The following is a 72,089-nucleotide window of genomic DNA, read 5'->3' on the forward strand; positions in this document are numbered from 1 at the left end:
GGTGTACATCAACATCATCCCGATATCAGTGAGCCAGGTGTACGTCTACATCATCCCGATATCAGTGAGGCCCGTGTACATCTACATCATCCCGATATCAGTGAGCCCAGAGTACGTCTACATCATCCCGATATTAGTGAGTCCGGTGTACATCTACAGCATTCTGATATCAGTGAGCCCGGTGTACATCTACATCATCCGGATATCAGTGAGCCCCGTGTACATCTACATCATCCCGATGTCAGTGAACCCGGTGTACATCTACAGTATCCCCGATATCAGTGAGCCCGGTGTACATCAACATCATCCCGATATCAGTGAGCCCGGTGTACGTCTATATCATCCCGATATCAGTGAGCCCGGTGTACGTCAATGTCATCCCGATATCAGTGAGTCCGGTGTACATCTACAGCATTCTGATATCAGTAAGCCCGGTGTACGTCTACATCATCCCGATATTAGTGAGCCCGGTGTACATCTACATCATCCAGATATCAGTAATCCTGGTGTATCTCTACATCATCCCTATATCAGGGAGCCCGGTGTACATCTACATCATCCCGATATCAGTGAGCACGGTTTACATCGACATCATCGCTATATCAGTGAGCCCGGTGTACCTCGATATCATCCGGATATCAGTGAGCCCGGTGTACCTCGATATCATCCCGATATCAGTGAGCCCGGTGTACATCTACATCAACCCGAAATCATTGAGACCGGTGTACGTCTACATCATCCCAATATCAGTGAGCCCGGTGTACATCTACATCATCCCGATGTCAGTGAGACCGGTGTACTTCTACATCATCCCGATGTCAGTGAACCCGGTGTACATCTACAGTATCCCCGATATCCGTGAGCCCGGTGTACATCTATAGTATCCCCGATATCAGTGAACCCGGTGTACATCTACAGTATCCCCGTTATCAGTGAGCCCGGTGTACATCTACATCATCCCGATATCAGTGAGCCCGGTGTACGTCTATATCATCCCGATATCAGTCAGCCCGGTGTACATCAATGTCATCCCGATATCAGTGAGTCCGGTATACACCTACAGCATTCTGATATCAGTGAGCCCGGTGTACGTCTACATCATCCCGATATCAGTGAGCCCGGTGTACATCAACATCATCCTGATATCAGTGAGCCCGGTGTACGTCTACATCATCCCGATATCAGTGAGCCCGGTGTATCTCTACATCATCCCGATATCAGTGAGCCCAGTGTACATCTACATCATCCAGATATCAGTGATCCCGGTGTATCTCTACATCATCCCGATATCAGGGAGCCCGGTGTACATCTACATCACCCGATATCAGTGAGCCCGGTGTACCTCGACATCATCCGGATATCAGTGAGCACGGTGTATCTCAACATCATCCCGATATCAGTGAGCCCTGTGTATGTCTACATCATCCCAATATCAGTGAGCCCAGTGTACATCTGCAACATCCCGATATCAGTGATCCCGGTGTACGTCTATATCATCCCGATATCAGTGAGCCCGGTGTACATCTACAGTATCCCCGATATCAGTGAACCCGGTGTACATCTACAGAATCCCCGATATCAGTGAGCCCGGTGTACATCTACATCATTCCGATATCAGTGAGCCCGGTGTACGTCTACATAATCCCGATATTAGTGAGTCCGGTTTACATCAACATCATCCCGATATCAGTGAGTCCGGTGTACATCTATATCATCCCGATATCAGTGAGCCCGGTGTACATCTACATCTTTCCGATATCAGTGAGCCCGGTGTACATCTACATCATCCCGATATTAGTGAGTTCGGTGTAGATCTACAGCATTCTAAAATCAGTGAGCCCGGTGTACGTCTACATCATCCCCATATCAGTGAGCCCGGTGTACATCTACATCATCCCGATATCAGTGAGCCCCGTGTACATCTACATCATCCCGATGTCAGTGAACCCGGTGTACATCTACAGTATCCCCGATATCAGTGAGCCCGGTGTACATCTACAGTATCCCCGATATCAGTGAACCCGGTGTACATCTACAGTATCCCCGATATCAGTGTGCCCGGTGTACATCTACATCATCCCGATATCAGTGAGCCCGGTGTACGTCTACATCATCTGGATATCAGTGAGATCGGTGTTTATCTACATTATCCCGATATCAGTGAGCCCGGTGTACATCTACATCATCCCGATATCAGTGAACCCGGTGTACGTCTATATCATCCCGACATCAGTGAGACAGGTGTAGGTCAATGTCATCCAAATATCAGTGAGCCCAGTGTACATCTACATCATCCCGATATCAGTGAGCCAGTTGTACGTCTACATTATCCCGATATCAGTGAGCCCAGTGTAGGTCAATGTCATCCAAATATCAGTGAGCCCAGTGTACATCTGCAACATCCCGATATCAGTGAGCCCGGTGTACATCTACATCATCCCGAAATCAGTGAGACCGGTACACGTCTACATCATCCCGATATCAGTGAGACCGGTGTAAGTCTACATCATCCCGATATCAGTGAGCCCAGTGTACATCTACATCATCCTGATATCAGTGAGCCCAGTGTACGTCTACATCATCCCGATATTAGTGAGTCCGGTTTACATCAACATCATCCCGATATCAATGAGTCCGGAGTACATCAACATCATCCCGATATCAGTGAGCCCGGTGTACATCAACATCATCCCGATATCAGTGAGCCCAGTGTACGTCTACATCATCCCGATATCAGTGAGTCCAGTTTACACCAACATCATCCCGATATCAGTGAGCCTGGTGTACATCAACATCATGCCGATATCAGTGAGTCCGGTGTACATCTACATCATCCTCATATCAGTGAGCCCGGTGTACGTGTACATGATCACGAAATCAGTGAGCCCGGTGTACGTCTACATCAGCTCGATATCAGTGAGCCCAGTGTCCGTCTACATCATCCCGATATCAGTGAGACCGGTGTATGTCTACTGCAACCCGATATCAGTGAGACCGGATTACGTCTACATCATCCCGATATCAGTGAGTCAGTTGTACGTCTACATCATCCCGATATCAGTGAGCCCAGTGTACGTCTACATCATCCCGATATTAGTGAGTCCGGTTTACATCAACATCATCCCGATATCAGTGAGTCCGGTGTACATCAACATCATCCCGATATCAGTGAGCCTGGTGTACATCAACATCATCCCGATATCAGTGAGCCAGGTGTACGTCTACATCATCCCGATATCAGTGAGGCCCGTGTACATCTACATCATCCCGATATCAGTGAGCCCAGAGTACGTCTACATCATCCCGATATTAGTGAGTCCGGTGTACATCTACAGCATTCTGATATCAGTGAGCCCGGTGTACATCTACATCATCCGGATATCAGTGAGCCCCGTGTACATCTACATCATCCCGATGTCAGTGAACCCGGTGTACATCTACAGTATCCCCGATATCAGTGAGCCCGGTGTACATCTACAGTATCCCCGATATCAGTGAACCCGGTTTACATCTACAGAATCCCCGATATCAGTGAGCCCGGTGTACATCTACATCATCCCGATATCAGTGAGCCCGGTGTACGTCTATATCATCCCGATATCAGTGAGCCCGGTGTACATCTACATCAACCCGAAATCATTGAGACCGGTGTACGTCTACATCATCCCAATATCAGTGAGCCCGGTGTACATCTACATCATCCCGATGTCAGTGAGACCGGTGTACTTCTACATCATCCCGATGTCAGTGAACCCGGTGTACATCTACAGTATCCCCGATATCCGTGAGCCCGGTGTACATCTATAGTATCCCCGATATCAGTGAACCCGGTGTACATCTACAGTATCCCCGTTATCAGTGAGCCCGGTGTACATCTACATCATCCCGATATCAGTGAGCCCGGTGTACGTCTATATCATCCCGATATCAGTCAGCCCGGTGTACGTCAATGTCATCCCGATATCAGTGAGTCCGGTATACACCTACAGCATTCTGATATCAGTGAGCCCGGTGTACGTCTACATCATCCCGATATCAGTGAGCCCGGTGTACATCAACATCATCCTGATATCAGTGAGCCCGGTGTACGTCTACATCATCCCGATATCAGTGAGCCCGGTGTATCTCTACATCATCCCGATATCAGTGAGCCCAGTGTACATCTACATCATCCAGATATCAGTGATCCCGGTGTATCTCTACATCATCCCGATATCAGGGAGCCCGGTGTACATCTACATCACCCGATATCAGTGAGCCCGGTGTACCTCGACATCATCCGGATATCAGTGAGCACGGTGTATCTCAACATCATCCCGATATCAGTGAGCCCTGTGTATGTCTACATCATCCCAATATCAGTGAGCCCAGTGTACATCTGCATCATCCCGATATCAGTGATCCCGGTGTACGTCTATATCATCCCGATATCAGTGAGCCCGGTGTACATCTACAGTATCCCCGATATCAGTGAACCCGGTGTACATCTACAGAATCCCCGATATCAGTGAGCCCGGTGTACATCTACATCATCCCGATATCAGTGAGCCCGGTGTACGTCTACATAATCCCGATATTAGTGAGTCCGGTTTACATCAACATCATCCCGATATCAGTGAGTCCGGTGTACATCTATATCATCCCGATATCAGTGAGCCCGGTGTACATCTACATCTTTCCGATATCAGTGAGCCCGGTGTACATCTACATCATCCCGATATTAGTGAGTTCGGTGTACATCTACAGCATTCTAAAATCAGTGAGCCCGGTGTACGTCTACATCATCCCCATATCAGTGAGCCCGGTGTACATCTACATCATCCCGATATCAGTGAGCCCCGTGTACATCTACATCATCCCGATGTCAGTGAACCCGGTGTACATCTACAGTATCCCCGATATCAGTGAGCCCGGTGTACATCTACAGTATCCCCGATATCAGTGAACCCGGTGTACATCTACAGTATCCCCGATATCAGTGTGCCCGGTGTACATCTACATCATCCCGATATCAGTGAGCCCGGTGTACGTCTACATCATCTGGATATCAGTGAGATCGGTGTTTATCTACATTATCCCGATATCAGTGAGCCCGGTGTACATCTACATCATCCCGATATCAGTGAACCCGGTGTACGTCTATATCATCCCGACATCAGTGAGACAGGTGTAGGTCAATGTCATCCAAATATCAGTGAGCCCAGTGTACATCTGCAACATCCCGATATCAGTGAGCCCGGTGTACATCTACATCATCCCGAAATCAGTGAGACCGGTACACGTCTACATCATCCCGATATCAGTGAGACCGGTGTAAGTCTACATCATCCCGATATCAGTGAGCCCAGTGTACATCTACATCATCCTGATATCAGTGAGCCCAGTGTACGTCTACATCATCCCGATATCAGTGAGCCCGGTGTACATCAACATCATCACGATATCAGTGAGCCCAGTGTACGTCTACATCATCCCGATATCAGTGAGTCCAGTTTACACCAACATCATCCCGATATCAGTGAGCCTGGTGTACATCAACATCATGCCGATATCAGTGAGTCCGGTGTACATCTACATCATCCTCATATCAGTGAGCCCGGTGTACGTGTACATGATCACGAAATCAGTGAGCCCGGTGTACGTCTACATCAGCTCGATATCAGTGAGCCCAGTGTCCGTCTACATCATCCCGATATCAGTGAGACCGGTGTATGTCTACTGCAACCCGATATCAGTGAGACCGGATTACGTCTACATCATCCCGATATCAGTGAGTCAGTTGTACGTCTACATCATCCCGATATCAGTGAGCCCAGTGTACGTCTACATCATCCCGATATTAGTGAGTCCGGTTTACATCAACATCATCCCGATATCAGTGAGTCCGGTGTACATCAACATCATCCCGATATCAGTGAGCCTGGTGTACATCAACATCATCCCGATATCAGTGAGCCAGGTGTACGTCTACATCATCCCGATATCAGTGAGGCCCGTGTACATCTACATCATCCCGATATCAGTGAGCCCAGAGTACGTCTACATCATCCCGATATTAGTGAGTCCGGTGTACATCTACAGCATTCTGATATCAGTGAGCCCGGTGTACATCTACATCATCCGGATATCAGTGAGCCCCGTGTACATCTACATCATCCCGATGTCAGTGAACCCGGTGTACATCTACAGTATCCCCGATATCAGTGAGCCCGGTGTACATCTACAGTATCCCCGATATCAGTGAACCCGGTGTACATCTACAGAATCCCCGATATCAGTGAGCCCGGTGTACATCTACATCATCCCGATATCAGTGAGCCCGGTGTACGTCTATATCATCCCGATATCAGTGAGCCCGGTGTACATCTACATCATCCCGATATCAGTGAGCCCCGTGTACATCAACATCATGCCGATATCAGTGAGCCCCCTGTACATCTACATCATCCCGATATCAGTGAGTCCGGTGTACGTCTACATCATCCCGATATCAGTGAGCCCGGTGTATCTCTACATCATCCTGATATAAGTGAGCCCGGTGTACGTCTACATCATCCCGATATCAGTGAGGCCCGTGTACATCTACATCATCCCGATATCAGTGAGCCCAGAGTACGTCTACATCATCCCGATATTAGTGAGTCCGGTGTACATCTACAGCATTCTGATATCAGTGAGCCCGGTGTACATCTACATCATCCGGATATCAGTGAGCCCCGTGTACATCTACATCATCCCGATGTCAGTGAACCCGGTGTACATCTACAGTATCCCCGATATCAGTGAGCCCGGTGTACATCTACAGTATCCCCGATATCAGTGAACCCGGTGTACATCTACAGAATCCCCGATATCAGTGAGCCCGGTGTACATCTACATCATCCCGATATCAGTGAGCCCGGTGTACGTCTATATCATCCCGATATCAGTGAGCCCGGTGTACATCTACATCATCCCGATATCAGTGAGCCCCGTGTACATCAACATCATGCCGATATCAGTGAGCCCCCTGTACATCTACATCATCCCGATATCAGTGAGTCCGGTGTACGTCTACATCATCCCGATATCAGTGAGCCCGGTGTATCTCTACATCATCCTGATATAAGTGAGCCCGGTGTACGTCTACATCATCCCGATATCAGTGAGGCCCGTGTACATCTACATCATCCCGATATCAGTGAGCCCAGAGTACGTCTACATCATCCCGATATTAGTGAGTCCGGTGTACATCTACAGCATTCTGATATCAGTGAGCCCGGTGTACATCTACATCATCCGGATATCAGTGAGCCCCGTGTACATCTACATCATCCCGATGTCAGTGAACCCGGTGTACATCTACAGTATCCCCGATATCAGTGAGCCCGGTGTACATCTACAGTATCCCCGATATCAGTGAACCCGGTGTACATCTACAGAATCCCCGATATCAGTGAGCCCGGTGTACATCTACATCATCCCGATATCAGTGAGCCCGGTGTACGTCTATATCATCCCGATATCAGTGAGCCCGGTGTACATCTACATCATCCCGATATCAGTGAGCCCCGTGTACATCAACATCATGCCGATATCAGTGAGCCCCCTGTACATCTACATCATCCCGATATCAGTGAGTCCGGTGTACGTCTACATCATCCCGATATCAGTGAGCCCGGTGTATCTCTACATCATCCTGATATAAGTGAGCCCGGTGTACGTCTACATCATCCCGATATCAGTGAAACCGGTGTACATCTGCAGTATCCCCGATATCAGTGAGCCCGGTGTACATCTACTTCATCCCGATATCAGTGAGCCCGGTGTACGTCTACATCATCCGGATATCAGTGAGCCCCGTGTACATCTACATCATCCCGATGTCAGTGAACCCGGTGTACATCTACAGTATCCCCGATATCAGTGAGCCCGGTGTACATCTACAGTATACCCGATATCAGTGAACCCGGTGTACATCTACAGAATCCCCGATATCAGTGAGCCCGGTGTACATCTACAGCATTCTAAAATCAGTGAGCCCGGTGTACGTCTACATCATCCCCATATCAGTGAGCCCGGTGTACATCTACATCATCCCGATATCAGTGAGCACCGTGTACATCTACATCATCCCGATGTCAGTGAACCCGGTGTACATCTACAGTATCCCCGATATCAGTGAGCCCGGTGTACATCTACAGTATCCCCGATATCAGTGAACCCGGTGTACATCTACAGTATCCCCGATATCAGTGTGCCCGGTGTACATCTACATCATCCCGATATCAGTGAAACCGGTGTACATCTGCAGTATCCCCGATATCAGTGATCCCGGTGTACATCTACATCATCCCGATATCAGTGAGCCCGGTGTACGTCTATATCATCCCGATATCAGTGAGCCCGGTGTACGTCAATGTCATCCCGATATCAGTGAGTCCGGTGTACATCTACAGCATTCTGATATCAGTGAGCCCGGTGTACGTCTACATCATCCCGATATTAGTGAGCACGGTGTACATCTACATCATCCAGATATCAGTGATCCTGGTGTATCTCTACATCATCCCTATATCAGGGAGCCCGGTGTACATCTACATCATCCCGATATCAGTGAGCACGGTTTACATCGACATCATCGCTATATCAGTGAGCCCGGTGTACCTCGATATCATCCGGATATCAGTGAGCCCGGTGTACCTCGATATCATCCCGATATCAGTGAGCCCGGTGTACATCTACATCAACCCGAAATCATTGAGACCGGTGTACGTCTACATCATCCCAATATCAGTGAGCCCGGTGTACATCTACATCATCCCGATGTCAGTGAGACCGGTGTACTTCTACATCATCCCGATGTCAGTGAACCCGGTGTACATCTACAGTATCCCCGATATCCGTGAGCCCGGTGTACATCTACAGTATCCCCGATATCAGTGAACCCGGTGTACATCTACAGTATCCCCGATATCAGTGAGCCCGGTGTACATCTACATCATCCCGATATCAGTGAGCCCGGTGTACGTCTATATCATCCCGATATCAGTCAGCCCAGTGTACGTCAATGTCATCCCGATATCAGTGAGTCCGGTATACACCTACAGCATTCTGATATCAGTGAGCCCGGTGTACGTCTACATCATCCCGATATCAGTGAGCCCGGTGTACATCAACATCATCCTGATATCAGTGAGCCCGGTGTACGTCTACATCATCCCGATATCAGTGAGCCCGGTGTATCTCTACATCATCCCGATATCAGTGAGCCCGGTGTACATCTACATCATCCAGATATCAGTGATCCCGGTGTATCTCTACATCATCCCGATATCAGGGAGCCCGGTGTACATCTACATCACCCGATATCAGTGAGCCCGGTGTACCTCGACATCATCCGGATATCAGTGAGCACGGTGTATCTCAACATCATCCCGATATCAGTGAGCCCAGTGTATGTCTACATCATCCCAATATCAGTGAGCCCAGTGTACATCTACATCATCCCGATATCAGTGAGCCCTGTGTATGTCTACATCATCCCAATATCAGTGAGCCCAGTGTACATCTGCAACATCCCGATATCAGTGATCCCGGTGTACGTCTATATCATCCCGATATCAGTGAGCCCAGTGTACATCTACAGAATCCCCGATATCAGTGAGCCCGGTGTACATCTACATCATCCCGATATCAGTGAGACCGGTGTACGTCTACATCATCCCGATATCAGTGAGCCCAGTGTACGTCTACATCATCCCGATATTAGTGAGTCCGGTTTACATCAACATCATCCCGATATCAGTGAGTCCGGTGTACGTCTATATCATCCCGATATCAGTGAGTCCGGTGTACATCTACATCATCCCGATATCAGTGAGCCCGGTGTACGTGTACATGATCACGAAATCAGTGAGCCCGGTGTACGTCTACATCAGCTCGATATCAGTGAGCCCAGTGTCCGTCTACATCATCCCGATATCAGTGAGCCCGGTGTACGTCTACTGCATCCCGATATCAGTGAGACCGGATTACATCTACATCATCCCGATATCAGTGAGACCGGTGTGCGTCTACATCATCCCGATATCAGTGAGCCAGTTGTACGTCTACATCATCCCGATATCAGTGAGCCCAGTGTACGTCTACATAATCCCGATATTAGTGAGTATGGTTTACATCAAAATCATCCCGATATCAGTGAGTCCGGTGTACGTCTATATCATCCCGATATCAGTGAGCGCCGTGTTTTCGTCAATGTCATCCCGATATCAGTGAGTACGGTGTACATCTACATCTTTCCGATATCAGTGAGCCCGGTGTACATCTACATCATCCCGATATTAGTGAGTTCGGTGTACATCTACAGCATTCTAAAATCATTGAGCCCGGTGTACGTCTACATCATCCCCATATCAGTGAGCCCGGTGTACATCTACATCATCCCGATATCAGTGAGCCCCGTGTACATCTACATCATCCCGATGTCAGTGAGCCCGGTGTACGTCTACATCATCCGGATATCAGTGAGATCGGTGTGTATCTACATTATCCCGATATCAGTGAGCCCGGTGTACATCTACATCATCCCGATATCAGTGAGCCCGGTGTACGTCTATATCATCCCGACATCAGTGAGCCCGGTGTAGGTCAATGTCATCCAAATATCAGTGAGCCCAGTGTACATCTGCAACATCCCGATATCAGTGAGCCTGGTGTACATCTACATCATCCCGAAATCAGTGAGACCGGTACACGTCTACATCATCCCGATATCAGTGAGACCGGTGTAAGTCTACATCATCCCGATATCAGTGAGCCCAGTGTACATCTACAACATCCCGATATCAGTGAGCCCGGTGTACATCTACATCATCCCGAAATCAGTGAGACCGGTACACGTCTACATCATCCCGATATCAGTGAGCCCAGTGTACGTCTACATCATCCCGATATTAGTGAGTCCGGTTTACATCAACATCATCCCGATATCAATGAGTCCGGTGTACATCAACATCATCCCGATATCAGTGAGCCTGGTGTACATCAACATCATCCCGATATCAGTGAGCCCAGTGTACGTCTACATCATCTGGATATTAGTGAGTCCGGAGTACATCTACAGCATTCTGATATCAGTGAGCCCGGTGTACGTCTACATCATCCCGATATCAGTGAGCCCGGTGTACATCTACATCATCCCGATGTCATTGAACCCGGTGTACATCTACAGTATCCCCGATATCCGTGAGCCCGGTGTACATCTACAGTATCCCCGATATCAGTGAACCCGGTGTACATCTACATCATCCCGATATCAGTGAGACCGGTGTACATCTACAGTATCCCCGATATCAGTGAGTCCGGTGTACATCTACATCAACCCGATATCAGTGAGCCCGATGTACGTCTACATCATCCCGATATCAGTGAGCCCAGTGTACGTCTACATCATCCCGATATTAGTGAGTCCGGTTTACATCAACATCATCCCGATATCAGTGAGTCCGGTGTACATCAACATCATCCCGATATCAGTGAGCCTGGTGTACATCAACATCATCCCGATATCAGTGAGCCAGGTGTACGTCTACATCATCCCGATATCAGTGAGGCCCGTGTACATCTACATCATCCCGATATCAGTGAGCCCAGAGTACGTCTACATCATCCCGATATTAGTGAGTCCGATGTACATCTACAGCATTCTGATATCAGTGAGCCCGGTGTACATCTACATCATCCGGATATCAGTGAGCCCCGTGTACATCTACATCATCCCGATGTCAGTGAACCCGGTGTACATCTACAGTATCCCCGATATCAGTGAGCCCGGTGTACATCTACAGTATCCCCGATATCAGTGAACCCGGTGTACATCTACAGAATCCCGATATCAGTGAGCCCGGTGTACGTCTATATCATCCCTATATCAGTGAGCCTGGTGTACATCTACATCATCCCGATATCAGTGAGCCCCGTGTACATCAACATCATGCCGATATCAGTGAGCCCCCTGTACATCTACATCATCCCGATATCAGTGAGTCCGGTGTAAATCTACAGCATTCTGATATCAGTGAGCCCGGTGTACATCAACATCATCCTGATATAAGTGAGCCCGGTGTACGTCTACATCATCCCGATATCAGTGAGCCCGGTGTATCTCTACATCATCCTGATATAAGTGAGCCCGGTGTACGTCTACATCATCCCGATATCAGTGAAACCGGTGTACATCTGCAGTATCCCCGATATCAGTGAGCCCGGTGTACATCTACATCATCCCGATATCAGTGAGCCCGGTGTACGTCTACATCATCCGGATATCAGTGAGCCCCGTGTACATCTACATCATCCCGATGTCAGTGAACCCGGTGTACATCTACAGTATCCCCGATATCAGTGAGCCCGGTGTACATCTACAGTATCCCCGATATCAGTGAACCCGGTGTACATCTACAGAATCCCCGATATCAGTGAGCCCGGTGTACATCTACAGCATTCTGATATCAGTGAGCCCGGTGTACATCTACATCATCCCGATATCAGTGAGCCCGGTGTACGTCTACATCATCCGGATATCAGTGAGCCCCGTGTACATCTACATCATCCCCATGTCAGTGAACCCGGTGTACATCTACAGTATCCCCGATATCAGTGAGCCCGGTGTACATCTACAGTATCCCCGATATCAGTGAACCCGGTGTACATCTACAGAATCCCGATATCAGTGAGCCCGGTGTACGTCTATATCATCCCGATATCAGTGAGCCTGGTGTACATCTACATCATCCCGATATCAGTGAGCCCCGTGTACATCAACATCATGCCGATATCAGTGAGCCCCCTGTACATCTACATCATCCCGATATCAGTGAGTCCGGTGTAAATCTACAGCATTCTGATATCAGTGAGCCCGGTGTACATCAACATCATCCTGATATAAGTGAGCCCGGTGTACGTCTACATCATCCCGATATCAGTGAGCCCGGTGTATCTCTACATCATCCTGATATAAGTGAGCCCGGTGTACGTCTACATCATCCCGATATCAGTGAAACCGGTGTACATCTGCAGTATCCCCGATATCAGTGAGCCCGGTGTACATCTACATCATCCCGATATCAGTGAGCCCGGTGTACGTCTACATCATCCGGATATCAGTGAGCCCCGTGTACATCTACATCATCCCGATGTCAGTGAACCCGGTGTACATCTACAGTATCCCCGATATCAGTGAGTCCGGTGTACATCTACAGTATCCCCGATATCAGTGAACCCGGTGTACATCTACAGAATCCCCGATATCAGTGAGCCCGTTGTACATCTACAGCATTCTAAAATCAGTGAGCCCGGTGTACGTCTACATCATCCCCATATCAGTGAGCCGGTGTACATCTACATCATCCCGATATCAGTGAGCCCCGTGTACATCTACATCATCCCGATGTCAGTGAACCCGGTGTACATCTACAGTATCCCCGATATCAGTGAGCCCGGTGTACATCTACAGTATCCCCGATATCAGTGAACCCGGTGTACATCTACAGTATCCCCGATATCAGTGTGCCCGGTGTACATCTACATCATCCCGATATCAGTGAAACCGGTGTACATCTGCAGTATCCCCGATATCAGTGATCCCGGTGTACATCTACATCATCCCGATATCAGTGAGCCCGGTGTACGTCTATATCATCCCGATATCAGTGAGCCCGGTGTACGTCAATGTCATCCCGATATCAGTGAGTCCGGTGTACATCTACAGCATTCTGATATCAGTGAGCCCGGTGTACGTCTACATCATCCCGATATTAGTGAGCCCGGTGTACATCTACATCATCCAGATATCAGTGATCCTGGTGTATCTCTACATCATCCCTATATCAGGGAGCCCGGTGTACATCTACATCATCCCGATATCAGTGAGCACGGGTTACATCGACATCATCGCTATATCAGTGAGCCCGGTGTACCTCGATATCATCCGGATATCAGTGAGCACGGTGTATCTCAACATCATCCCGATATCAGTGAGCCCGGTGTACGTCTACATCATCCCGATATCAGTGAGCCCGGTGTACGTCTACATCATCCCGAAGTCAGTGAGACTGGTACACGTCTACAGCATCCCGATATCAGTGAGCCCGGAGTAAGTCTAGATCATCCCAATATCAGTGAGACCAGTACACATCTACATCATCTCTATATCAGTGAGACCGGTGTACGTCAACATCATCCCGATATCAGTGAGCCCGTTGTACATCTGCATCATCCCGATATCAGTGTGCCAAGTGTACGTCTACATCATCCCGATATCAGTGAGTCCAGTTTACACCAACATCATCCCGATATCAGTGAGCCCGTTGTACATCTGCATCATCCCGATATCAGTGAGCCAAGTGTACGTCTACAACATACCGATATCAGTGAGTCCAGTTTACACCAACATCATCCCGATTTCAGTGAGCCTGGTGTACATCAACATCATCCCGATATCAGTGAGTCCGGTGTACATCTACATCATCCCGATATCAGTGAGCCCGGTGTACGTGTACATGATCACGAAATCAGTGAGCCCGGTGTACGTCTACATCAGCTCGATATCAGTGAGCCCAGTGTCCGTCTACATCATCCCGATATCAGTGAGCCCGGTGTACGTCTACTGCATCCCGATATCAGTGAGACCGGATTACATCTACATCATCCCGATATCAGTGAGACCGGTGTGCGTCAACATCATCCCGATATCAGTGAGCCAGTTGTACGTCTACATCATCCTGATATAAGTGAGCCCGGTGTACGTCTACATCATCCCGATATCAGTGAGCCCGGTGTATCTCTACATCATCCTGATATAAGTGAGCCCGGTGTACGTCTACATCATCCCGATATCAGTGAAACCGGTGTACATCTGCAGTATCCCCGATATCAGTGAGCCCGGTGTACATCTACATCATCCCGATATCAGTGAGCCCGGTGTACGTCTACATCATCCGGATATCAGTGAGCCCCGTGTACATCTACATCATCCCGATGTCAGTGAACCCGGTGTACATCTACAGTATCCCCGATATCAGTGAGCCCGGTGTACATCTACAGTATCCCCGATATCAGTGAACCCGGTGTACATCTACAGAATCCCCGATATCAGTGAGCCCGGTGTACATCTACAGCATTCTAAAATCAGTGAGCCCGGTGTACGTCTACATCATCCCCATATCAGTGAGCCGGTGTACATCTACATCATCCCGATATCAGTGAGCCCCGTGTACATCTACATCATCCCGATGTCAGTGAACCCGGTGTACATCTACAGTATCCCCGATATCAGTGAGCCCGGTGTACATCTACAGTATCCCCGATATCAGTGAACCCGGTGTACATCTACAGTATCCCCGATATCAGTGTGCCCGGTGTACATCTACATCATCCCGATATCAGTGAGCCCGGTGTACGTCTATATCATCCCGATATCAGTGAGCCCGGTGTACGTCAATGTCATCCCGATATCAGTGAGTCCGGTGTACATCTATAGCATTCTGATATCAGTGAGCCCGGTGTACGTCTACATCATCCCGATATCAGTGAGCCCGGTGTACATCTACATCATCCAGATATCAGTGATCCTGGTGTATCTCTACATCATCACTATATCAGGGAGCCCGGTGTACATCTACATCATCCCGATATCAGTGAGCACGGGTTACCTCGACATCATCGCTATATCAGTGAGCCCTGTGTACCTCGATATCATCCGGATATCAGTGAGCACGGTGTATCTCAACATCATCCCGATATCAGTGAGCCCGGTGTACGTCTACATCATCCCGATATCAGTGAGCCCGGTGTACGTCTACATCAACCCGACATCATTGAGACCGGTGTACGTCTACATCATCCCGATATCAGTGAGCCCGGTGTACATCTACATCATCCCGATATCAATGAGCCCGGTGTACGTCTACATCAACCCGACATCATTGAGACCGGTGTACGTCTACATCATCCCGATATCAGTGAGCCCGGTGTACATCTACAGCATCCCGATATCAGTGAGCCCGGTGTACGTCTACATCATCCCGATATCAGTGAGATCGGTGTGTATCTACAACATCCCGATATCAGTGAGCCCGGAGTACGTCTACATTATCCTGATATCAGTGAGACCGGCGTACGTCAACATCATCCCGATATCAGTGAGCACGGTGTCCGTCTACATCATCCCGATATCAGTGAACCCGGTGTACATCTACAGAATCCCGATATCAGTGAGCCCGGTGTACGTCTATATCATCCCGATATCAGTGAGCCTGGTGTACATCTACATCATCCCGATATCAGTGAGCCCCGTGTACATCAACATCATGCCGATATCAGTGAGCCCCCTGTACATCTACATCATCCCGATATCAGTGAGTCCGGTGTAAATCTACAGCATACTGATATCAGTGAGCCCGGTGTACATCAACATCATCCTGATATAAGTGAGCCCGGTGTACGTCTACATCATCCCGATATCAGTGAGCCCGGTGTATCTCTACATCATCCTGATATAAGTGAGCCCGGTGTACGTCTACATCATCCCGATATCAGTGAAACCGGTGTACATCTGCAGTATCCCCGATATCAGTGAGCCCGGTGTACATCTACATCATCCCGATATCAGTGAGCCCGGTGTACGTCTACATCATCCGGATATCAGTGAGCCCCGTGTACATCTACATCATCCCGATGTCAGTGAACCCGGTGTACATCTACAGTATCCCCGATATCAGTGAGCCCGGTGTACATCTACAGTATCCCCGATATCAGTGAACCCGGTGTACATCTACAGAATCCCCGATATCAGTGAGCCCGGTGTACATCTACAGCATTCTAAAATCAGTGAGCCCGGTGTACGTCTACATCATCCCCATATCAGTGAGCCGGTGTACATCTACATCATCCCGATATCAGTGAGCCCCGTGTACATCTACATCATCCCGATGTCAGTGAACCCGGTGTACATCTACAGTATCCCCGATATCTGTGAGCCCGGTGTACATCTACAGTATCCCCGATATCAGTGAACCCGGTGTACATCTACAGTATCCCCGATATCAGTGTGCCCGGTGTACATCTACATCATCCCGATATCAGTGAAACCGGTGTACATCTGCAGTATCCCCGATATCAGTGATCCCGGTGTACATCTACATCATCCCGATATCAGTGAGCCCGGTGTACGTCTATATCATCCCGATATCAGTGAGCCCGGTGTACGTCAATGTCATCCCGATATCAGTGAGTCCGGTGTACATCTACAGCATTCTGATATCAGTGAGCCCGGTGTACGTCTACATCATCCCGATATTAGTGAGTCCGGTGTACATCTACATCATCCAGATATCAGTGATCCTGGTGTATCTCTACATCATCCCTATATCAGGGAGCCCGGTGTACATCTACATCATCCCGATATCAGTGAGCACGGGTTACATCGACATCATCGCTATATCAGTGAGCCCGGTGTACCTCGATATCATCCGGATATCAGTGAGCACGGTGTATCTCAACATCATCCCGATATCAGTGAGCCCGGTGTACGTCTACATCATCCCGATATCAGTGAGCCCGGAGTAAGTCTAGATCATCCCGAAGTCAGTGAGACTGGTACACGTCTACATCATCTCTATATCAGTGAGACCGGTGTACGTCAACATCATCCCGATATCAGTGAGCCCGTTGTACATCTGCATCATCCCGATATCAGTGTGCCAAGTGTACGTCTACATCATCCCGATATCAGTGAGTCCAGTTTACACCAACATCATCCCGATATCAGTGAGCCCGTTGTACATCTGCATCATCCCGATATCAGTGAGCCAAGTGTACGTCTACATCATACCGATATCAGTGAGTCCAGTTTACACCAACATCATCCCGATTTCAGTGAGCCTGGTGTACATCAACATCATCCCGATATCAGTGAGTCCGGTGTACATCTACATCATCCCGATATCAGTGAGCCCGGTGTACGTGTACATGATCACGAAATCAGTGAGCCCGGTGTACGTCTACATCAGCTCGATATCAGTGAGCCCAGTGTCCGTCTACATCATCCCGATATCAGTGAGCCCGGTGTACGTCCACTGCATCCCGATATCAGTGAGACCGGATTACATCTACATCATCCCGATATCAGTGAGACCGGTGTGCGTCAACATCATCCCGATATCAGTGAGCCAGTTGTACGTCTACATCATCCTGATATAAGTGAGCCCGGTGTACGTCTACATCATCCCGATATCAGTGAGCCCGGTGTATCTCTACATCATCCTGATATAAGTGAGCCCGGTGTACGTCTACATCATCCCGATATCAGTGAAACCGGTGTACATCTGCAGTATCCCCGATATCAGTGAGCCCGGTGTACATCTACATCATCCCGATATCAGTGAGCCCGGTGTACGTCTACATCATCCGGATATCAGTGAGCCCCGTGTACATCTACATCATCCCGATGTCAGTGAACCCGGTGTACATCTACAGTATCCCCGATATCAGTGAGCCCGGTGTACATCTACAGTATCCCCGATATCAGTGAACCCGGTGTACATCTACAGAATCCCCGATATCAGTGAGCCCGGTGTACATCTACAGCATTCTAAAATCAGTGAGCCCGGTGTACGTCTACATCATCCCCATATCAGTGAGCCGGTGTACATCTACATCATCCCGATATCAGTGAGCCCCGTGTACATCTACATCATCCCGATGTCAGTGAACCCGGTGTACATCTACAGTATCCCCGATATCAGTGAGCCCGGTGTACATCTACAGTATCCCCGATATCAGTGAACCCGGTGTACATCTACAGTATCCCCGATATCAGTGTGCCCGGTGTACATCTACATCATCCCGATATCAGTGAGCCCGGTGTACGTCTATATCATCCCGATATCAGTGAGCCCGGTGTACGTCAATGTCATCCCGATATCAGTGAGTCCGGTGTACATCTATAGCATTCTGATATCAGTGAGCCCGGTGTACGTCTACATCATCCCGATATCAGTGAGCCCGGTGTACATCTACATCATCCAGATATCAGTGATCCTGGTGTACGTCTATATCATCCCGATATCAGTGAGCCCGGTGTACGTCAATGTCATCCCGATATCAGTGAGTCCGGTGTACATCTATAGCATTCTGATATCAGTGAGCCCGGTGTACGTCTACATCATCCCGATATCAGTGAGCCCGGTGTACATCTACATCATCCAGATATCAGTGATCCTGGTGTATCTCTACATCATCACTATATCAGGGAGCCCGGTGTACATCTACATCATCCCGATATCAGTGAGCACGGGTTACCTCGACATCATCGCTATATCAGTGAGCCCTGTGTACCTCGATATCATCCGGATATCAGTGAGCACGGTGTATCTCAACATCATCCCGATATCAGTGAGCCCGGTGTACGTCTACATCATCCCGATATCAGTGAGCCCGGTGTACGTCTACATCAACCCGACATCATTGAGACCGGTGTACGTCTACATCATCCCGATATCAGTGAGCCCGGTGTACATCTACATCATCCCGATATCAATGAGCCCGGTGTACGTCTACATCAACCCGACATCATTGAGACCGGTGTACGTCTACATCATCCCGATATCAGTGAGCCCGGTGTACATCTACAGCATCCCGATATCAGTGAGCCCGGTGTACGTCTACATCATCCCGATATCAGTGAGATCGGTGTGTATCTACAACATCCCGATATCAGTGAGCCCGGAGTACGTCTACATTATCCTGATATCAGTGAGACCGGCGTACGTCAACATCATCCCGATATCAGTGAGCACGGTGTCCGTCTACATCATCCCGATATCAGTGAACCCGGTGTACATCTACAGAATCCCGATATCAGTGAGCCCGGTGTACGTCTATATCATCCCGATATCAGTGAGCCTGGTGTACATCTACATCATCCCGATATCAGTGAGCCCCGTGTACATCAACATCATGCCGATATCAGTGAGCCCCCTGTACATCTACATCATCCCGATATCAGTGAGTCCGGTGTAAATCTACAGCATACTGATATCAGTGAGCCCGGTGTACATCAACATCATCCTGATATAAGTGAGCCCGGTGTACGTCTACATCATCCCGATATCAGTGAGCCCGGTGTATCTCTACATCATCCTGATATAAGTGAGCCCGGTGTACGTCTACATCATCCCGATATCAGTGAAACCGGTGTACATCTGCAGTATCCCCGATATCAGTGAGCCCGGTGTACATCTACATCATCCCGATATCAGTGAGCCCGGTGTACGTCTACATCATCCGGATATCAGTGAGCCCCGTGTACATCTACATCATCCCGATGTCAGTGAACCCGGTGTACATCTACAGTATCCCCGATATCAGTGAGCCCGGTGTACATCTACAGTATCCCCGATATCAGTGAACCCGGTGTACATCTACAGAATCCCCGATATCAGTGAGCCCGGTGTACATCTACAGCATTCTAAAATCAGTGAGCCCGGTGTACGTCTACATCATCCCCATATCAGTGAGCCGGTGTACATCTACATCATCCCGATATCAGTGAGCCCCGTGTACATCTACATCATCCCGATGTCAGTGAACCCGGTGTACATCTACAGTATCCCCGATATCTGTGAGCCCGGTGTACATCTACAGTATCCCCGATATCAGTGAACCCGGTGTACATCTACAGTATCCCCGATATCAGTGTGCCCGGTGTACATCTACATCATCCCGATATCAGTGAAACCGGTGTACATCTGCAGTATCCCCGATATCAGTGATCCCGGTGTACATCTACATCATCCCGATATCAGTGAGCCCGGTGTACGTCTATATCATCCCGATATCAGTGAGCCCGGTGTACGTCAATGTCATCCCGATATCAGTGAGTCCGGTGTACATCTACAGCATTCTGATATCAGTGAGCCCGGTGTACGTCTACATCATCCCGATATTAGTGAGTCCGGTGTACATCTACATCATCCAGATATCAGTGATCCTGGTGTATCTCTACATCATCCCTATATCAGGGAGCCCGGTGTACATCTACATCATCCCGATATCAGTGAGCACGGGTTACATCGACATCATCGCTATATCAGTGAGCCCGGTGTACCTCGATATCATCCGGATATCAGTGAGCACGGTGTATCTCAACATCATCCCGATATCAGTGAGCCCGGTGTACGTCTACATCATCCCGATATCAGTGAGCCCGGTGTACGTCTACATCATCCCGAAGTCAGTGAGACTGGTACACGTCTACAGCATCCCGATATCAGTGAGCCCGGAGTAAGTCTAGATCATCCCAATATCAGTGAGACCAGTACACATCTACATCATCTCTATATCAGTGAGACCGGTGTACGTCAACATCATCCCGATATCAGTGAGCCCGTTGTACATCTGCATCATCCCGATATCAGTGTGCCAAGTGTACGTCTACATCATCCCGATATCAGTGAGTCCAGTTTACACCAACATCATCCCGATATCAGTGAGCCCGTTGTACATCTGCATCATCCCGATATCAGTGAGCCAAGTGTACGTCTACATCATACCGATATCAGTGAGTCCAGTTTACACCAACATCATCCCGATTTCAGTGAGCCTGGTGTACATCAACATCATCCCGATATCAGTGAGTCCGGTGTACATCTACATCATCCCGATATCAGTGAGCCCGGTGTACGTGTACATGATCACGAAATCAGTGAGCCCGGTGTACGTCTACATCAGCTCGATATCAGTGAGCCCAGTGTCCGTCTACATCATCCCGATATCAGTGAGCCCGGTGTACGTCCACTGCATCCCGATATCAGTGAGACCGGATTACATCTACATCATCCCGATATCAGTGAGACCGGTGTGCGTCAACATCATCCCGATATCAGTGAGCCAGTTGTACGTCTACATCATCCTGATATAAGTGAGCCCGGTGTACGTCTACATCATCCCGATATCAGTGAGCCCGGTGTATCTCTACATCATCCTGATATAAGTGAGCCCGGTGTACGTCTACATCATCCCGATATCAGTGAAACCGGTGTACATCTGCAGTATCCCCGATATCAGTGAGCCCGGTGTACATCTACATCATCCCGATATCAGTGAGCCCGGTGTACGTCTACATCATCCGGATATCAGTGAGCCCCGTGTACATCTACATCATCCCGATGTCAGTGAACCCGGTGTACATCTACAGTATCCCCGATATCAGTGAGCCCGGTGTACATCTACAGTATCCCCGATATCAGTGAACCCGGTGTACATCTACAGAATCCCCGATATCAGTGAGCCCGGTGTACATCTACAGCATTCTAAAATCAGTGAGCCCGGTGTACGTCTACATCATCCCCATATCAGTGAGCCGGTGTACATCTACATCATCCCGATATCAGTGAGCCCCGTGTACATCTACATCATCCCGATGTCAGTGAACCCGGTGTACATCTACAGTATCCCCGATATCAGTGAGCCCGGTGTACATCTACAGTATCCCCGATATCAGTGAACCCGGTGTACATCTACAGTATCCCCGATATCAGTGTGCCCGGTGTACATCTACATCATCCCGATATCAGTGAGCCCGGTGTACGTCTATATCATCCCGATATCAGTGAGCCCGGTGTACGTCAATGTCATCCCGATATCAGTGAGTCCGGTGTACATCTATAGCATTCTGATATCAGTGAGCCCGGTGTACGTCTACATCATCCCGATATCAGTGAGCCCGGTGTACATCTACATCATCCAGATATCAGTGATCCTGGTGTATCTCTACATCATCACTATATCAGGGAGCCCGGTGTACATCTACATCATCCCGATATCAGTGAGCACGGGTTACATCGACATCATCGCTATATCAGTGAGCCCTGTGTACCTCGATATCATCCGGATATCAGTGAGCACGGTGTATCTCAACATCATCCCGATATCAGTGAGCCCGGTGTACGTCTACATCATCCCGATATCAGTGAGCCCGGTGTACGTCTACATCAACCCGACATCATTGAGACCGGTGTACGTCTACATCATCCCGATATCAGTGAGCCCGGTGTACATCTACATCATCCCGATATCAGTGAGCCCGGTGTACGTCTACATCAACCCGACATCATTGAGACCGGTGTACGTCTACATCATCCCGATATCAGTGAGCCCGGTGTACATCTACAGCATCCCGATATCAGTGAGCCCGGTGTACGTCTACATCATCCCGATATCAGTGAGATCGGTGTGTATCTACAACATCCCGATATCAGTGAGCCCGGAGTACGTCTACATTATCCTGATATCAGTGAGACCGGCGTACGTCAACATCATCCCGATATCAGTGAGCACGGTGTCCGTCTACATCATCCCGATATCAGTGAGATCGGAGTGTATCTACATCATCCCGATATCAGTGAGCCCGGTGTACATCTACATCATCCCGAAATCAGTGAGCCCGGAGTAAGTCTACATCATCCCACTATCAGTGAGACCGGTACACATCTACATCATCCCGATATCAGTGAGACCAGTACACATCTACATCATCTCTATATCAGTGAGACCGGTGTACGTCAACATCATCCCGATATCAGTGAGCCCGTTGTACATCTGCATCATCCCGATATCAGTGAGCCAAGTGTACGTCTACATCATACCGATATCAGTGAGCCCGGTGTACGTGTACATGATCACGAAATCAGTGAGCCCGGTGTACGTCTACATCAGCTCGATATCAGTGAGCCCAGTGTCCGTCTACATCATCCCGATATCAGTGAGCCCGGTGTACATCTACATTATCCAGATATCAGTGATCCCGGTGTATCTCTACATCATCCCGATATCAGGGAGCCCGGTGTACATCTACATCACCCGATATCAGTGAGCCCGGTGTACCTCGACATCATCCGGATATCAGTGAGCACGGTGTATCTCAACATCATCCCGATATCAGTGAGCCCTGTGTATGTCTACATCATCCCAATATCAGTGAGCCCAGTGTACATCTGCAACATCCCGATATCAGTGATCCCGGTGTACGTCTATATCATCCCGATATCAGTGAACCCGGTGTACATCTACAGTATCCCCGATATCAGTGAGTACGGTGTACATCTACAGTATCCCCGATATCAGTGTGCCCGGTGTACGTCTATATCATCCCGATATCAGTGAGCCCGGTGTACATCTACATCATCCCGATATCAGTGAGCCCGGTGTACGTCTATATCATCCCGATATCAGTGAGCCCGGTGTACGTCAATGTCATCCCGATATCAGTGAGTCCGGTGTACATCTACAGTATCCCCGATATCAGTGAACCCGGTGTACATCTACAGAATCCCCGATATCAGTGAGCCCGGTGTATCTCTACATCATCCCGATATCAGTGAGCCCGGTGTACGTCTATATCATCCCGATATCAGTGAGCCCGGTGTACGTCAATGTCATCCCGATATCAGTGAGTCCGGTGTACATCTACAGCATTCTGATATCAGTGAGCCCGGTGTACGTCTACATCATCCCGATATCAGTGAGCCCAGTGTACGTCTACATCATCCCGATATTAGTGAGTCCGGTTTACATCAACATCATCCCGATATCATTGAGTCCGGTGTACGTCTATATCATCCCGATATCAGTGAGTCCGGTGTACATCTACATCATCCCGATATCAGTGAGCCCGGTGTACGTGTACATGATCACGAAATCAGTGAGCCCGGTGTACGTCTACATCAGCTCGATATCAGTGAGCCCAGTGTCCGTCTACATCATCCCGATATCAGTGAGCCCGGTGTACGTCTACTGCATCCCGATATCAGTGAGACCGGATTACATCTACATCATCCCGATATCAGTGAGACCGGTGTGCGTCTACATAATCCCGATATTAGTGAGTCTGGTTTACATCAACATCATCCCGATATCAGTGAGTCCGGTGTACGTCTATATCATCCCGATATCAGTGAGCGCCGTGTTTTCGTCAATGTCATCCCGATATCAGTGAGTACGGTGTACATCTACATCTTTCCGATATCAGTGAGCCCGGTGTACATCCACATCATCCCGATATTAGTGAGTTCGGTGTACATCTACAGCATTCTAAAATCATTGAGCCCGGTGTACGTCTACATCATCCCCATATCAGTGAGCCCGGTGTACATCTACATCATCCCGATATCAGTGAGCCCCGTGTACATCTACATCATCCCGATGTCAGTGAGCCCGGTGTACGTCTACATCATCCGGATATCAGTGAGATCGGTGTGTATCTACATTATCCCGATATCAGTGAGCCCGGTGTACATCTACATCATCCCGAAATCAGTGAGACCGGTACACGTCTACATCATCCCGATATCAGTGAGACCGGTGTAAGTCTACATCATCCCGATATCAGTGAGCCCAGTGTACATCTACATCATCCTGATATCAGTGAGCCCAGTGTACCTCTACATCATCCCGATATTAGTGAGTCCGGTTTACATCAACATCATCCCGATATCAATGAGTCTGGTGTACATCAACATCATCCCGATATCAGTGAGCCTGGTGTACATCAACATCATCCCGATATCAGTGAGCCCAGTGTACGTCTACATCATCTGGATATTAGTGAGTCCGGAGTACATCTACAGCATTCTGATATCAGTGAGCCCGGTGTACGTCTACATCATCCCGATATCAGTGAGCCCGGTGTACATCTACATCATCCCGATGTCAGTGAACCCGGTGTACATCTACAGTATCCCCGATATCCGTGAGCCCGGTGTACATCTACAGTATCCCCGATATCAGTGAACCCGGTGTACATCTACATCATCCCGATATCAGTGAGACCGGTGTACATCTACAGTATCCCCGATATCAGTGAGTCCGGTGTACATCTACATCAACCCGATATCAGTGAGCCCGATGTACGTCTACATCATCCCGATATCAGTGAGCCCAGTGTATGTCTACATCATCCCGATATTAGTGAGTCCGGTTTACATCAACATCATCCCGATATCAGTGAGGCCGGTGTACATCAACATCATCCCGATATCAGTGAGCCTGGTGTACGTCTACATCATCCCGATATCAGTGAGCCCAGAGTACGTCTACATCATCCCGATATTAGTGAGTCCGATGTACATCTACAGCATTCTGATATCAGTGAGCCCGGTGTACATCTACATCATCCGGATATCAGTGAGCCCCGTGTACATCTACATCATCCCGATGTCAGTGAACCCGGTGTACATCTACAGTATCCCCGATATCAGTGAGCCCGGTGTACATCTACAGTATCCCCGATATCTGTGAACCCGGTGTACATCTACAGAATCCCGATATCAGTGAGCCCGGTGTACGTCTATATCATCCCGATATCAGTGAGCCCGGTGTACATCTACATCATCCCGATATCAGTGAGCCCCGTGTACATCAACATCATGCCGATATCAGTGAGCCCCCTGTACATCTACATCATCCCGATATCAGTGAGTCCGGTGTAAATCTACAGCATTCTGATATCAGTGAGCCCGGTGTACATCAACATCATCCTGATATAAGTGAGCCCGGTGTACGTCTACATCATCCCGATATCAGTGAGCCCGGTGTATCTCTACATCATCCTGATATAAGTGAGCCCGGTGTACGTCTACATCATCCCGATATCAGTGAAACCGGTGTACATCTGCAGTATCCCCGATATCAGTGAGCCCGGTGTACATCTACATCATCCCGATATCAGTGAGCCCGGTGTACGTCTACATCATCCGGATATCAGTGAGCCCCGTGTACATCTACATCATCCCGATGTCAGTGAACCCGGTGTACATCTACAGTATCCCCGATATCAGTGAGCCCGGTGTACATCTACAGTATCCCCGATATCAGTGAACCCGGTGTACATCTACAGAATCCCCGATATCAGTGAGCCCGGTGTACATCTACAGCATTCTAAAATCAGTGAGCCCGGTGTACGTCTACATCATCCCCATATCAGTGAGCCGGTGTACATCTACATCATCCCGATATCAGTGAGCCCCGTGTACATCTACATCATCCCGATGTCAGTGAACCCGGTGTACATCTACAGTATCCCCGATATCAGTGAGCCCGGTGTACATCTACAGTATCCCCGATATCAGTGAACCCGGTGTACATCTACAGTATCCCCGATATCAGTGTGCCCGGTGTACATCTACATCATCCCGATATCAGTGAAACCGGTGTACATCTGCAGTATCCCCGATATCAGTGATCCCGGTGTACATCTACATCATCCCGATATCAGTGAGCCCGGTGTACGTCTATATCATCCCGATATCAGTGAGCCCGGTGTACGTCAATGTCATCCCGATATCAGTGAGTCCGGTGTACATCTACAGCATTCTGATATCAGTGAGCCCGGTGTACGTCTACATCATCCCGATATTAGTGAGCCCGGTGTACATCTACATCATCCAGATATCAGTGATCCTGGTGTATCTCTACATCATCCCTATATCACGGAGCCCGGTGTACATCTACATCATCCCGATATCAGTGAGCACGGGTTACATCGACATCATCGCTATATCAGTGAGCCCGGTGTACCTCGATATCATCCGGATATCAGTGAGCACGGTGTATCTCAACATCATCCCGATATCAGTGAGCCCGGTGTACGTCTACATCATCCCGATATCAGTGAGCCCGGTGTACGTCTACATCAACCCGATATCATTGAGACCGGAGTACGTCTACATCATCCCGATATCAGCGAGCCCGGTGTACATCTACAGCATCCCGATATCAGTGAGCCCGGTGTACGTCTACATCATCCGGATATCAGTGAGCCCCGTGTACATCTACATCATCCCGATGTCAGTGAACCCGGTGTACATCTACAGTATCCCCGATATCAGTGAGCCCGGTGTACATCTACAGTATCCCCGATATCAGTGAACCCGGTGTACATCTACAGAATCCCCGATATCAGTGAGCCCGGTGTACATCTACAGCATTCTAAAATCAGTGAGCCCGGTGTACGTCTACATCATCCCCATATCAGTGAGCCGGTGTACATCTACATCATCCCGATATCAGTGAGCCCCGTGTACATCTACATCATCCCGATGTCAGTGAACCCGGTGTACATCTACAGTATCCCCGATATCAGTGAGCCCGGTGTACATCTACAGTATCCCCGATATCAGTGAACCCGGTGTACATCTACAGTATCCCCGATATCAGTGTGCCCGGTGTACATCTACATCATCCCGATATCAGTGAAACCGGTGTACATCTGCAGTATCCCCGATATCAGTGATCCCGGTGTACATCTACATCATCCCGATATCAGTGAGCCCGGTGTACGTCTATATCATCCCGATATCAGTGAGCCCGGTGTACGTCAATGTCATCCCGATATCAGTGAGTCCGGTGTACATCTACAGCATTCTGATATCAGTGAGCCCGGTGTACGTCTACATCATCCCGATATTAGTGAGCCCGGTGTACATCTACATCATCCAGATATCAGTGATCCTGGTGTATCTCTACATCATCCCTATATCAGGGAGCCCGGTGTACATCTACATCATCCCGATATCAGTGAGCACGGGTTACATCGACATCATCGCTATATCAGTGAGCCCGGTGTACCTCGATATCATCCGGATATCAGTGAGCACGATGTATCTCAACATCATCCCGATATCAGTGAGCCCGGTGTACGTCTACATCATCCCGATATCAGTGAGCCCGGTGTACGTCTACATCAACCCGATATCATTGAGACCGGAGTACGTCTACATCATCCCGATATCAGCGAGCCCGGTGTACATCTACAGCATCCCGATATCAGTGAGCCCGGAGTAAGTCTACATCATCCCAATATCAGTGAGACCAGTACACATCTACATCATCTCTATATCAGTGAGACCGGTGTACGTCAACATCATCCCGATATCAGTGAGCCCGTTGTACATCTGCATCATCCCGATATCAGTGAGCCAAGTGTACGTCTACATCATCCCGATATCAGTGAGTCCAGTTTACACCAACATCATCCCGATATCAGTGAGCCCGTTGTACATCTGCATCATCCCGATATCAGTGAGCCAAGTGTACGTCTACATCATACCGATATCAGTGAGTCCAGTTTACACCAACATCATCCCGATTTCAGTGAGCCTGGTGTACATCAACATCATCCCGATATCAGTGAGTCCGGTGTACATCTACATCATCCCGATATCAGTGAGCCCGGTGTACGTGTACATGATCACGAAATCAGTGAGCCCGGTGTACGTCTACATCAGCTCGATATCAGTGAGCCCAGTGTCCGTCTACATCATCCCGATATCAGTGAGCCCGGTGTACGTCTACTGCATCCCGATATCAGTGAGACCGGATTACATCTACATCATCCCGATATCAGTGAGACCGGTGTGCGTCAACATCATCCCGATATCAGTGAGCCAGTTGTACGTCTACATCATCCTGATATAAGTGAGCCCGGTGTACGTCTACATCATCCCGATATCAGTGAGCCCGGTGTATCTCTACATCATCCCGATATCAGTGAGCCCGGTGTATCTCTACATCATCCTGATATAAGTGAGCCCGGTGTACGTCTACATCATCCCGATATCAGTGAAACCGGTGTACATCTGCAGTATCCCCGATATCAGTGAGACCAGTACACATCTACATCATCTCTATATCAGTGAGACCGGTGTACGTCAACATCATCCCGATATCAGTGAGCCCGTTGTACATCTGCATCATCCCGATATCAGTGAGCCAAGTGTACGTCTACATCATACCGATATCAGTGAGTCCAGTTTACACCAACATCATCCCGATTTCAGTGAGCCTGGTGTACATCAACATCATCCCGATATCAGTGAGTCCGGTGTACATCTACATCATCCCGATATCAGTGAGCCCGGTGTACGTGTACATGATCACGAAATCAGTGAGCCCGGTGTACGTCTACATCAGCTCGATATCAGTGAGCCCAGTGTCCGTCTACATCATCCCGATATCAGTGAGCCCGGTGTACGTCTACTGCATCCCGATATCAGTGAGACCGGATTACATCTACATCATCCCGATATCAGTTAGACCGGTGTGCGTCAACATCATCCCGATATCAGTGAGCCAGTTGTACGTCTACATCATCCCGATATCAGTGAGCCCAGTGTACGTCTACATCATCCCGATATCAGTGAGCCCGGTGTATCTCTACATTATCCTGATATAAGTGAGCCCGGTGTACGTCTACATCATCCCGATATCAGTGAAACCGGTGTACATCTGCAGTATCCCCGATATCAGTGAGCCCGGTGTACATCTACATCATCCCGATATCAGTGAGCCCGGTGTACGTCTACATCATCCGGATATCAGTGAGCCCCGTGTACATCTACATCATCCCGATGTCAGTGAACCCGGTGTACATCTACAGTATCCCCGATATCAGTGAGCCCGGTGTACATCTACAGTATCCCCGATATCAGTGAACCCGGTGTACATCTACAGAATCCCCGATATCAGTGAGCCCGGTGTACATCTACAGCATTCTAAAATCAGTGAGCCCGGTGTACGTCTACATCATCGCCATATCAGTGAGCCGGTGTACATCTACATCATCCCGATATCAGTGAGCCCCGTGTACATCTACATCATCCCGATGTCAGTGAACCCGGTGTACATCTACAGTATCCCCGATATCAGTGAGCCCGGTGTACATCTACAGTATCCCCGATATCAGTGAACCCGGTGTACATCTACAGTATCCCCGATATCAGTGTGCCCGGTGTACATCTACATCATCCCAATATCAGTGAGCCCGGTGTACGTCTATATCATCCCGATATCAGTGAGCCCGGTGTACGTCAATGTCATCCCGATATCAGTGAGTCCGGTGTACATCTACAGCATTCTGATATCAGTGAGCCCGGTGTACGTCTACATCATCCCGATATCAGTGAGCCCGGTGTACATCTACATCATCCAGATATCAGTGATCCTGGTGTATCTCTACATCATCACTATATCAGGGAGCCCGGTGTACATCTACATCATCCCGATATCAGTGAGCACGGGTTACATCGACATCATCGCTATATCAGTGAGCCCGGTGTACCTCGATATCATCCGGATATCAGTGAGCACGGTGTATCTCAACATCATCCCGATATCAGTGAGCCCGGTGTACGTCTACATCATCCGGATATCAGTGAGCACGGTGTATCTCAACATCATCCCGATATCAGTGAGCCCTGTGTATGTCTACATCATCCCGATATCAGTGATCCCGGTGTACATCTACAGTATCCCCGATATCAGTGAACCCGGTGTACATCTACAGAATCCCCGATATCAGTGAGCCCGGTGTACATCTACATCATCCCGATATCAGTGAGCCCGGTGTACGTCTATATCATCCCGATATCAGTGAGCCCGGTGTACGTCAATGTCATCCCGATATCAGTGAGTCCGGTGTACATCTACAGCATTCTGATATCAGTGAGCCCGGTGTACGTCTACATCATCCCGATATCAGTGAGCCCAGTGTACGTCTACATCATCCCGATATTAGTGAGTCCGGTTTACATCAACATCATCCCGATATCAGTGAGTCCGGTGTACGTCTATATCATCCCGATATCAGTGAGTCCAGTGTACATCTACATCATCCCGATATCAGTGAGCCCGGTGTACGTGTACATGATCACGAAATCAGTGAGCCCGGTGTACGTCTACATCAGCTCGATATCAGTGAGCCCAGTGTCCGTCTACATCATCCCGATATCAGTGAGCCCGGTGTACGTCTACTGCATCCCGATATCAGTGAGACCGGATTACATCTACATCATCCCGATATCAGTGAGACCGGTGTGCGTCTACATAATCCCGATATTAGTGAGTCTGGTTTACATCAACATCATCCCGATATCAGTGAGTCCGGTGTACGTCTATATCATCCCGATATCAGTGAGCGCCGTGTTTTCGTCAATGTCATCCCGATATCAGTGAGTACGGTGTACATCTACATCTTTCCGATATCAGTGAGCCCGGTGTACATCCACATCATCCCGATATTAGTGAGTTCGGTGTACATCTACAGCATTCTAAAATCATTGAGCCCGGTGTACGTCTACATCATCCCCATATCAGTGAGCCCGGTGTACATCTACATCATCCCGATATCAGTGAGCCCCGTGTACATCTACATCATCCGGATATCAGTGAGATCGGTGTGTATCTACATTATCCCGATATCAGTGAGCCCGGTGTACATCTACATCATCCCGATATCAGTGAGCCCGGTGTACGTCTATATCATCCCGACATCAGTGAGCCCGGTGTAGGTCAATGTCATCCAAATATCAGTGAGCCCAGTGTACATCTGCAACATCCCGATATCAGTGAGCCTGGTGTACATCTACATCATCCCGAAATCAGTGAGACCGGTACACGTCTACATCATCCCGATATCAGTGAGACCGGTGTAAGTCTACATCATCCCGATATCAGTGAGCCCAGTGTACATCTACATCATCCTGATATCAGTGAGCCCAGTGTACGTCTACATCATCCCGATATTAGTGAGTCCGGTTTACATCAACATCATCCCGATATCAATGAGTCTGGTGTACATCAACATCATCCCGATATCAGTGAGCCTGGTGTACATCAACATCATCCCGATATCAGTGAGCCCAGTGTACGTCTACATCATCTGGATATTAGTGGGTCCGGAGTACATCTACAGCATTCTGATATCAGTGAGCCCGGTGTACGTCTACATCATCCCGATATCAGTGAGCCCGGTGTACATCTACATCATCCCGATGTCAGTGAACCCGGTGTACAACTACAGTATCCCCGATATCCGTGAGCCCGGTGTATATCTACAGTATCCCCGATATCAGTGAACCCGGTGTACATCTACATCATCCCGATATCAGTGAGACCGGTGTACATCTACAGTATCCCCGATATCAGTGAGTCCGGTGTACATTTACATCAACCCGATATCAGTGAGCCCGATGTACGTCTACATCATCCCGATATCAGTGAGCCCAGTGTACGTCTACATCATCCCGATATTAGTGAGTCCGGTTTACATCAACATCATCCCGATATCAGTGAGTCCGGTGTACATCAACATCATCCCGATATCAGTGAGCCTGGTGTACATCAACATCATCCCGATATCAGTGAGCCAGGTGTACGTCTACATCATCCCGATATCAGTGAGCCCAGAGTACGTCTACATCATCCCGATATTAGTGAGTCCGATGTACATCTACAGCATTCTGATATCAGTGAGCCCGGTGTACATCTACATCATCCGGATATCAGTGAGCCCCGTGTACATCTACATCATCCCGATGTCAGTGAACCCGGTGTACATCTACAGTATCCCCGATATCAGTGAGCCCGGTGTACATCTACAGAATCCCGATATCAGTGAGCCCGGTGTACGTCTATATCATCCCGATATCAGTGAGCCCGGTGTACATCTACATCATCCCGATATCAGTGAGCCCCGTGTACATCAACATCATGCCGATATCAGTGAGCCCCCTGTACATCTACATCATCCCGATATCAGTGAGTCCGGTGTAAATCTACAGCATTCTGATATCAGTGAGCCCGGTGTACATCAACATCATCCTGATATAAGTGAGCCCGGTGTACGTCTACATCATCCCGATATCAGTGAGCCCGGTGTATCTCTACATCATCCTGATATAAGTGAGCCCGGTGTACGTCTACATCATCCCGATATCAGTGAAACCGGTGTACATCTGCAGTATCCCCGATATCAGTGAGCCCGGTGTACATCTACATCATCCCGATATCAGTGAGCCCGGTGTACGTCTACATCATCCGGATATCAGTGAGCCCCGTGTACATCTACATCATCCCGATGTCAGTGAACCCGGTGTACATCTACAGTATCCCCGATATCAGTGAGCCCGGTGTACATCTACAGTATCCCCGATATCAGTGAACCCGGTGTACATCTACAGAATCCCCGATATCAGTGAGCCCGGTGTACATCTACAGCATTCTAAAATCAGTGAGCCCGGTGTACGTCTACATCATCCCCATATCAGTGAGCCGGTGTACATCTACATCATCCCGATATCAGAGAGCCCCGTGTACATCTACATCATCCCGATGTCAGTGAACCCGGTGTACATGTACAGTATCCCCGATATCAGTGAGCCCGGTGTACATCTACAGTATCCCCGATATCAGTGAACCCGGTGTACATCTACAGTATCCCCGATATCAGTGTGCCCGGTGTACATCTACATCATCCCGATATCAGTGAAACCGGTGTACATCTGCAGTATCCCCGATATCAGTGATCCCGGTGTACATCTACATCATCCCGATATCAGTGAGCCCGGTGTACGTCTATATCATCCCGATATCAGTGAGCCCGGTGTACGTCAATGTCATCCCGATATCAGTGAGTCCGGTGTACATCTACAGCATTCTGATATCAGTGAGCCCGGTGTACGTCTACATCATCCCGATATTAGTGAGCCCGGTGTACATCTACATCATCCAGATATCAGTGATCCTGGTGTATCTCTACATCATCCCTATATCAGGGAGCCCGGTGTATCTCTACATCATCCTGATATAAGTGAGCCCGGTGTACGTCTACATCATCCCGATATCAGTGAAACCGGTGTACATCTGCAGTATCCCCGATATCAGTGAGCCCGGTGTACATCTACATCATCCCGATATCAGTGAGCCCGGTGTACGTCTACATCATCCGGATATCAGTGAGCCCCGTGTACATCTACATCATCCCGATGTCAGTGAACCCGGTGTACATCTACAGTATCCCCGATATCAGTGAGCCCGGTGTACATCTACAGTATCCCCGATATCAGTGAACCCGGTGTACATCTACAGAATCCCCGATATCAGTGAGCCCGGTGTACATCTACAGCATTCTAAAATCAGTGAGCCCGGTGTACGTCTACATCATCCCCATATCAGTGAGCCGGTGTACATCTACATCATCCCGATATCAGTGAGCCCCGTGTACATCTACATCATCCCGATGTCAGTGAACCCGGTGTACATCTACAGTATCCCCGATATCAGTGAGCCCGGTGTACATCTACAGTATCCCCGATATCAGTGAACCCGGTGTACATCTACAGTATCCCCGATATCAGTGTGCCCGGTGTACATCTACATCATCCCGATATCAGTGAAACCGGTGTACATCTGCAGTATCCCCGATATCAGTGATCCCGGTGTACATCTACATCATCCCGATATCAGTGAGCCCGGTGTACGTCTATATCATCCCGATATCAGTGAGCCCGGTGTACGTCAATGTCATCCCGATATCAGTGAGTCCGGTGTACATCTACAGCATTCTGATATCAGTGAGCCCGGTGTACGTCTACATCATCCCGATATTAGTGAGCCCGGTGTACATCTACATCATCCAGATATCAGTGATCCTGGTGTATCTCTACATCATCCCTATATCACGGAGCCCGGTGTACATCTACATCATCCCGATATCAGTGAGCACGGGTTACATCGACATCATCGCTATATCAGTGAGCCCGGTGTACCTCGATATCATCCGGATATCAGTGAGCACGGTGTATCTCAACATCATCCCGATATCAGTGAGCCCGGTGTACGTCTACATCATCCCGATATCAGTGAGCCCGGTGTACGTCTACATCAACCCGATATCATTGAGACCGGAGTACGTCTACATCATCCCGATATCAGCGAGCCCGGTGTACATCTACAGCATCCCGATATCAGTGAGCCCGGTGTACGTCTACATCATCCGGATATCAGTGAGCCCCGTGTACATCTACATCATCCCGATGTCAGTGAACCCGGTGTACATCTACAGTATCCCCGATATCAGTGAGCCCGGTGTACATCTACAGTATCCCCGATATCAGTGAACCCGGTGTACATCTACAGAATCCCCGATATCAGTGAGCCCGGTGTACATCTACAGCATTCTAAAATCAGTGAGCCCGGTGTACGTCTACATCATCCCCATATCAGTGAGCCGGTGTACATCTACATCATCCCGATATCAGTGAGCCCCGTGTACATCTACATCATCCCGATGTCAGTGAACCCGGTGTACATCTACAGTATCCCCGATATCAGTGAGCCCGGTGTACATCTACAGTATCCCCGATATCAGTGAACCCGGTGTACATCTACAGTATCCCCGATATCAGTGTGCCCGGTGTACATCTACATCATCCCGATATCAGTGAAACCGGTGTACATCTGCAGTATCCCCGATATCAGTGATCCCGGTGTACATCTACATCATCCCGATATCAGTGAGCCCGGTGTACGTCTATATCATCCCGATATCAGTGAGCCCGGTGTACGTCAATGTCATCCCGATATCAGTGAGTCCGGTGTACATCTACAGCATTCTGATATCAGTGAGCCCGGTGTACGTCTACATCATCCCGATATTAGTGAGCCCGGTGTACATCTACATCATCCAGATATCAGTGATCCTGGTGTATCTCTACATCATCCCTATATCAGGGAGCCCGGTGTACATCTACATCATCCCGATATCAGTGAGCACGGGTTACATCGACATCATCGCTATATCAGTGAGCCCGGTGTACCTCGATATCATCCGGATATCAGTGAGCACGATGTATCTCAACATCATCCCGATATCAGTGAGCCCGGTGTACGTCTACATCATCCCGATATCAGTGAGCCCGGTGTACGTCTACATCAACCCGATATCATTGAGACCGGAGTACGTCTACATCATCCCGATATCAGCGAGCCCGGTGTACATCTACAGCATCCCGATATCAGTGAGCCCGGAGTAAGTCTACATCATCCCAATATCAGTGAGACCAGTACACATCTACATCATCTCTATATCAGTGAGACCGGTGTACGTCAACATCATCCCGATATCAGTGAGCCCGTTGTACATCTGCATCATCCCGATATCAGTGAGCCAAGTGTACGTCTACATCATCCCGATATCAGTGAGTCCAGTTTACACCAACATCATCCCGATATCAGTGAGCCCGTTGTACATCTGCATCATCCCGATATCAGTGAGCCAAGTGTACGTCTACATCATACCGATATCAGTGAGTCCAGTTTACACCAACATCATCCCGATTTCAGTGAGCCTGGTGTACATCAACATCATCCCGATATCAGTGAGTCCGGTGTACATCTACATCATCCCGATATCAGTGAGCCCGGTGTACGTGTACATGATCACGAAATCAGTGAGCCCGGTGTACGTCTACATCAGCTCGATATCAGTGAGCCCAGTGTCCGTCTACATCATCCCGATATCAGTGAGCCCGGTGTACGTCTACTGCATCCCGATATCAGTGAGACCGGATTACATCTACATCATCCCGATATCAGTGAGACCGGTGTGCGTCAACATCATCCCGATATCAGTGAGCCAGTTGTACGTCTACATCATCCTGATATAAGTGAGCCCGGTGTACGTCTACATCATCCCGATATCAGTGAGCCCGGTGTATCTCTACATCATCCCGATATCAGTGAGCCCGGTGTATCTCTACATCATCCTGATATAAGTGAGCCCGGTGTACGTCTACATCATCCCGATATCAGTGAAACCGGTGTACATCTGCAGTATCCCCGATATCAGTGAGACCAGTACACATCTACATCATCTCTATATCAGTGAGACCGGTGTACGTCAACATCATCCCGATATCAGTGAGCCCGTTGTACATCTGCATCATCCCGATATCAGTGAGCCAAGTGTACGTCTACATCATACCGATATCAGTGAGTCCAGTTTACACCAACATCATCCCGATTTCAGTGAGCCTGGTGTACATCAACATCATCCCGATATCAGTGAGTCCGGTGTACATCTACATCATCCCGATATCAGTGAGCCCGGTGTACGTGTACATGATCACGAAATCAGTGAGCCCGGTGTACGTCTACATCAGCTCGATATCAGTGAGCCCAGTGTCCGTCTACATCATCCCGATATCAGTGAGCCCGGTGTACGTCTACTGCATCCCGATATCAGTGAGACCGGATTACATCTACATCATCCCGATATCAGTTAGACCGGTGTGCGTCAACATCATCCCGATATCAGTGAGCCAGTTGTACGTCTACATCATCCCGATATCAGTGAGCCCAGTGTACGTCTACATCATCCCGATATCAGTGAGCCCGGTGTATCTCTACATTATCCTGATATAAGTGAGCCCGGTGTACGTCTACATCATCCCGATATCAGTGAAACCGGTGTACATCTGCAGTATCCCCGATATCAGTGAGCCCGGTGTACATCTACATCATCCCGATATCAGTGAGCCCGGTGTACGTCTACATCATCCGGATATCAGTGAGCCCCGTGTACATCTACATCATCCCGATGTCAGTGAACCCGGTGTACATCTACAGTATCCCCGATATCAGTGAGCCCGGTGTACATCTACAGTATCCCCGATATCAGTGAACCCGGTGTACATCTACAGAATCCCCGATATCAGTGAGCCCGGTGTACATCTACAGCATTCTAAAATCAGTGAGCCCGGTGTACGTCTACATCATCGCCATATCAGTGAGCCGGTGTACATCTACATCATCCCGATATCAGTGAGCCCCGTGTACATCTACATCATCCCGATGTCAGTGAACCCGGTGTACATCTACAGTATCCCCGATATCAGTGAGCCCGGTGTACATCTACAGTATCCCCGATATCAGTGAACCCGGTGTACATCTACAGTATCCCCGATATCAGTGTGCCCGGTGTACATCTACATCATCCCGATATCAGTGAGCCCGGTGTACGTCTATATCATCCCGATATCAGTGAGCCCGGTGTACGTCAATGTCATCCCGATATCAGTGAGTCCGGTGTACATCTACAGCATTCTGATATCAGTGAGCCCGGTGTACGTCTACATCATCCCGATATCAGTGAGCCCGGTGTACATCTACATCATCCAGATATCAGTGATCCTGGTGTATCTCTACATCATCACTATATCAGGGAGCCCGGTGTACATCTACATCATCCCGATATCAGTGAGCACGGGTTACATCGACATCATCGCTATATCAGTGAGCCCGGTGTACCTCGATATCATCCGGATATCAGTGAGCACGGTGTATCTCAACATCATCCCGATATCAGTGAGCCCGGTGTACGTCTACATCATCCGGATATCAGTGAGCACGGTGTATCTCAACATCATCCCGATATCAGTGAGCCCTGTGTATGTCTACATCATCCCGATATCAGTGATCCCGGTGTACATCTACAGTATCCCCGATATCAGTGAACCCGGTGTACATCTACAGAATCCCCGATATCAGTGAGCCCGGTGTACATCTACATCATCCCGATATCAGTGAGCCCGGTGTACGTCTATATCATCCCGATATCAGTGAGCCCGGTGTACGTCAATGTCATCCCGATATCAGTGAGTCCGGTGTACATCTACAGCATTCTGATATCAGTGAGCCCGGTGTACGTCTACATCATCCCGATATCAGTGAGCCCAGTGTACGTCTACATCATCCCGATATTAGTGAGTCCGGTTTACATCAACATCATCCCGATATCAGTGAGTCCGGTGTACGTCTATATCATCCCGATATCAGTGAGTCCAGTGTACATCTACATCATCCCGATATCAGTGAGCCCGGTGTACGTGTACATGATCACGAAATCAGTGAGCCCGGTGTACGTCTACATCAGCTCGATATCAGTGAGCCCAGTGTCCGTCTACATCATCCCGATATCAGTGAGCCCGGTGTACGTCTACTGCATCCCGATATCAGTGAGACCGGATTACATCTACATCATCCCGATATCAGTGAGACCGGTGTGCGTCTACATAATCCCGATATTAGTGAGTCTGGTTTACATCAACATCATCCCGATATCAGTGAGTCCGGTGTACGTCTATATCATCCCGATATCAGTGAGCGCCGTGTTTTCGTCAATGTCATCCCGATATCAGTGAGTACGGTGTACATCTACATCTTTCCGATATCAGTGAGCCCGGTGTACATCCACATCATCCCGATATTAGTGAGTTCGGTGTACATCTACAGCATTCTAAAATCATTGAGCCCGGTGTACGTCTACATCATCCCCATATCAGTGAGCCCGGTGTACATCTACATCATCCCGATATCAGTGAGCCCCGTGTACATCTACATCATCCGGATATCAGTGAGATCGGTGTGTATCTACATTATCCCGATATCAGTGAGCCCGGTGTACATCTACATCATCCCGATATCAGTGAGCCCGGTGTACGTCTATATCATCCCGACATCAGTGAGCCCGGTGTAGGTCAATGTCATCCAAATATCAGTGAGCCCAGTGTACATCTGCAACATCCCGATATCAGTGAGCCTGGTGTACATCTACATCATCCCGAAATCAGTGAGACCGGTACACGTCTACATCATCCCGATATCAGTGAGACCGGTGTAAGTCTACATCATCCCGATATCAGTGAGCCCAGTGTACATCTACATCATCCTGATATCAGTGAGCCCAGTGTACGTCTACATCATCCCGATATTAGTGAGTCCGGTTTACATCAACATCATCCCGATATCAATGAGTCTGGTGTACATCAACATCATCCCGATATCAGTGAGCCTGGTGTACATCAACATCATCCCGATATCAGTGAGCCCAGTGTACGTCTACATCATCTGGATATTAGTGGGTCCGGAGTACATCTACAGCATTCTGATATCAGTGAGCCCGGTGTACGTCTACATCATCCCGATATCAGTGAGCCCGGTGTACATCTACATCATCCCGATGTCAGTGAACCCGGTGTACAACTACAGTATCCCCGATATCCGTGAGCCCGGTGTATATCTACAGTATCCCCGATATCAGTGAACCCGGTGTACATCTACATCATCCCGATATCAGTGAGACCGGTGTACATCTACAGTATCCCCGATATCAGTGAGTCCGGTGTACATTTACATCAACCCGATATCAGTGAGCCCGATGTACGTCTACATCATCCCGATATCAGTGAGCCCAGTGTACGTCTACATCATCCCGATATTAGTGAGTCCGGTTTACATCAACATCATCCCGATATCAGTGAGTCCGGTGTACATCAACATCATCCCGATATCAGTGAGCCTGGTGTACATCAACATCATCCCGATATCAGTGAGCCAGGTGTACGTCTACATCATCCCGATATCAGTGAGCCCAGAGTACGTCTACATCATCCCGATATTAGTGAGTCCGATGTACATCTACAGCATTCTGATATCAGTGAGCCCGGTGTACATCTACATCATCCGGATATCAGTGAGCCCCGTGTACATCTACATCATCCCGATGTCAGTGAACCCGGTGTACATCTACAGTATCCCCGATATCAGTGAGCCCGGTGTACATCTACAGAATCCCGATATCAGTGAGCCCGGTGTACGTCTATATCATCCCGATATCAGTGAGCCCGGTGTACATCTACATCATCCCGATATCAGTGAGCCCCGTGTACATCAACATCATGCCGATATCAGTGAGCCCCCTGTACATCTACATCATCCCGATATCAGTGAGTCCGGTGTAAATCTACAGCATTCTGATATCAGTGAGCCCGGTGTACATCAACATCATCCTGATATAAGTGAGCCCGGTGTACGTCTACATCATCCCGATATCAGTGAGCCCGGTGTATCTCTACATCATCCTGATATAAGTGAGCCCGGTGTACGTCTACATCATCCCGATATCAGTGAAACCGGTGTACATCTGCAGTATCCCCGATATCAGTGAGCCCGGTGTACATCTACATCATCCCGATATCAGTGAGCCCGGTGTACGTCTACATCATCCGGATATCAGTGAGCCCCGTGTACATCTACATCATCCCGATGTCAGTGAACCCGGTGTACATCTACAGTATCCCCGATATCAGTGAGCCCGGTGTACATCTACAGTATCCCCGATATCAGTGAACCCGGTGTACATCTACAGAATCCCCGATATCAGTGAGCCCGGTGTACATCTACAGCATTCTAAAATCAGTGAGCCCGGTGTACGTCTACATCATCCCCATATCAGTGAGCCGGTGTACATCTACATCATCCCGATATCAGAGAGCCCCGTGTACATCTACATCATCCCGATGTCAGTGAACCCGGTGTACATGTACAGTATCCCCGATATCAGTGAGCCCGGTGTACATCTACAGTATCCCCGATATCAGTGAACCCGGTGTACATCTACAGTATCCCCGATATCAGTGTGCCCGGTGTACATCTACATCATCCCGATATCAGTGAAACCGGTGTACATCTGCAGTATCCCCGATATCAGTGATCCCGGTGTACATCTACATCATCCCGATATCAGTGAGCCCGGTGTACGTCTATATCATCCCGATATCAGTGAGCCCGGTGTACGTCAATGTCATCCCGATATCAGTGAGTCCGGTGTACATCTACAGCATTCTGATATCAGTGAGCCCGGTGTACGTCTACATCATCCCGATATTAGTGAGCCCGGTGTACATCTACATCATCCAGATATCAGTGATCCTGGTGTATCTCTACATCATCCCTATATCAGGGAGCCCGGTGTACATCTACATCATCCCGATATCAGTGAGCACGGGTTACATCGACATCATCGCTATATCAGTGAGCCCGGTGTACCTCGATATCATCCGGATATCAGTGAGCACGGTGTATCTCAACATCATCCCGATATCAGTGAGCCCGGTGTACGTCTACATCATCCCGATATCAGTGAGCCCGGTGTACGTCTACATCAACCCGATATCATTGAGACCGGAGTACGTCTACATCATCCCGATATCAGTGAGCCCGGTGTACATCTACAGCATCCCGATATCAGTGAGCCCGGAGTAAGTCTACATCATCCCAATATCAGTGAGACCAGTACACATCTACATCATCTCTATATCAGTGAGACCGGTGTACGTCAACATCATCCCGATATCAGTGAGCCCGTTGTACATCTGCATCATCCCGATATCAGTGAGCCAAGTGTACGTCTACATCATCCCGATATCAGTGAGTCCAGTTTACACCAACATCATCCCGATATCAGTGAGCCCGTTGTACATCTGCATCATCCCGATATCAGTGAGCCAAGTGTACGTCTACATCATACCGATATCAGTGAGTCCAGTTTACACCAACATCATCCCGATTTCAGTGAGCCTGGTGTACATCAACATCATCCCGATATCAGTGAGTCCGGTGTACATCTACATCATCCCGATATCAGTGAGCCCGGTGTACGTGTACATGATCACGAAATCAGTGAGCCCGGTGTACGTCTACATCAGCTCGATATCAGAGAGCCCAGTGTCCGTCTACATCATCCCGATATCAGTGAGCCCGGTGTACGTCTACTGCATCCCGATATCAGTGAGACCGGATTACATCTACATCATCCCGATATCAGTGAGACCGGTGTGCGTCAACATCATCCCGATATCAGTGAGCCAGTTGTACGTCTACATCATCCTGATATAAGTGAGCCCGGTGTACGTCTACATCATCCCGATATCAGTGAGCCCGGTGTATCTCTACATCATCCCGATATCAGTGAGCCCGGTGTATCTCTACATCATCCTGATATAAGTGAGCCCGGTGTACGTCTACATCATCCCGATATCAGTGAAACCGGTGTACATCTGCAGTATCCCCGATATCAGTGAGACCAGTACACATCTACATCATCTCTATATCAGTGAGACCGGTGTACGTCAACATCATCCCGATATCAGTGAGCCCGTTGTACATCTGCATCATCCCGATATCAGTGAGCCAAGTGTACGTCTACATCATCCCGATATCAGTGAGTCCAGTTTACACCAACATCATCCCGATATCAGTGAGCCCGTTGTACATCTGCATCATCCCGATATCAGTGAACCAAGTGTACGTCTACATCATACCGATATCAGTGAGTCCAGTTTACACCAACATCATCCCGATTTCAGTGAGCCTGGTGTACATCAACATCATCCCGATATCAGTGAGTCCGGTGTACATCTACATCATCCCGATATCAGTGAGCCCGGTGTACGTGTACATGATCACGAAATCAGTGAGCCCGGTGTACGTCTACATCAGCTCGATATCAGTGAGCCCAGTGTCCGTCTACATCATCCCGATATCAGTGAGCCCGGTGTACGTCTACTGCATCCCGATATCAGTGAGACCGGATTACATCTACATCATCCCGATATCAGTGAGACCGGTGTGCGTCAACATCATCCCGATATCAGTGAGCCAGTTGTACGTCTACATCATCCTGATATAAGTGAGCCCGGTGTACCTCTACATCATCCTGATATAAGTGAGCCCGGTGTACGTCTACATCATCCCGATATCAGTGAAACCGGTGTACATCTGCAGTATCCCCGATATCAGTGAGCCCGGTGTACATCTACATCATCCCGATATCAGTGAGCCCGGTGTACGTCTACATCATCCGGATATCAGTGAGCCCCGTGTACATCTACATCATCCCGATGTCAGTGAACCCGTTGTACATCTACAGTATCCCCGATATCAGTGAGCCCGGTGTACATCTACAGTATCCCCGATATCAGTGAACCCGGTGTACATCTACAGAATCCCCGATATCAGTGAGCCCGGTGTACATCTACAGCATTCTAAAATCAGTGAGCCCGGTGTACGTCTACATCATCCCCATATCAGTGAGCCGGTGTACATCTACATCATCCCGATATCAGTGAGCCCCGTGTACATCTACATCATCCCGATGTCAGTGAACCCGGTGTACATCTACAGTATCCCCGATATCAGTGAGCCCGGTGTACATCTACAGTATCCCCGATATCAGTGAACCCGGTGTACATCTACAGTATCCCCGATATCAGTGTGCCCGGTGTACATCTACATCATCCCGATATCAGTGAGCCCGGTGTACGTCTATATCATCCCGATATCAGTGAGCCCGGTGTACGTCAATGTCATCCCGATATCAGTGAGTCCGGTGTACATCTACAGCATTCTGATATCAGTGAGCCCGGTGTACGTCTACATCATCCCGATATCAGTGAGCCCGGTGTACATCTACATCATCCAGATATCAGTGATCCTGGTGTATCTCTACATCATCACTATATCAGGGAACCCGGTGTACATCTACATCATCCCGATATCAGTGAGCACGGGTTACATCGACATCATCGCTATATCAGTGAGCCCGGTGTACCTCGATATCATCCGGATAACAGTGAGCACGGTGTATCTCAACATCATCCCGATAACAGTGAGCCCGGTGTACGTCTACATCATCCCGATATCAGTGAGCCCGGTGTACGTCTACATCAACCCGACATCATTGAGACCGGTGTACGTCTACATCATCCCGATATCAGTGAGCCCGGTGTACATCTACATCATCCCGATATCAGTGAGCCCGGTGTACGTCTACATCAACCCGACATCATTGAGACCGGTGTACGTCTACATCATCCCGATATCAGTGAGCCCGGTGTACATCTACAGCATCCCGATATCAGTGAGCCCGGTGTACGTCTACATCATCCCGATATCAGTGAGATCGGTGTGTATCTACAACATCCCGATATCAGTGAGCCCGGAGTACGTCTACATTATCCTGATATCAGTGAGACCGGCGTACGTCAACATCATCCCGATATCAGTGAGCACGGTGTCCGTCTACATCATCCCGATATCAGTGAGATCGGAGTGTATCTACATCATCCCGATATCAGTGAGCCCGGTGTACATCTACATCATCCCGAAATCAGTGAGCCCGGAGTAAGTCTACATCATCCCACTATCAGTGAGACCGGTACACATCTACATCATCCCGATATCAGTGAGACCAGTACACATCTACATCATCTCTATATCAGTGAGACCGGTGTACGTCAACCTCATCCCGATATCAGTGAGCCCGTTGTACATCTGCATCATCCCGATATCAGTGAGCCAAGTGTACGTCTACATCATCCCGATATCAGTGAGTCCAGTTTACACCAACATCATCCCGATATCAGTGAGCCCGTTGTACATCTGCATCATCCTGATATCAGTGAGCCCGTTGTACATCTGCATGATCCCGATATCAGTGAGCCAAGTGTACGTCTACATCATACCGATATCAGTGAGTCCAGTTTACACCAACATCATCCCGATTTCAGTGAGCCTGGTGTACATCAACATCATCCCGATATCAGTGAGTCCGGTGTACATCTACATCATCCCGATATCAGTGAGCCCGGTGTACGTGTACATGATCACGAAATCAGTGAGCCCGGTGTATGTCTACATCAGCTCGATATCAGTGAGCCCAGTGTCCGTCTACATCATCCCGATATCAGTGAGCCCGGTGTACATCTACATCATCCAGATATCAGTGATCCCGGTGTATCTCTACATCATCCCGATATCAGGGAGCCCGGTGTACATCTACATCACGCGATATCAGTGAGCCCGGTGTACCTCGACATCATCCGGATATCAGTGAGCACGGTGTATCTCAACATCATCCGGATATCAGTGAGACCGGCGTACGTCAACATCATCCCAATATCAGTGAGCGCAGTGTACATCTGCAACATCCCGATATCAGTGATCCCGGTGTACGTCTATATCATCCCGATATCAGTGAGCCCGGTGTACGTCTACAGTATCCCCGATATCAGTGAACCCGGTGTACATCTACAGAATCCCCGATATCAGTGAGCCCGGTGTACATCTACATCATCCCGATATCAGTGAGCCCGGTGTACGTCTATATCATCCCGATATCAGTGAGCCCGGTGTACGTCAATGTCATCCCGATATCAGTGAGTCCGGTGTACATCTACAGCATTCTGATATCAGTGAGCCCGGTGTACGTCTACATCATCCCGATATCAGTGAGCCCGGTGTACGTCAATGTCATCCCGATATCAGTGAGTCCGGTGTACATCTACAGCATTCTGATATCAGTGAGCCCGGTGTACGTCTACATCATCCCGATATCAGTGAGCCCGGTGTACGTCTACATCATCCCGATATCAGTGAGCCCGGTGTACATCTACAGTATCCCCGATATCAGTGAACCCGGTGTACATCTACAGAATCCCCGATATCAGTGAGCCCGTTGTACATCTGCAACATCCCGATATCAGTGAGCCCAGTGTACGTCTACATCATCCCGATATCAGTGAGCCCAGTGTACGTCTACATCATCCCGATATTAGTGAGTCCGGTTTACATCAACATCATCCCGATATCAGTGAGTCCGGTGTATGTCTATATCATCCCGATATCAGTGAGTCCGGTGTACATCTACATCATCCCGATATCAGTGAGCCCGGTGTACGTGTACATGACAACGAAATCAGTGAGCCCGGTGTACGTCTACATCAGCTCGATATCAGTGAGCCCAGTGTCCGTCTACATCATCCCGATATCAGTGAGCCCGGTGTACGTCTACTGCATCCCGATATCAGTGAGACCGGATTACATCTACATCATCCCGATATCAGTGAGACCGGTGTGCGTCTACATCATCCCGATATCAGTGAGCCAGTTGTACGTCTACATCATCCCGATATCAGTGAGCCCAGTGTACGTCTACATAATCCCGATATTAGTGAGTCTGGTTTACATCAACATCATCCCGATATCAGTGAGTCCGGTGTAGGTCTATATCATCCCGATATCAGTGAGCGCCGTGTTTTCGTCAATGTCATCCCGATATCAGTGAGTACGGTGTACATCTACATCTTTCCGATATCAGTGAGCCCGGTGTACATCCACATCATCCCGATATTAGTGAGTTCGGTGTACATCTACAGCATTCTAAAATCATTGAGCCCGGTGTACGTCTACATCATCCCCATATCAGTGAGCCCGGTGTACATCTACATCATCCCGATATCAGTGAGCCCCGTGTACATCTACATCATCCCGATGTCAGTGAGCCCGGTGTACGTCTACATCATCCGGATATCAGTGAGATCGGTGTGTATCTACATTATCCCGATATCAGTGAGCCAGGTGTACATCTACATCATCCCGATATCAGTGAGATCGGTGTGTATCTACATTATCCCGATATCAGTGAGCCCGGTGTACATCTACATCATCCCGATATCAGTGAGCCCGGTGTACGTCTATATCATCCCGACATCAGTGAGCCCGGTGTAGGTCAATGTCATCCAAATATCAGTGAGCCCAGTGTACATCTGCAACATCCCGATATCAGTGAGCCTGGTGTACATCTACATCATCCCGAAATCAGTGAGACCGGTACACGTCTACATCATCCCGATATCAGTGAGACCGGTGTAAGTCTACATCATCCCGATATCAGTGAGCCCAGTGTACATCTACATCATCCTGATATCAGTGAGCCCAGTGTACGTCTACATCATCCCGATATTAGTGAGTCCGGTTTACATCAACATCATCCCGATATCAATGAGTCTGGTGTACATCAACATCATCCCGATATCAGTGAGCCTGGTGTACATCAACATCATCCCGATATCAGTGAGCCCAGTGTACGTCTACATCATCTGGATATTAGTGAGTCCGGAGTACATCTACAGCATTCTGATATCAGTGAGCCCGGTGTACGTCTACATCATCCCGATATCAGTGAGCCCGGTGTACATCTACATCATCCCGATGTCAGTGAACCCGGTGTAGATCTACAGTATCCCCGATATCCGTGAGCCCGGTGTACATCTACAGTATCCCCGATATCAGTGAACCCGGTGTACATCTACATCATCCCGATATCAGTGAGACCGGTGTACATCTACAGTATCCCCGATATCAGTGAGTCCGGTATACATCTACATCAACCCGATATCAGTGAGCCCGATGTACGACTACATCATCCCGATATCAGTGAGCCCAGTGTACGTCTACATCATCCCGATATTAGTGAGTCCGGTTTACATCAACATCATCCCGATATCAGTGAGTCCGGTGTACATCAACATCATCCCGATATCAGTGAGCCTGGTGTACATCAACATCATCCCGATATCAGTGAGCCAGGTGTACGTCTACATCATCCCGATATCAGTGAGGCCCGTGTACATCTACATCATCCCGATATCAGTGAGCCCAGAGTACGTCTACATCATCCCGATATTAGTGAGTCCGATGTACATCTACAGCATTCTGATATCAGTGAGCCCGGTGTACATCTACATCATCCGGATATCAGTGAGCCCCGTGTACATCTACATCATCCCGATGTCAGTGAACCCGGTGTACATCTACAGTATCCCCGATATCAGTGAGCCCGGTGTACATCTACAGTATCCCCGATATCAGTGAACCCGGTGTACATCTACAGAATCCCGATATCAGTGAGCCCGGTGTACGTCTATATCATCCCGATATCAGTGAGCCCGGTGTACATCTACATCATCCCGATATCAGTGAGCCCCGTGTACATCAACATCATGCCGATATCAGTGAGCCCCCTGTACATCTACATCATCCCGATATCAGTGAGTCCGGTGTAAATCTACAGCATTCTGATATCAGTGAGCCCGGTGTACATCAACATCATCCTGATATAAGTGAGCCCGGTGTACGTCTACATCATCCCGATATCAGTGAGCCCGGTGTATCTCTACATCATCCTGATATAAGTGAGCCCGGTGTACGTCTACATCATCCCGATATCAGTGAAACCGGTGTACATCTGCAGTATCCCCGATATCAGTGAGCCCGGTGTACATCTACATCATCCCGATATCAGTGAAACCGGTGTACATCTGCAGTATCCCCGATATCAGTGTGCCCGGTGTACATCTACATCATCCCGATATCAGTGAAACCGGTGTACATCTGCAGTATCCCCGATATCAGTGATCCCGGTGTACATCTACATCATCCCGATATCAGTGAGCCCGGTGTACGTCTATATCATCCCGATATCAGTGAGCCCGGTGTACGTCAATGTCATCCCGATATCAGTGAGTCCGGTGTACATCTACAGCTTTCTGATATCAGTGAGCCCGGTGTACGTCTACATCATCCCGATATTAGTGAGCCCGGTGTACATCTACATCATCCAGATATCAGTGATCCTGGTGTATCTCTACATCATCCCTATATCAGGGAGCCCGGTGTACATCTACATCATCCCGATATCAGTGAGCACGGGTTACATCGACATCATCGCTATATCAGTGAGCCCGGTGTACCTCGATATCATCCGGATATCAGTGAGCACGGTGTATCTCAACATCATCCCGATATCAGTGAGCCCGGTGTACGTCTACATCATCCCGATATCAGTGAGCCCGGTGTACGTCTACATCAACCCGATATCATTGAGACCGGAGTACGTCTACATCATCCCGATATCAGTGAGCCCGGTGTACATCTACAGTATCCCGATATCAGTGAGCCCGGAGTAAGTCTACATCATCCCAATATCAGTGAGACCAGTACACATCTACATCATCTCTATATCAGTGAGACCGGTGTACGTCAACATCATCCCGATATCAGTGAGCCAGTTGTACATCTGCATCATCCCGATATCAGTGAGCCAAGTGTACGTCTACATCATCCCGATATCAGTGAGTCCAGTTTACACCAACATCATCCCGATATCAGTGAGCCCGTTGTACATCTGCATCATCCCGATATCAGTGAGCCAAGTGTACGTCTACATCATACCGATATCAGTGAGTCCAGTTTACACCAACATCATCCCGAATTCAGTGAGCCTGGTGTACATCAACATCATCCCGATATCAGTGAGTCCGGTGTACATCTACATCATCCCGATATCAGTGAGCCCGGTGTACGTGTACATGATCACGAAATCAGTGAGCCCGGTGTACGTCTACATCAGCTCGATATCAGTGAGCCCAGTGTCCGTCTACATCATCCCGATATCAGTGAGCCCGGTGTACGTCTACTGCATCCCGATATCAGTGAGACCGGATTACATCTACATCATCCCGATATCAGTGAGACCGGTGTGCGTCAACATCATCCCGATATCAGTGAGCCAGTTGTACGTCTACATCATCCTGATATAAGTGAGCCCGGTGTACGTCTACATCATCCCGATATCAGTGAGCCCGGTGTATCTCTACATCATCCTGATATAAGTGAGCCCGGTGTACGTCTACATCATCCCGATATCAGTTAAACCGGTGTACATCTGCAGTATCCCCGATATCAGTGAGTCCGGTGTACATCTACATCATCCCGATATCAGTGAGCCCGGTGTACGTCTACATCATCCGGATATCAGTGAGCCCCGTGTACATCTACATCATCCCGATGTCAGTGAACCCGGTGTACATCTACAGTATCCCCGATATCAGTGAGCCCGGTGTACATCTACAGTATCCCCGATATCAGTGAACCCGGTGTACATCTACAGAATCCCCGATATCAGTGAGCCCGGTGTACATCTACAGCATTCTAAAATCAGTGAGCCCGGTGTACGTCTACATCATCCCCATATCAGTGAGCCGGTGTACATCTACATCATCCCGATATCAGTGAGCCCCGTGGACATCTACATCATCCCGATGTCAGTAAACCCGGTGTACATCTACAGTATCCCCGATATCAGTGAGCCCGGTGTACATCTACAGTATCCCCGATATCAGTGAACCCGGTGTACATCTACAGTATCCCCGATATCAGTGTGCCCGGTGTACATCTACATCATCCCGATATCAGTGAGCCCGGTGTACGTCTATATCATCCCGATATCAGTGAGCCCGGTGTACGTCAATGTCATCCCGATATCAGTGAGTCCGGTGTACATCTACAGCATTCTGATATCAGTGAGCCCGGTGGACGTCTACATCATCCCGATATTAGTGAGCCCGGTGTACATCTACATCATCCAGATATCAGTGATCCTGGTGTATCTCTACATCATCACTATATCAGGGAGCCCGGTGTACATCTACATCATCCCGATATCAGTGAGCACGGGTTACATCGACATCATCGCTATATCAGTGAGCCCGGTGTACCTCGATATCATCCGGATATCAGTGAGCACGGTGTATCTCAACATCATCCCGATATCAGTGAGCCCGGTGTACGTCTACATCATCCCGATATCAGTGAGCCCGGTGTACGTCTACATCAACCCGACATCATTGAGACCGGTGTACATCTACAGCATCCCGATATCAGTGAGCCCGGTGTACGTCTACATCATCCCGATATCAGTGAGATCGGTGTGTATCTACAACATCCCGATATCAGTGAGCCCGGAGTACATCTGCATCATCCCGATATCAGTGAGCCAACTGTACGTCTACATCATACCGATATCAGTGAGTCCAGTTTACACCAACATCATCCCGATTTCAGTGAGCCTGGTGTACATCAACATCATCCAGATATCAGTGAGTCCGGTGTACATCTACATCATCCCGATATCAGTGAGCCCGGTGTACGTGTACATGATCACAAAATCAGTGAGCCCGGTGTACGTCTACATCAGCTCGATATCAGTGAGCCCAGTGTCCGTCTACATCATCCCGATATCAGTGAGCCCGGTGTACGTCTACTGCATCCCGATATCAGTGAGACCGGATTACATCTACATCATCCCGATATCAGTGAGACCGGTGTGCGTCTACATCATCCCGATATCAGTGAGCCAGTTGTACGTCTACATCATCCCGATATCAGTGAGCCCAGTGTACGTCTACATCATCCCGATATTAGTGAGTCCGGTTTACATCAACATCATCCCGATATCAGTGAGTCCGTTGTACGTCTATATCATCCCGATATCAGTGAGTCCGGTGTACATCTACATCATCCCGATATCAGTGAGCCCGGTGTACGTGTACATGATCACGAAATCAGTGAGCCCGGTGTACGTCTACATCAGCTCGATATCAGTGAGCCCAGTGTCCGTCTACATCATCCCGATATCAGTGAGATCGGAGTGTATCTACATCATCCCGATATCAGTGAGCCCAGTGTACATCTACATCATCCCGAAATCAGTGAGCCCGGAGTAAGTCTACATCATCCCACTATCAGTGAGACCGGTACACATCTACATCATCCCGATATCAGTGAGACCAGTACACATCTACATCATCTCTATATCAGTGAGACCGGTGTACGTCAACATCATCCCGATATCAGTGAGCCCGTTGTACATCTGCATCATCCCGATATCAGTGAGCCAAGTGTACGTCTACATCATCCCGATATCAGTGAGTCCAGTTTACACCAACATCATCCCGATATCAGTGAGCCCGTTGTACATCTGCATCATCCCGATATCAGTGAGCCCGTTGTACATCTGCATGATCCCGATATCAGTGAGCCAAGTGTACGTCTACATCATACCGATATCAGTGAGTCCAGTTTACACCAACATCATCCCGATTTCAGTGAGCCTGGTGTACATCAACATCATCCCGATATCAGTGAGTCCGGTGTACATCTACATCATCCCGATATCAGTGAGCCCGGTGTACGTGTACATGATCACGAAATCAGTGAGCCCGGTGTACGTCTACATCAGCTCGATATCAGTGAGCCCAGTGTCCGTCTACATCATCCCGATATCAGTGAGCCCGGTGTACATCTACATCATCCAGATATCAGTGATCCCGGTGTATCTCTACATCATCCCGATATCAGGGAGCCCGGTGTACATCTACATCACCCGATATCAGTGAGCCCGGTGTACCTCGACATCATCCGGATATCAGTGAGCACGGTGTATCTCAACATCATCCCGATATCAGTGAGCCCTGTGTATGTCTACATCATCCCAATATCAGTGAGCCCAGTGTACATCTGCAACATCCCGATATCAGTGATCCCGGTGTACATCTACAGTATCCCCGATATCAGTGAACCCGGTGTACATCTACAGAATCCCCGATATCAGTGAGCCCGGTGTACATCTACATCATCCCGATATCAGTGAGCCCGGTGTACGTCTATATCATCCCGATATCAGTGAGCCCGGTGTACGTCAATGTCATCCCGATATCAGTGAGTCCGGTGTACATCTACAATATTCTGATATCAGTGAGCCCGGTGTACGTCTACATCATCCCGATATCAGTGAGCCCAGTGTACGTCTACATCATCCCGATATTAGTGAGTCCGGTTTACATCAACATCATCCCGATATCAGTGAGTCCGGTGTACGTCTATATCATCCCGATATCAGTGAGTCCGGTGTACATCTACATCATCCCGATATCAGTGAGCCCGGTGTACGTGTACATGATCACGAAATCAGTGAGCCCGGTGTACGTCTACATCAGCTCGATATCAGTGAGCCCAGTGTCCGTCTACATCATCCCGATATCAGTGAGCCCGGTGTACGTCTACTGCATCCCGATATCAGTGAGACCGGATTACATCTACATCATCCCGATATCAGTGAGACCGGTGTGCGTCTACATCATCCCGATATCAGTGAGCCAGTTGTACGTCTACATCATCCCGATATCAGTGAGCCCAGTGTACGTCTACATAATCCCGATATTAGTGAGTCTGGTTTACATCAACATCATCCCGATATCAGTGAGTCCGGTGTACGTCTATATCATCCCGATATCAGTGAGCGCCGTGTTTTCGTCAATGTCATCCCGATATCAGTGAGTACGGTGTACATCTACATCTTTCCGATATCAGTGAGCCCGGTGTACATCCACATCATCCCGATATTAGTGAGTTCGGTGTACATCTACAGCATTCTAAAATCATTGAGCCCGGTGTACGTCTACATCATCCCCATATCAGTGAGCCCGGTGTACATCTACATCATCCCGATATCAGTGAGCCCCGTGTACATCTACATCATCCCGATGTCAGTGAGCCCGGTGTACGTCTACATCATCCGGATATCAGTGAGATCGGTGTGTATCTACATTATCCCGATATCAGTGAGCCCGGTGTACATCTACATCATCCCGATATCAGTGAGCCCGGTGTACGTCTATATCATCCCGATATCAGTGAGCCCGGTGTAGGTCAATGTCATCCAAATATCAGTGAGCCCAGTGTACATCTGCAACATCCCGATATCAGTGAGCCTGGTGTACATCTACATCATCCCGAAATCAGTGAGCCCGGTGTACGTCTATATCATCCCGATATCAGTGAGCCCAGTGTACGTCTACATAATCCCGATATCAGTGAGCCCGGTGTACGTCTATATCATCCCGACATCAGTGAGCCCAGTGTAGGTCAATGTCATCCAAATATCAGTGAGCCCAGTGTACATCTGCAACATCCCGATATCAGTGAGCCTGGTGTACATCTACATCATCCCGAAATCAGTGAGACCGGTACACGTCTACATCATCCCGATATCAGTGAGACCGGTGTAAGTCTACATCATCCCGATATCAGTGAGCCCAGTGTACATCTACATCATCCTGATATCAGTGAGCCCAGTGTACGTCTACATCATCCCGATATTAGTGAGTCCGGTTTACATCAACATCATTTCTGATATCAATGAGCCTGGTGTACATCAACATCATCCCGATATCAGTGAGCCCAGTGTACGTCTACATCATCTGGATATTAGTGAGTCCGGAGTACATCTACAGCATTCTGATATCAGTGAGCCCGGTGTACGTCTACATCATCCCGATATCAGTGAGCCCGGTGTACATCTACATCATCCCGATGTCAGTGAACCCGGTGTACATCTACAGTATCCCCGATATCCGTGAGCCCGGTGTACATCTACAGTATCCCCGATATCAGTGAACCCGGTGTACATCTACATCATCCCGATATCAGTGAGACCGGTGTACATCTACAGTATCCCCGATATCAGTGAGTCCGGTGTACATCTACATCAACCCGATATCAGTGAGCCCGATGTACGTCTACATCATCCCGATATCAGTGAGCCCAGTGTACGTCTACATCATCCCGATATTAGTGAGTCCGGTTTACATCAACATCATCCCGATATCAGTGAGTCCGGTGTACATCAACATCATCCCGATATCAGTGAGCCTGGTGTACATCAACATCATCCCGATATCAGTGAGCCAGGTGTACGTCTACATCATCCCGATATCAGTGAGGCCCGTGTACATCTACATCATCCCGATATCAGTGAGCCCAGAGTACGTCTACATCATCCCGATATTAGTGAGTCCGATCTACATCTACAGCATTCTGATATCAGTGAGCCCGGTGTACATCTACATCATCCGGATATCAGTGAGCCCCGTGTACATCTACATCATCCCGATGTCAGTGAACCCGGTGTACATCTACAGTATCCCCGATATCAGTGAGCCCGGTGTACATCTACAGTATCCCCGATATCAGTGAACCCGGTGTACATCTACAGAATCCCGATATCAGTGAGCCCGGTGTACGTCTATATCATCCCGATATCAGTGAGCCCGGTGTACATCTACATCATCCCGATATCAGTGATCCTGGTGTATCTCTACATCATCACTATATCAGGGAGCCCGGTGTACATCTACATCATCCCGATATCAGTGAGCACGGGTTACATCGACATCATCGCTATATCAGTGAGCCCGGTGTACCTCGATATCATCCGGATATCAGTGAGCACGGTGTATCTCAACATCATCCCGATATCAGTGAGCCCGGTGTACGTCTACATCATCCCGATATCAGTGAGCCCGGTGTACGTCTACATCAACCCGACATCATTGAGACCGGTGTACATCTACAGCATCCCGATATCAGTGAGCCCGGTGTACGTCTACATCATCCCGATATCAGTGAGATCGGTGTGTATCTACAACATCCCGATATCAGTGAGCCCGGAGTACGTCTACATTATCCTGATATCAGTGAGACCGGCGTACGTCAACATCATCCCGATATCAGTGAGCACGGTGTCCATCTACATCATCCCGATATCAGTGAGATCGGAGTGTATCTACATCATCCCGATATCAGTGAGCCCGGTGTACATCTACATCATCCCGAAATCAGTGAGCCCGGAGTAAGTCTACATCATCCCACTATCAGTGAGACCGGTACACATCTACATCATCCCGATATCAGTGAGACCAGTACACATCTACATCATCTCTATATCAGTGAGACCGGTGTACGTCAACATCATCCCGATATCAGTGAGCCCGTTGTACATCTGCATCATCCCGATATCAGTGAGCAAAGTGTACGTCTACATCATCCCGATATCAGTGAGTCCAGTTTACACCAACATCATCCCGATATCAGTGAGCCCGTTGTACATCTGCATCATCCCGATATCAGTGAGCCAACTGTACGTCTACATCATACCGATATCAGTGAGTCCAGTTTACACCAACATCATCCCGATTTCAGTGAGCCTGGTGTACATCAACATCATCCCGATATCAGTGAGTCCGGTGTACATCTACATCATCCCGATATCAGTGAGCCCGGTGTACGTGTACATGATCACAAAATCAGTGAGCCCGGTGTACGTCTACATCAGCTCGATATCAGTGAGCCCAGTGTCCGTCTACATCATCCCGATATCAGTGAGCCCGGTGTACGTCTACTGCATCCCGATATCAGTGAGACCGGATTACATCTACATCATCCCGATATCAGTGAGACCGGTGTGCGTCTACATCATCCCGATATCAGTGAGCCAGTTGTACGTCTACATCATCCCGATATCAGTGAGCCCAGTGTACGTCTACATCATCCCGATATTAGTGAGTCCATTCTACATCAACATCATCCCGATATCAGTGAGTCCGTTGTACGTCTATATCATCCCGATATCAGTGAGTCCGGTGTACATCTACATCATCCCGATATCAGTGAGCCCGGTGTACGTGTACATGATCACGAAATCAGTGAGCCCGGTGTACGTCTACATCAGCTCGATATCAGTGAGCCCAGTGTCCGTCTACATCATCCCGATATCAGTGAGATCGGAGTGTATCTACATCATCCCGATATCAGTGAGCCCGGTGTACATCTACATCATCCCGAAATCAGTGAGCCCGGAGTAAGTCTACATCATCCCACTATCAGTGAGACCGGTACACATCTACATCATCCCGATATCAGTGAGACCAGTACACATCTACATCATCTCTATATCAGTGAGACCGGTGTACGTCAACATCATCCCGATATCAGTGAGCCCGTTGTACATCTGCATCATCCCGATATCAGTGAGCCAAGTGTACGTCTACATCATCCCGATATCAGTGAGTCCAGTTTACACCAACATCATCCCGATATCAGTGAGCCCGTTGTACATCTGCATCATCCCGATATCAGTGAGCCCGTTGTACATCTGCATGATCCCGATATCAGTGAGCCAAGTGTACGTCTACATCATACCGATATCAGTGAGTCCAGTTTACACCAACATCATCCCGATTTCAGTGAGCCTGGTGTACATCAACATCATCCCGATATCAGTGAGTCCGGTGTACATCTACATCATCCCGATATCAGTGAGCCCGGTGTACGTGTACATGATCACGAAATCAGTGAGCCCGGTGTACGTCTACATCAGCTCGATATCAGTGAGCCCAGTGTCCGTCTACATCATCCCGATATCAGTGAGCCCGGTGTACATCTACATCATCCAGATATCAGTGATCCCGGTGTATCTCTACATCATCCCGATATCAGGGAGCCCGGTGTACATCTACATCACCCGATATCAGTGAGCCCGGTGTACCTCGACATCATCCGGATATCAGTGAGCACGGTGTATCTCAACATCATCCCGATATCAGTGAGCCCTGTGTATGTCTACATCATCCCAATATCAGTGAGCCCAGTGTACATCTGCAACATCCCGATATTAGTGATCCCGGTGTACGTCTATATCATCCCGATATCAGTGAGCCCGGTGTACCTCGACATCATCCGGATATCAGTGAGCACGGTGTATCTCAACATCATCCCGATATCAGTGAGCCCTGTGTATGTCTACATCATCCCAATATCAGTGAGCCCAGTGTACATCTGCAACATCCCGATATCAGTGATCCCGGTGTACGTCTATATCATCCCGATATCAGTGAGCCCGGTGTACGTCTATATCATCCCGATATCAGTGAGTACGGTGTACATCTACAGTATCCCCGATATCAGTGAACCCGGTGTACATCTACAGAATCCCCGATATCAGTGAGCCCGGTGTACATCTACATCATCCCGATATCAGTGAGCCCGGTGTACGTCTATATCATCCCGATATCAGTGAGCCCGGTGTACGTCAATGTCATCCCGATATCAGTGAGTCCGGTGTACATCTACAGCATTCTGATATCAGTGAGCCCGGTGTACGTCTACATCATCCCGATATCAGTGAGCCCAGTGTACGTCTACATCATCCCGATATTAGTGAGTCCGGTTTACATCAACATCATCCCGATATCAGTGAGTCCGGTGTACGTCTATATCATCCCGATATCAGTGAGTCCGGTGTACATCTACATCATCCCGATATCAGTGAGCCCGGTGTACGTGTACATGATCACGAAATCAGTGAGCCCGGTGTACGTCTACATCAGCTCGATATCAGTGAGCCCAGTGTCCGTCTACATCATCCCGATATCAGTGAGCCCGGTGTACGTCTACTGCATCCCGATATCAGTGAGACCGGATTACATCTACATCATCCCGATATCAGTGAGACCGGTGTGCGTCTACATCATCCCGATATCAGTGAGCCAGTTGTACGTCTACATCATCCCGATATCAGTGAGCCCAGTGTACGTCTACATAATCCCGATATTAGTGAGTCTGGTTTACATCAACATCATCCCGATATCAGTGAGTCCGGTGTACGTCTATATCATCCCGATATCAGTGAGCGCCGTGTTTTCGTCAATGTCATCCCGATATCAGTGAGTACGGTGTACATCTACATCTTTCCGATATCAGTGAGCCCGGTGTACATCCACATCATCCCGATATTAGTGAGTTCGGTGTACATCTACAGCATTCTAAAATCATTGAGCCCGGTGTACGTCTACATCATCCCCATATCAGTGAGCCCGGTGTACATCTACATCATCCCGATATCAGTGAGCCCCGTGTACGTCTACATCATCCCGATGTCAGTGAGCCCGGTGTACGTCTACATCATCCGGATATCAGTGAGATCGGTGTGTATCTACATTATCCCGATATCAGTGAGCCCGGTGTACATCTACATCATCCCGATATCAGTGAGCCCGGTGTACGTCTATATCATCCCGACATCAGTGAGCCCGGTGTAGGTCAATGTCATCCAAATATCAGTGAGCCCAGTGTACATCTGCAACATCCCGATATCAGTGAGCCTGGTGTACATCTACATCATCCCGAAATCAGTGAGACCGGTACACGTCTACATCATCCCGATATCAGTGAGACCGGTGTAAGTCTACATCATCCCGATATCAGTGAGCCCAGTGTACATCTACATCATCCTGATATCAGTGAGCCCAGTGTACGTCTACATCATCCCGATATTAGTGAGTCCGGTTTACATCAACATCATCCTGATATCAATGAGTCTGGTGTACATCAACATCATCCCGATATCAGTGAGCCTGGTGTACGTCTATATCATCCCGATATCAGTGAGCTCCGTGTTTTCGTCAATGTCATCCCGATATCAGTGAGTACGGTGTACATCTACATCTTTCCGATATCAGTGAGCCCGGTGTACATCCACATCATCCCGATATTAGTGAGTTCGGTGTACATCTACAGCATTCTAAAATCATTGAGCCCGGTGTACGTCTACATCATCCCCATATCAGTGAGCCCGGTGTACATCTACATCATCCCGATATCAGTGAGCCCCGTGTACATCTACATCATCCCGATGTCAGTGAGCCCGGTGTACGTCTACATCATCCGGATATCAGTGAGATCGGTGTGTATCTACATTATCCCGATATCAGTGAGCCCGGTGTACATCTACATCATCCCGATATCAGTGAGCCCGGTGTACGTCTATATCATCCCGACATCAGTGAGCCCGGTGTAGGTCAATGTCATCCAAATATCAGTGAGCCCAGTGTACATCTGCAACATCCCGATATCAGTGATCCCGGTGTACATCTACATCATCCCGAAATCAGTGAGACCGGTACACGTCTACATCATCCCGATATCAGTGAGACCGGTGTAAGTCTACATCATCCCGATATCAGTGAGCCCAGTGTACATCTACATCATCCTGATATCAGTGAGCCCAGTGTACGTCTACATCATCCCGATATTAGTGAGTCCGGTGTGCGTCTACATCATCCCGATATCAGTGAGCCTGGTGTACATCAACATCATCCCGATATCAGTGAGCCCAGTGTACGTCTACATCATCTGGATATTAGTGAGTCCGGAGTACATCTACAGCATTCTGATATCAGTGAGCCCGGTGTACGTCTACATCATCCCGATATCAGTGAGCCCGGTGTACATCTACATCATCCCGATGTCAGTGAACCCGGTGTACATCTACAGTATCCCCGATATCCGTGAGCCCGGTGTACATCTACAGTATCCCCGATATCAGTGAACCCGGTGTACATCTACATCATCCCGATATCAGTGAGACCGGTGTACATCTACAGTATCCCCGATATCAGTGAGTCCGGTGTACATCTACATCAACCCGATATCAGTGAGCCCGATGTACGTCTACATCATCCCGATATCAGTGAGCCCAGTGTACGTCTACATCATCCCGATATTAGTGAGTCCGGTTTACATCAACATCATCCCGATATCAGTGAGTCCGGTGTACATCAACATCATCCCGATATCAGTGAGCCTGGTGTACAGCAACATCATCCCGATATCAGTGAGCCAGGTGTACGTCTACATCATCCCGATATCAGTGAGGCCCGTGTACATCTACATCATCCCGATATCAGTGAGCCCAGAGTACGTCTACATCATCCCGATATTAGTGAGTCCGATGTACATCTACAGCATTCTGATATCAGTGAGCCCGGTGTACATCTACATCATCCGGATATCAGTGAGCCCCGTGTACATCTACATCATCCCGATGTCAGTGAACCCGGTGTACATCTACAGTATCCCCGATATCAGTGAGCCCGGTGTACATCTACAGTATCCCCGATATCAGTGAACCCGGTGTACATCTACAGAATCCCGATATCAGTGAGCCCGGTGTACGTCTATATCATCCCGATATCAGTGAGCCCGGTGTACATCTACATCATCCCGATATCAGTGATCCTGGTGTATCTCTACATCATCACTATATCAGGGAGCCCGGTGTACATCTACATCATCCCGATATCAGTGAGCACGGGTTACATCGACATCATCGCTATATCAGTGAGCCCGGTGTACCTCGATATCATCCGGATATCAGTGAGCACGGTGTATCTCAACATCATCCCGATATCAGTGAGCCCGGTGTACGTCTACATCATCCCGATATCAGTGAGCCCGGTGTACGTCTACATCAACCCGACATCATTGAGACCGGTGTACATCTACAGCATCCCGATATCAGTGAGCCCGGTGTACGTCTACATCATCCCGATATCAGTGAGATCGGTGTGTATCTACAACATCCCGATATCAGTGAGCCCGGAGTACGTCTACATTATCCTGATATCAGTGAGACCGGCGTACGTCAACATCATCCCGATATCAGTGAGCACGGTGTCCGTCTACATCATCCCGATATCAGTGAGATCGGAGTGTATCTACATCATCCCGATATCAGTGAGCCCGGTGTACATCTACATCATCCCGAAATCAGTGAGCCCGGAGTAAGTCTACATCATCCCACTATCAGTGAGACCGGTACACATCTACATCATCCCGATATCAGTGAGACCAGTACACATCTACATCATCTCTATATCAGTGAGACCTGTGTACGTCAACATCATCCCGATATCAGTGAGCCCGTTGTACATCTGCATCATCCCGATATCAGTGAGCAAAGTGTACGTCTACATCATCCCGATATCAGTGAGTCCAGTTTACACCAACATCATCCCGATATCATTGAGCCCGTTGTACATCTGCATCATCCCGATATCAGTGAGCCAACTGTACGTCTACATCATACCGATATCAGTGAGTCCAGTTTACACCAACATCATCCCGATTTCAGTGAGCCTGGTGTACATCAACATCATCCCGATATCAGTGAGTCCGGTGTACATCTACATCATCCCGATATCAGTGAGCCCGGTGTACGGGTACATGATCACAAAATCAGTGAGCCCGGTGTACGTCTACATCAGCTCGATATCAGTGAGCCCAGTGTCCGTCTACATCATCCCGATATCAGTGAGCCCGGTGTACGTCTACTGCATCCCGATATCAGTGAGACCGGATTACATCTACATCATCCCGATATCAGTGAGACCGGTGTGCGTCTACATCATCCCGATATCAGTGAGCCAGTTGTACGTCTACATCATCCCGATATCAGTGAGCCCAGTGTACGTCTACATCATCCCGATATTAGTGAGTCCGGTTTACATCAACATCATCCCGATATCAGTGAGTCCGTTGTACGTCTATATCATCCCGATATCAGTGAGTCCGGTGTACATCTACATCATCCCGATATCAGTGAGCCCGGTGTACGTGTACATGATCACGAAATCAGTGAGCCCGGTGTACGTCTACATCAGCTCGATATCAGTGAGCCCAGTGTCCGTCTACATCATCCCGATATCAGTGAGATCGGAGTGTTTCTACATCATCCCGATATCAGTGAGCCCGGTGTACATCTACATCATCCCGAAATCAGTGAGCCCGGAGTAAGTCTACATCATCCCACTATCAGTGAGACCGGTACACATCTACATCATCCCGATATCAGTGAGACCAGTACACATCTACATCATCTCTATATCAGTGAGACCGGTGTACGTCAACATCATCCCGATATCAGTGAGCCCGTTGTACATCTGCATCATCCCGATATCAGTGAGCCAAGTGTACGTCTACATCATCCCGATATCAGTGAGTCCAGTTTACACCAACATCATCCCGATATCAGTGAGCCCGTTGTACATCTGCATCATCCCGATATCAGTGAGCCCGTTGTACATCTGCATGATCCCGATATCAGTGAGCCAAGTGTACGTCTACATCATACCGATATCAGTGAGTCCAGTTTACACCAACATCATCCCGATTTTAGTGAGCCTGGTGTACATCAACATCATCCCGATATCAGTGAGTCCGGTGTACATCTACATCATCCCGATATCAGTGAGCCCGGTGTACGTGTACATGATCACGAAATCAGTGAGCCCGGTGTACGTCTACATCAGCTCGATATCAGTGAGCCCAGTGTCCGTCTACATCATCCCGATATCAGTGAGCCCGGTGTACATCTACATCATCCAGATATCAGTGATCCCGGTGTATCTCTACATCATCCCGATATCAGGGAGCCCGGTGTACATCTACATCACCCGATATCAGTGAGCCCGGTGTACCTCGACATCATCCGGATATCAGTGAGCACGGTGTATCTCAACATCATCCCGATGTCAGTGAGCCCTGTGTATGTCTACATCATCCCAATATCAGTGAGCCCAGTGTACATCTGCAACATCCCGATATCAGTGATCCCGGTGTACATCTACAGTATCCCCGATATCAGTGAACCCGGTGTACATCTACAGAATCCCCGATATCAGTGAGCCCGGTGTACATCTACATCATCCCGATATCAGTGAGCCCGGTGTACGTCTATATCATCCCGACATCAGTCAGCCCGGTGTACGTCAATGTCATCCCGATATCAGTGAGTCCGGTGTACATCTACAGCATTCTGATATCAGTGAGCCCGGTGTACGTTTACATCATCCCGATATCAGTGAGCCCAGTGTACGTCTACATCATCCCGATATTAGTGAGTCCGGTTTACATCAACATCATCCCGATATCAGTGAGTCCGGTGTACGTCTATATCATCCCGATATCAGTGAGTCCGGTGTACATCTACATCATCCCGATATCAGTGAGCCCGGTGTACGTGTACATGATCACGAAATCAGTGAGCCCGGTGTACGTCTACATCAGCTCGATATCAGTGAGCCCAGTGTCCGTCTACATCATCCCGATATCAGTGAGCCCGGTGTACGTCTACTGCATCCCGATATCAGTGAGACCGGATTACATCTACATCATCCCGATATCAGTGAGACCGGTGTGCGTCTACATCATCCCGATATCAGTGAGCCAGTTGTACGTCTACATCATCCCGATATCAGTGAGCACAGTGTACGTCTACATAATCCCGATATTAGTGAGTCTGGTTTACATCAACATCATCCCGATATCAGTGAGTCCGGTGTACGTCTATATCATCCCGATATCAGTGAGCGCCGTGTTTTCGTCAATGTCATCCCGATATCAGTGAGTACGGTGTACATCTACATCTTTCCGATATCAGTGAGCCCGGTGTACATCCACATCATCCCGATATTAGTGAGTTCGGTGTACATCTACACATTCTAAAATCATTGAGCCCGGTGTACGTCTACATCATCCCCATATCAGTGAGCCCGGTGTACATCTACATCATCCCGATATCAGTGAGCCCCGTGTACATCTACATCATCCCGATGTCAGTGAGCCCGGTGTACGTCTACATCATCCGGATATCAGTGAGATCGGTGTGTATCTACATTATGCCGATATCAGTGAGCCCGGTGTACATCTACATCATCCCGATATCAGTGAGCCCGGTGTACGTCTATATCATCCCGACATCAGTGAGCCCGGTGTAGGTCAATGTCATCCAAAAATCAGTGAGCCCAGTGTACATCTGCAACATCCCGATATCAGTGAGCCTGGTGTACATCTACATCATCCCGAAATCAGTGAGACCGGTACACGTCTACATCATCCCGATATCAGTGAGACCGGTGTAAGTCTACATCATCCCGATATCAGTGAGCCCAGTGTATATCTACATCATCCTGATATCAGTGAGCCCAGTGTACGTCTACATCATCCCGATATTAGTGAGTCCGGTTTACATCAACATCATCCCGATATCAGTGAGTCCGGTGTACGTCTATATCATCCCGATATCAGTGAGCGCCGTGTTTTCGTCAATGTCATCCCGATATCAGTGAGCCCGGTGTACGTCTACATCATCCCGATATCAGTGAGCCCGGTGTACATCTACATCATCCCGATGTCAGTGAACCCGGTGTACATCTACATCATCCCGATGTCAGTGAACCCGGTGTACATCTACAGTATCCCCGATATCAGTGAGCCCGGTGTACATCTACAGTATCCCCGATATCAGTGAACCCGGTGTACATCTACAGTATCCCCGATATCAGTGTGCCCGGTGTACATCTACATCATCCCGATATCAGTGAAACCGGTGTACATCTGCAGTATCCCCGATATCAGTGATCCCGGTGTACATCTACATCATCCCGATATCAGTGAGCCCGGTGTACGTCTATATCATCCCGATATCAGTGAGCCCGGTGTACGTCAATGTCATCCCGATATCAGTGAGTCCGGTGTACATCTACAGCATTCTGATATCTGTGAGCCCGGTGTACGTCTACATCATACCGATATTAGTGAGCCCGGTGTACATCTACATCATCCAGATATCAGTGATCCTGGTGTATCTCTACATCATCCCTATATCAGGGAGCCCGGTGTACATCTACATCATCCCGATATCAGTGAGCACGGGTTACATCGACATCATCGCTATATCAGTGAGCCCGGTGTACCTCGATATCATCCGGATATCAGTGAGCACGGTGTATCTCAACATCATCCCGATATCAGTGAGCCCGGTGTATCTCTACATCATCCCGATATCAGTGAGCCCGGTGTACGTCTACATCAACCCGACATCATTGAGACCGGTGTACGTCTACATCATCCCGATATCAGTGAGCCCGGTGTACGTCTACTGCATCCCGATATCAGTGAGACCGGATTACATCTACATCATCCCGATATCAGTGAGACCGGTGTGCGTCTACATCATCCCGATATCAGTGAGCCAGTTGTACGTCTACATCATCCCGATATCAGTGAGCCCAGTGTACGTCTACATAATCCCGATATTAGTGAGTCCGGTTTACATCAACATCATCCCGATATCAGTGAGTCCGGTGTACGTCTATATCATCCCGATATCAGTGAGCGCCGTGTTTTCGTCAATGTCATCCCGATATCAGTGAGCCCGGTGTACGTCTACATCATCCCCATATCAGTGAGCCGGTGTACATCTACATCATCCCGATATCAGTGAGCCCGGTGTACATCTACATCATCCCGATGTCAGTGAACCCGGTGTACATCTACATCATCCCGATGTCAGTGAACCCGGTGTACATCTACAGTATCCCCGATATCAGTGAGCCCGGTGTACATCTACAGTATCCCCGATATCAGTGAACCCGGTGTACATCTACAGTATCCCCGATATCAGTGTGCCCGGTGTACATCTACATCATCCCGATATCAGTGAGCCCGGTGTACGTCTATATCATCCCGATATCAGTGAGCCCGGTGTACGTCAATGTCATCCCGATATCAGTGAGTCCGGTGTACATCTACAGCATTCTGATATCTGTGAGCCCGGTGTACGTCTACATCATACCGATATTAGTGAGCCCGGTGTACATCTACATCATCCAGATATCAGTGATCCTGGTGTATCTCTACATCATCCCTATATCAGGGAGCCCGGTGTACATCTACATCATCCCGATATCAGTGAGCACGGGTTACATCGACATCATCGCTATATCAGTGAGCCCGGTGTACCTCGATATCATCCGGATATCAGTGAGCACGGTGTATCTCAACATCATCCCGATATCAGTGAGCCCGGTGTATCTCTACATCATCCCGATATCAGTGAGCCCGGTGTACGTCTACATCAACCCGACATCATTGAGACCGGTGTACGTCTACATCATCCCGATATCAGTGAGCCCGGTGTACATCTACAGCATCCCGATATCAGTGAGCCCGATGTACGTCTACATCATCCCGATATCAGTGAGATCGGTGTGTATCTACAACATCCCGATATCAGTGAGCCCGGAGTACGTCTACATTATCCTGATATCAGTGAGACCGGCGTACGTCAACATCATCCCGATATCAGTGAGTACGGTGTACGTCTACATCATCCCGATATCAGTGAGATCGGAGTGTATCTACATCATCCCGATATCAGTGAGCACGGTGTCCGTCTACATCATCCCGATATCAGTGAGATCGGAGTGTATCTACATCATCCCGATATCAGTGAGCCCGGTGTACATCTACATCATCCCGAAATCAGTGAGCCCGGAGTAAGTCTACATCATCCCAATATCAGTGAGACCGGTACACATCTACATCATCCCGATATCAGTGAGACCAGTACACATCTACATCATCTCTATATCAGTGAGACCGGTGTACGTCAACATCATCCCGATATCAGTGAGCCCGTTGTACATCTGCATCATCCCGATATCTGTGAGCCAAGTGTACGTCTACATCATCCCGATATCAGTGAGTCCAGTTTACACCAACATCATCCCGATATCAGTGAGCCCGTTGTACATCTGCATCATCCCGATATCAGTGAGCCAAGTGTACGTCTACATCATACCGATATCAGTGAGTCCAGTTTACACCAACATCATCCCGATTTCAGTGAGCCTGGTGTACATCAACATCATCCCGATATCAGTGAGCCCGGTGTACGTGTACATGATCACGAAATCAGTGAGCCCGGTGTACGTCTACATCAGCTCGATATCAGTGAGCCCAGTGTCCGTCTACATCATCCCGATATCAGTGAGCCCGGTGTACGTCTACTGCATCCCGATATCAGTGAGTCCGGTTTACATCAACATCATCCCGATATCAGTGATTCCGGTGTACATCAACATCATCCCGATATCAGTGAGCCTGGTGTACATCAACATCATCCCGATATCAGTGAGCCAGGTGTACGTCTACATCATCCCGATATCAGTGAGGCCCGTGTACATCTACATCATCCCGATATCAGTGAGCCCAGAGTACGTCTATATCATCCCGATATCAGTGAGCCCGGTGCACGTCAATGTCATCCCGATATTAGTGAGTCCGATGTACATCTACAGCATTCTGATATCAGTGAGCCCGGTGTACATCTACATCATCCGGATATCAGTTAGCCCCGTGTACAACTACATCATCCCGATGTCAGTGAACCCGGTGTACATCTACAGTATCCCCGATATCAGTGAGCCCGGTGTACATCTACAGTATCCCCGATATCAGTGAGCCCGGTGTACATCTACAGTATCCCCGATATCAGTGAACCCGGTGTACATCTACAGAATCCCCGATAATAGTGAGCCCGGTGTACATCTACATCATCCCGATATCAGTGAGCCCGGTGTACATCTACAGTATCCCCGATATCAGTGAACCCGGTGTACATCTACAGTATCCCCGATATCAGTGTGCCCGGTGTACATCTACATCTTCCCGATATCAGTGAAACCGGTGTACATCTGCAGTATCCCCGATATCAGTGATCCCGGTGTACATCTACATCATCCCGATATCAGTGAGCCCGGTGTACGTCTATATCATCCCGATATCAGTGAGCCCGGTGTACGTCAATGTCATCCCGATATCAGTGAGTCCGGTGTACATCTACAGCATTCTGATATCAGTGAGCCCGGTGTACGTCTACATCATACCGATATTAGTGAGCCCGGTGTACATCTACATCATCCAGATATCAGTGATCCTGGTGTATCTCTACATCATCCCTATATCAGGGAGCCCGGTGTACATCTACATCATCCCGATATCAGTGAGCACGGGTTACATCGACATCATCGCTATATCAGTGAGCCCGGTGTACCTCGATATCATCCGGATATCAGTGAGCACGGTGTATCTCAACATCATCCCGATATCAGTGAGCCCGGTGTATCTCTACATCATCCCGATATCAGTGAGCCCGGTGTACGTCTACATCAACCCGACATCATTGAGACCGGTGTACGTCTACATCATCCCGATATCAGTGAGCCCGGTGTACATCTACAGCATCCCGATATCAGTGAGCCCGATGTACGTCTACATCATCCCGATATCAGTGAGATCGGTGTGTATCTACAACATCCCGATATCAGTGAGCCCGGAGTACGTCTACATTATCCTGATATCAGTGAGACCGGCTTACGTCAACATCATCCCGATATCAGTGAGTACGGTGTACGTCTACATCATCCCGATATCAGTGAGATCGGAGTGTATCTACATCATCCCGATATCAGTGAGCACGGTGTCCGTCTACATCATCCCGATATCAGTGAGATCGGAGTGTATCTACATCATCCCGATATCAGTGAGCCCGGTGTACATCTACATCATCCCGAAATCAGTGAGCCCGGAGTAAGTCTACATCATCCCAATATCAGTGAGACCGGTACACATCTACATCATCCCGATATCAGTGAGACCAGTACACATCTACATCATCTCTATATCAGTGAGACCGGTGTACGTCAACATCATCCCGATATCAGTGAGCCCGTTGTACATCTGCATCATCCCGATATCAGTGAGCCAAGTGTACGTCTACATCATCCCGATATCAGTGAGTCCAGTTTACACCAACATCATCCCGATATCAGTGAGCCCGTTGTACATCTGCATCATCCCGATATCAGTGAGCCAAGTGTACGTCTACATCATACCGATATCAGTGAGTCCAGTTTACACCAACATCATCCCGATATCAGTGAGCCCGGTGTACGTCTATATCATCCCGATATCAGTCAGCCCGGTGTACGTCAATGTCATCCCGATATCAGTGAGTCCGGTGTACACCTACAGCATTCTGATATCAGTGAGCCCGGTGTACGTCTACATCATCCCGATATCAGTGAGCCCGGTGTACATCAACATCATCCTGATATCAGTGAGCCCGGTGTACGTCTACATCATCGGAATATCAGTGAGCCCGGTGTATCTCTACATCATCCCGATATCAGTGAGCCCGGTGTACATCTACATCATCCAGATATCAGTGATCCCGGTGTATCTCTACATCATCCCGATATCAGTGAGCCCTGTGTATGTCTACATCATCCCAATATCAGTGAGCCCAGTGTACATCTGCAACATCCCGATATCAGTGATCCCGTTGTACATCTACAGTATCCCCGATATCAGTGAACCCGGTGTACATCTACAGAATCCCCGATATCAGTGAGCCCGGTGTACATCTACATCATCCCGATATCAGTGAGCCCGGTGTACGTCTATATCATCCCGATATCAGTGAGCCCGGTGTACGTCAATGTCATCCCGATATCAGTGAGCCCGGTGTACGTCTACATCATCCCGATATTAGTGAGTCCGGTTTACATCAACATCATCCCGATATCAGGGAGTCCGGTGTACGTCTATATCATCCCGATATCAGTGAGTCCGGTGTACATCTACATCATCCCGATATCAGTGAGCCCGGTGTACGTGTACATGATCACGAAATCAGTGAGCCCGGTGTACGTCTACATCAGCTCGATATCAGTGAGCCCAGTGTCCGTCTACATCATCCCGATATCAGTGAGCCCGGTGTACGTCTACTGCATCCCGATATCAGTGAGACCGGATTACATCTACATCATCCCGATATCAGTGAGACCGGTGTGCGTCTACATCATCCCGATATCAGTGAGCCAGTTGTACGTCTACATCATCCCGATATCAGTGAGCCCAGTGTACGTCTACATAATCCCGATATTAGTGAGTCTGGTTTACATCAACATCATCCCGATATCAGTGAGTCCGGTGTACGACTATATCATCCCGATATCAGTGAGCGCCGTGTTTTCGTCAATGTCATCCCGATATCAGTGAGTACTGTGTACGTCAACATCATCCCAATATCAATGAGTCCGGTGTACATCAACATCATCCCGATATCAGTGAGCCTGGTGTACATCAACATCATCCCGATATCAGTG

The sequence above is a fragment of the Hemitrygon akajei genome, chromosome 1, assembly GCF_048418815.1.
Source record: "Hemitrygon akajei chromosome 1, sHemAka1.3, whole genome shotgun sequence".
Lineage (NCBI taxonomy): Eukaryota > Metazoa > Chordata > Chondrichthyes > Myliobatiformes > Dasyatidae > Hemitrygon > Hemitrygon akajei.